The sequence below is a fragment of the Culex pipiens genome, chromosome 3, assembly GCF_016801865.2.
Source record: "Culex pipiens pallens isolate TS chromosome 3, TS_CPP_V2, whole genome shotgun sequence".
Classification (NCBI taxonomy): domain Eukaryota; kingdom Metazoa; phylum Arthropoda; class Insecta; order Diptera; family Culicidae; genus Culex; species Culex pipiens.
The window spans coordinates 45,568,175-45,640,263 of NC_068939.1; the positions used below are offsets into that span (position 1 = coordinate 45,568,175).

The 72,089-nt window shown below is 33.5% G+C and overlaps 4 protein-coding genes across 6 annotated transcripts in view; 3 read left to right on the forward strand and 1 right to left on the reverse strand.

The window, feature by feature from the left end:
- Window positions 1–1,025: 1,025 nt before the first annotated feature.
- Window positions 1,026–21,330, forward strand: LOC120420113 (uncharacterized). Its single transcript, XM_039583062.2, has 4 exons — window positions 1,026–1,074; window positions 1,315–1,499; window positions 4,827–4,980; window positions 20,630–21,330. The coding sequence occupies exons 2-4, from the start codon at window positions 1,363–1,365 to the stop codon at window positions 20,990–20,992; spliced, it is 654 nt and encodes a 217-aa protein (XP_039438996.1). The 5' UTR covers window positions 1,026–1,074; window positions 1,315–1,362; the 3' UTR covers window positions 20,993–21,330.
- A 4,524-nt stretch (window positions 21,331–25,854) lies between these two features.
- Window positions 25,855–38,916, reverse strand: LOC120420092 (F-box/LRR-repeat protein 6). Of its 2 annotated transcripts, none has more exons than XM_039583025.2 (10): window positions 32,583–34,305; window positions 32,132–32,434; window positions 31,856–32,066; window positions 31,625–31,794; window positions 31,425–31,565; window positions 31,200–31,367; window positions 30,908–31,140; window positions 30,712–30,846; window positions 30,396–30,647; window positions 25,855–27,911 (listed from the first exon to the last, which is right to left on the reverse strand). In XM_039583025.2, the coding sequence occupies exons 1-9, from the start codon at window positions 33,168–33,170 to the stop codon at window positions 30,443–30,445; spliced, it is 2,154 nt and encodes a 717-aa protein (XP_039438959.1). In that variant the 5' UTR covers window positions 33,171–34,305; the 3' UTR covers window positions 25,855–27,911; window positions 30,396–30,442. The 2 variants fall into 2 exon arrangements, with proteins under 2 accessions (XP_039438959.1, XP_039438958.1); XM_039583024.2 differs by lacking the exon at window positions 25,855–27,911 and adding an exon at window positions 38,692–38,916 and having other exon boundaries at window positions 30,272–30,647; window positions 32,583–33,817.
- Window positions 38,917–58,740: 19,824 nt separating this feature from the next.
- Window positions 58,741–67,994, forward strand: LOC120420103 (U-scoloptoxin(01)-Er1a). The gene is made up of 3 exons (XM_039583050.2): window positions 58,741–59,795; window positions 67,201–67,395; window positions 67,524–67,994. Exons 1-3 carry the CDS (start codon window positions 59,727–59,729, stop codon window positions 67,635–67,637), a joined length of 378 nt encoding a protein of 125 aa, XP_039438984.1. The 5' UTR covers window positions 58,741–59,726; the 3' UTR covers window positions 67,638–67,994.
- A 2,944-nt stretch (window positions 67,995–70,938) lies between these two features.
- The window catches only part of LOC128093438 (uncharacterized), a 41,325-nt gene continuing 40,174 nt past the window's right edge, over window positions 70,939–72,089 (forward strand). Inside the window, exon 1 of one of the 2 annotated variants that reach the window (XR_008212465.1) lies at window positions 70,939–71,105. The gene's annotated coding sequence lies outside the window, so the exon portion shown is untranslated. The remainder of the gene's footprint in view (window positions 71,106–72,089) is intronic. The other variant, XM_052710187.1, reaches the window with a different exon arrangement.

Consider the following 72,089-nt stretch of genomic DNA (forward strand, 5'->3'; position numbering starts at 1 on the left):
CACTAACCCTGTATTAGTAATTGAACCAGGGTTTTCATTTGCTTAATTTTACAGTAATTCATAAGATTATTTTCATTCCTTTTTGAGTTTGAAAAATTATTTTAAGAAATAGCGTTACAAATCTTCACAAACATAAAATTTCACGGGATTTCGCGGAAAAAGCAAAATTTCGCGGATTTCACGCTGTCCGCGAAATCGTGAAATTTCACTAACCCTAAACATAAGATTTTCAGAGTTATTTTAACTTTTTTCACGTTCCGCGAAATTTGCGTGAAATTTGGTTTTTAAAATTGAGGTCCCCGTGAAATTTGCAATTTTCGAGCGTGAAAAATCACTAAGCCTAGTTATATTAGATATGGGAATGGTGACAGATTTTGTGTAACAAAATGTGTTATTTTACATCAAGAACTGGTGAAACTTTCATCAGTGTCTGTTTAATTTCACATTTTTAATTTTTTTTTATGTAAAATTACTCAGAGTCAATTACCCAACAAAAATTTTAGCCATCGAAAATTTAAAAAAAATGCAAATAAAATAACTAATTTTATTTTTGTGTTGCGTTTTGATTTCAAAATTCCATATTTTCAAAGGTTGCATTCCTCCGTAAAAAATTTCAGCCTTCTAAAATTATTTATTTTTTATTCTTACTGTGTGATGTTTAGCGGCAGTTTTCAGAATTTGCTCGGTTTATTTTAGATGAAGAAATGGTAAAATTGTATGGTCGAAATAAAAATGTGAAATGGCACTTTTACCATAATACTACAGACTTAAATTGGTCTTGATATATTTAAAAAATATTTCGGCAATTAGATTTATAAAATACAAGTATCAAATCTATTTTTTTTATTCCACCATATCAATCCAGCAACAAATCCTCATGTCACGTAGGAGAGCGCCAGCGCTCCCAAACCCGACCACAAAACGCATCACATCATCATCTCTTCGGAGCGGAGAGAGCTGCGCAACATCGTCCAGCACTGGCGCGTCTCTATAAATAATGGTGTCGCACGGGGTTTTTTGTCCAGTCTTGATAATACACGACAGTGCGACGCATCTCGCCAACCAGTCAAAAAGGTACCGATTGAAACGCTAAGGATGTTGTTTTTGAGTGAAAAATTGATTGGAGATAATTGAGTGTTGTTTTTTTTTCAAAAGTGAATTAGTGATCAGTGTTATTCAATTGATTGCGAATTGCTAGACTTAATTTAACCAATTAGTGCCCTCTACTTTCGCGACTCGGTTGTGAAAAGTGCGAAAATCACAATTAATTAATGCTCTTCTTTCCAAATTGTCTCATCACCTTTCTCCACCCAGAAAAAAAGAAAAACCCAACAGTGAAGGAAGCCCAACTAGTGTACCAAAATGAAGCAATTTGTTGTGCTGGCAGCCCTGGTCGGCCTGACGGTGGCCCAATTCCCGAACGGACGCGTCCTGGAGGCCCCGAATCCGCAGCTGTGCGCCAACCGGATCGTCCACGAGCGGGCTCCCGACGGCAAGGGGTGAGTTTTTGGAGCGAGTGACTTGAATAGGACCAAGTGACGAACCTGGTTTTTGAGTGACGTGATTTATTTGCGAGTTTGTTTGGCGCGTTGGCTGGTCGCGGGAAAAATATTTGCAATTGAAAATTGAAAGTGTGAATGGGAAGCGCTTTTGGGTGACGAAATTTAGGTTGAACTTTGAGGGAGTTTGGAGTCTAGTTGTGTAACAAGAAAGTGTTTTTTTAAGTGTTGAATGTTGGCTTTTTAGCATTTGGTTTTATTATCATTGTGCATTGTTAGCTAAATGAAGTATAGTTTTTTATTGTGCTATGGGAAAGAGTCATTGTTATTGGGTGTTTTTTAATAAGGTAGTTTCAAAACACCCAAAATGCAATGTTTTAAAATTTTGTTTATAGGTCTTGTAAAAAACTCTAGACATGTTTTAATAATACTGTCAAAACTATGAATTTTAATTTTCAGGAGTTTTTATCTGTGAGTTGCATGCTTTTATGATTGTCTGAGAAATGTCTTAAAGTGAACCTTACCAGTTGGTAACTTATTTTGTTCTGTATTTGATTTCAAGCAAGTTATTGCTAATACAAAAATTATTCTATAATGGTTTCATGGTATTAATGTATCTTTGATTAAATAAATATGTTGATAGTACCCTAATTGTTTATAGCATTTTGTGATACTTTTTGGCCAAAAAATTTAGAAAATCAGACTTAAAATTTAATTTTTCTTCTGAGCAATTCTCTTCGAAATCGGCTGATTTCGGCTATTTTTGTTTTTTTGTTGTTGTATTTTTTTATTTGGCTCAAACTTTGTGAGGGGCCTTCCCTATGACCAAAAAAGCTATTTTGTGTTATTAGTTCACCCATACAAGTCTCCATACAATTTTGGCAGCTGTCCATACAAAAATGGTACGTAAATATTCAAACAGCTGTAACTTTTGAGTAAATTTTCTGATCAATTTGGAGTCTTCGGCAAAGTTGTAGGTATTGTTGAGGACTATTGAGAAAAACACGAAAAAAAATGGCCGATTTTTTTTATCAACTTTTTTTTTTACAAAAACACAATATCCCAAAATACGTATTTTTTGATTTTTTGATATGTTTAGGGGACAAAAATCCGCAACTTTTGAGCCATAGAGAAGTATGATCAAAAAATCTGCCGCAAAGTTATATTTTTTTGAAAAAAACAGTGCTTTTTGAAAAAAAAAAAAACGAAATTTCATACAAAACAAAATTTTACATATTTTTTTATTTAAAATTGAATTTGCAATCGAAAAGTACTCCACAGATTTTTTGATAAAGGGCATTTTCAAGATGTAGCCACTGAAATTTGGATTTGAGCGAAATATTTGCAGTTTTTCGATTTTAATACTAGTTACCATGAGGCATTTCTGAAAATATTTTTTTTGAAAAGTTCAGCATATTAGCTATAAAATTGACTAAGAGACATTGAAGATTGGACCTCTGGTTACTGAGATAGGTCCGCTTTAAGAAAAAGAATCACGAAAATTGAAGTTTTCTAAGTCTTACTCAAACAACGTACCATTTTCTAATATTGATATCTCAGCAACTTAGGGTCCGATTTTCAATGTTAAAACATGAAACAATCGTAAAATTTTTCGATCTCTTCGAAAAAAAATATTTTTAAAATTTTTGAATCAAGAATAACATTTTAAAAGGGCCAGACATTCAATATTACGCCCTTTTCAAAAATTAGTCTTGATTCAAAAATCTGAAAATATTTTTTTAAAAGATCGAAAAATTTCAATATAAAAAAATCTCGAAAATCAAAATTTTAATACCTCCTTTAGTGTTGCCAGATTATAAAACTTCATTAACACTCAAACGCTCGGGTAATCAGTCATTTGACCCCTTTTTTTTCTTAAAAATCTCATAACTTTTGGTAGAATTTACCATTTTGGATGCTTCCGGTTGCAAAAGATTCAGTTTTGTCTATATTTTTAACTGTCAGACGGGGCCCAAATATGGTCCACTTTAACCGGAGATATTTCGGAAATTATGCAAAACTTTAAGGCTTCTTCCTATCTCCGGTTAAAGTGGACCATATTGGTCCAGTTAATAATACAGTCGACTCTCTGGATGTCGATCTTCTCGATATCAATATTACTCCATCTATCAATGAATTCTTCAGTCCCTTCAAACTGCATACTTCGGTTGGCTTTATTCCTCGATATTTTCTCTTGCTTGAAGGATCTCTTCCTCGACGGTCCCTTGGATTCTGTTTGCTTTAAAAATCTCTTCCGGTTGTCAATATTTTCACTACCTTGCACTGGCTTGCATAGACATTTTTCTTTGTGAAACGAAGCTTTGAAGGGTGTTTGACATTAACTTGTTTTTATTTGCTGGACGTTGCCTTGATTCTCTCCCATAGCTGGGTATCAAGAAAAACATATTTTCAATCAAGTCTTCATTGTGCATCGTTCTGTAAACTGATGATTCTCTTCCTCGACGGTGCCTTGAATATTGACAACCATAGATTCGACTGTATAGACAAATCTGGATTTTTGCAACCGGAAGCATCCAAAATAGGGGTCAATTGACTAGACGAGCGTTTGAGTGTTAATTTTCGAAACGGGTTCAAAAATGGATTATGTAATATCAATCAAAGCAGGTGTTTTATTTCAAGTCAATTCTAGAATTGTTATGACCTCTAAAAAACTCTACAAATGTAGGACACTTTCGGCAGCTGTGAAATCCGGCAATGATTCGATCGCTAAAAAAATTTGCAAAATTTCACTTTCTGTGCCAACCGATCGGTGTGCCATATTTCGCAGCTCTTATGAAACCGATCACAAACTGTTCCATTGCGCAGTTCCGCCCCCTCCCGCTCCCGTCGACGAACGGTTCACAACTGACAAATTTATCACCTTCTGCTCAATCGTGTTTCGTAATTCGATTATCTGCTGTTCACGTTTCCTAGAGATCTCCATTAGAGTTTGGAGAGGAAGATTGTAGACAAAAAGAGCTGTACTCGGTTTCGGACTCGGAGCTCCTTTGTCGGTTCAACAAATTTTCACACGTGTCCATCACACGATCCCGGTGGGGAGTTGACAGGAGGGGTAAATGTTCCTAATATGGGCGTTTTTGATTTGTTTGAATTTGTAACTCGAAAATTTCATTAAATAAAAAAATTTTCTTAAAACAAATAAAGGGGCAACTACCCTAATCCAGGGATAAACTCGGAGAAGCCATAAATTCCATAAGCTACACGAACTCGAAATAAAAAAAAACTCATTTTCACAAGATTGACACTTCCATCAGAGAAAAAAAAAGATCGTGATCATCATATTTTATCAAACCCTTTCGAACACAGATACTTCTTCTCGTGGCGTGACCCGACCCTGGCCGGCGTCGAAAAGGACTGGCTGGACGCGCGGAACTTCTGCCGGCAGCGGTGCATGGACAGCGTGTCCGTCGAGACCAGTCCCGAAAACGAGTGGATCAAGCAGAGGATCGTCGACGGCAAGGTGAGTTAACTAACATTTTGTTAGACGTTGAGTAATGCTAATGAGGTTCGGGATGAGAATTGGTTTGTACTTTGAACTGCTTGGCATTCCAGTTCTCACTGGATTTGCCGATGATAAATTTTTAAAGTGTTTAAATGTGATGATGAGTATTTTTCAACGAGAGACACAATTTACCTAGTCAGGAAAAGTGTTGAAAACTTTAAAGCTTAAAAAATTGTTTGCTAATACAATCACACTCTCATTCCAAACCACTTAGTTTTCGTCCAAGCCGAACCTACTTAAAAATAAATTAGTGGGGCAAATGTAGATTTGGGTGAGCCTTTTCTAAGATGCAATTCACTGCACTAAAAACCCTGTCTACCCCTTATCTGTCAACTTAAGGTAGACAACCCCTTTTTAAGGGTTACTTCCACCTTTTTTTTCAAGTTTACCTGTGATGACGGGTGAACTAGAAAAAAGGGTGGAAGTAACCCTTAAAAAGGGGTTGTCTACCTTAAGTTGACAGATAAAGGGTAGACAGACCCCTTTTTGAGGGGTACTTATGATTTTGAGTGTAAATTTTCGTTTAATTCTGATTGAAATTCATCCGGCTATTAACCCTATAATCTTGCATTCACTCCATTTACTCATTTCTGTAAGGTTCGTGTTTAAAGAAATATGGGTAATTTTGAGACTTTACTGGTGAGCGACACAATAGACCATGAAAAGGTTTATTGTCATAATTGAATGCTTTATCGTTCGGATGATCGGATCTACATGATTTGATGCCATCGGAAAAATGATCAAAACTTGTTAAATTGCTCAGCTTCCATTCAATTAAGGCTGCTCATCGCCATTATCTAGCCGCACTCAATCTTTTCAGTTCTCTAACCTCAACCCAGTGTGAGATAATCGGCTTATTTCTCGCAACTTCTTTCTACCCCTTTCTAATATCATCGTCAAGTTGTTACCCATTTTTCCTCTCCATTTAACGGCACGCATTTGTGACTGACTGTGTGTGGGAAGCGAAAACCAAGATGTAAACAAACGGGCCAAAAACGAAATCGAAAGCAAAACTGCACACTCTCTTTCGGCCGCGGCGGCGGGCGGCTGTCTGGGAAGGAAACCGGCTGATTTGAGCCGGCCGAAAAATATGGGTGGATTTTATTACGCGTGTAATAGCCGAGTGCGAGTTTTATGAGTCAATTTTTTTGTGGTCGAGCTGTGCCATAATTGGCGTGCGCTGACTTTGAGCCGGTTTTATGGCACAGGGTGGATGCGTGCATAAAAATGTCTAAGTCGATTAACCTCTTGGTTTGGGAAGTTGTTGTTTAGTGCGCATTGTTCGAGCTGCATTTCTAATCGGGCTTGTTAGCCCCAATAGGGCTTTGGGAGGGAAAATTGTCAGTATGGCCCTCAAATGAATGCAACTTTTTAATTCGTACAATGCTTTGCTGTCAAACTTTGGGTTAATTTTCAGCGACTCAGATTTCTGGAGTTTCAGTGTTTTGACTCCGATTCAAGCTCTCCAAAAATCCAGACTTCACCGACTCTGACTCCAATTCAACAACAAATCTCATACAAAGTTGTTGGAAACTTTCTGACTCCGACTTGAACTACTTGCTTCTGGAGACACAGGAATTCGAATCTGGTTGTATTTTACTCAAAATTCTGATAAAATTACACCTCCCAAAAGATATTAATAAAATTAAATACTCATTCTTGAGTAAGAATGGTTTTCACGTAACTTTGGTGAAAAATACTCGGAAATAAGTTTTTTTCAATAACCGTGTAGGCGTTTTTAGAGTATTTTTGCCTTAAGCGCTAAAGAAAAATTGCGAAACCGCGTTCGTATCTGCTCCAAATAATCAAGGTTTGAGCCCTTTTGAAATGTTGATAATGCACTGTTCTTGTACTGTTATTTGGATTTAAACATAACTTTTTCACTCACTTTTGACACTAGAATTATGAAAATCTTAAGAAGGTATTAGACTACGACAAACAAACAAACTTTGTTTGCCAGTTTGCCGCAAACAAGTTTGTGAGTTTGCCGCAAACAAGTTTGTGAGTTTGGCAAACTGTCAAACACGAAAAAATGTGAATTTATTTGTTTGTTTGTCATAGTCTAATATCTCCTTTAGGAAGCCCTTTGTTATTTGTTTACATTTTCCTTTCGCATTTTCCATCAATTCTGGCATTCGCTCTTTAAAAATGCTCGTGCAATAAAATCTCGGCTTGCTTTGATCATTATTTAAGTTATAAATATTATCAACAAAAAGTTGGGCAAATCGCAATAGTGTATTGTTTGAATTTAATTGAACAAAATTGGTAATTTTTCAAGGTTCGAAAATTTCAGACAAGAATATTAAGTTTTCGAAAAATAATCATTGTTGAGTGTCAAAACTATTTTTTTCAAAAGGGCGTATTTTAAATTTGATAACCATTTAGAGCAATGTTTTAAACATCAAAAATCAAGGAATTCGATTATTTTGATCGCAGCGTTTGTTTCCAAAGGCTTAACAAAGTTGTGATTTTTTAAATTTAAACTAGGGTTTACACGCTTCTAAAGCATTAATCAAAAACTGCCATGTAAGCGACGAACCCCCTAAAAATATACGTTGTTTCTACCACAACCCATTTTATTCGTTACAACATCCTTCCACAAAAGAAACGAAAAATTCACCAAATCTGACAGTTTACGCAATAATAGCCGACCCCCAAAACAAAAGCTATAATCATTTATGGCAGCCCGGTTTCGCACATTTAAACAGAAACCAAACCTGTTCGCGAGCAAGGGAAAGTTTTCGAAAAAAAACTTCCGCACGAGTCCTGTGACCGGTTTTTCAGCCCAATTTTCGGTTGCTCAAGAATTCGCTTTCTCCGACTCGATAACCGAGTGCCATACCTTGCCATGAAAAAAAAGTGCGTCATGGAAAGAGGAAAAATGTTGCATGCAAACGAACGTGTAGGCGTTATGTGCAAATAACAACACAATATTTGAGTGCTTTTGCAATCGAGATGTGCGAAAGCATAAGACGTGAGTCCTACGCCAGAGACAAGTGGACTTAAATCAAATTTAATGTCAGTTTAATTTTCATCTTTAATTTTGATACACTCATGTTAAACCAGAGTTTAAAAATCAATTGCGGATTTCCTTTTCCAAGTTTCACATCTGTTTATCTATGGTATTACATATAGCAAAACAAAACTCTCGCCAGTTTTCTGATTATTTTTCGAGTGATCATTATGCCACACTTCACTTCTGAAGAGCAGGAACCACACCCTCCAAAAACTCGTACTTTCGATTACATAAACGCGATTTTAAACCAACACGTGTGCGTTGGCACAAGAAGCTCTTTTTTTCGTGATGCGTGCTGACCTACCCTTAAGCTCGCCGTATTTGTTCGTCACTTGTTGCTGGTTGAACTGCTGCTGTGTGTGTGTGTGTGTGCAACCAATCAAACGGGACCACGCGGCCGCTTCTTACAAATTGAGTTGTTTCCATGTATTTTAGAATTTGACATTCTATACATGCAAATAACTCGCATAGGCATTTGAAAGGTGTTAGCTCTGCCGAGCTTCGGTGACCCATTTCTACGCTGGCTAGCCGAGCGCGAGGTACCTCAGCTTTATCGACAAGCCCCGCCCTGAAGAACGTTTGCATCAATCAGATTCAAACGTTATTTAGAACTTCCGAACCTTTGTCAAATGGACAAAGACCCAGCGCGTATATAGTTAGCAGTAACAGTATTCCTAATTCCAGTCATAGCTCATCAAGCCACGATGGACTAGTGGTTAGCCTTTTTGTTTATCAACCTGGACGGGGAATCGAACCCCGCCTCGAGCAACTTTGATTTTTCGTTCATGTTCAGGAGTTTCACGAATTTATATTTCTTTAACTTTCTCGTTGGGAGCAGATGGGAATCGAACCCAGGACCATTCGCTTATAAAGCGAACACCGTAACCATTCAGCCACGGCCACTCCTTCTACGCTTGAAATTAAATAAGATGCAAAAAGGAAATTCCTCACCGGGTTTGAACAACATGATCTTGAACAGCCGTTCTATGCCGGAGGAAGCACACATCCAAATTACTGCCACAGGCGGCGATCCTGACGGATCCAAAAATTCAGACTTTCAGCTCCACGTAGTTGGCCAAATTCTAGTAATCCTCTTCAGACCAGAATTTGATGACTAACGCCACCCAGCACCGTCCGGTATAAAGCTGTCCGTAACGCGAATTCAGTCATTCTCTTGGTTCCCTTGGCAGTTTGATGGTCTCCTTCTCACTTTCACTTCCGGCGCGGACCAAACAGTTTCCTTCTACACTAGGAGCACAAGTTTTAGAACATTCGCAAACCGTTTAAATAACTTTAAAGACATTTGAATTTTGCCTCAAACATAAAAAAAAATCAAAACTCCATGAAAATGACAGGAGCACAAAAATTTGCGTCCGACCCGCCACGCGACCTACTTCGATCTCTTGTTGCTGGTTGAACTGCTGCTCCCCCTTAAAGTTGGACAAATACAAATATTATCGCTACCCGAGGCAGGAAATTGTTGAAGAGAAGCCATGCTTTGGGTGCGTTCAAAGTCGGTAAATACAGTAAAATCTTTGAATTCACGCACGCGGTTGTTTAGATTTGCGTGATACTCAGATGGTCAAGCCCATTACGTACAAAGTTGCGACGAGATTGTTCAGCTGACATTGAATTCATTGTTGCGAAGGGCTTTCCTTCAATGCTTGAGTTTGTCAGAAGAATTGCGAAATCAATCTGAATCAGTGTCGATTGATTGGAAAGCTGTGGTCGGTTGTTTATCAACAAAACGTATTGAATTTCTAATTAGAGGTGCAATTACTGCTGAACAAATCTAACTGTTGGTCGACGTGCGTATTTTCCCGTAGACAACGAAATTTGATCCATTTGCAGTAGCCGTTATTGGATATTGAAAGGTGAAGTTCATGACAACTGCAGTAAACCGATCCGTTGACCTTACTTGTGAGCACTTGCAGCGATCTTGATCTGCAAGTTGTAGAAATCTGAACGAAGATCTGATTAGATTTCAGTGAGTGTGTACAATGTCAAAAGTTTTTATTGAAATTGCATACAAGTTTGTGTACAAGATTTCGTTGAAAAAAACCGAAGTCTGGAGTTTTTTTTTGAAAAGGACCAATAAATCAAATTTTCAATTTTTGCATTTTGGGTGTTTTTTAATACCCCTGACCCAAGGCGGTTTCAAAAACACCCAAAAAGCAAAAACTGAAAATTTGGTTTATTGGACCTTTTCAAAAAAAAAAAAAAAACTCCAGAAGTTGACTTTATAGCTGTCGGCCACTATTGCTGGTACCAACCACTAGTGTCTTTCTTTTTAACTACAAGGACTTCACCGCCCTGGGCTCCTAAGTATTTAAGTACGGCACGGATGGCGCCGTATACCCATATTTACATAGAGAATTTTAGAGCGCCCGCCGCGGGATTCGAACTAGCAACCTCTGGATTGTGAGTCCAGTGCGCATTCCGATTGATCTACACGGGCGGGACAAAGGTCAACGAATTTCGAAGTTTTTGGATTGTGCAAAAGTTTTGGATGACATTGAGAGCGAATAAAAACCAAGTGATTAAAATAGGTTTGAATATTAAATTTTCTGTTAAAACCTTTGTCGATTTCTGGAAAATCAGGAAAAAGAATTTTATTTAATCTGTTAAAGTCAGGGCAGGCCATGCAAGGTCAAGGAATTTCAAAATAATGAAAAAATGTAAACAAACAACAAACAAAGAAGTATGTTTGAAGTGGTTTTAAATTCAATGAATGATTCTAAATTTTTGAAAATGATTGAAGTTCGACATTCTTGAACATTTTCAGTTTATAGAAAGCATAGCATTTTTTCTTTTTTCTTAGTTATCGTTTTTGGGGCAATACAGTTTATGTTTTGGAAACATTCTATATAAAAAGAAATCCTTAAGAAATTTACAATTTTACAAATAGTTTATTATTGTTTTTTTGGGATAAGACAATTAAAAAACCACTTCGTCTTCAAGATTATTTTCAAATTAATAATTAAAACTAACTTAATCCACCTATGTGGTTGATGCCTTCCTCACCTTTTACCAACAATGGGTAATACGAGTGGTTTGGACACATATTTCAGCTATTTTTTTTAAGGTCCAGAAAAATAAGTACACAGATATAACTTAAGTTGTCATAACTCGAGACAGGGTTGCCAGATTTTCAATTATGTGGACTCGTTGGAAAGGTCTCTCGATTACCTAACCAACGATGGGTCGGATGATGGATCCGGACATCGTTTACATGCATTTAAGTGAGATCCGGCTTCAAAAAAGTACATAAATATCACTTAAGTGGTCATAACTCGAGACAGGGTTGCCAGATATTCAATGTTGTGGACTCGTTGGAAAGGTCTCTCGATTACCTAACCAATGATGGGTCGGATGATGGATCCAGACATCGTTTACATACATTTAAGTAAGATCCGGCTTCAAAAAAGTACATAAATATCACTTAAGTGGTCATAACTCGAGACAGGGTTGCCAGATCTTCAATGTTGTGGACTCGTTGGAAAGGTCTCTCGATTATCTAACCAACGATGGGTCGGATGATGGATCCGGACATCGTTTACATGCATTTAAGTGAGATCCGGCTTCAAAAAAGTACATAAATATCACTTAAGTGGTCATAACTCGAGACAGGGTTGCCAGATCTTCAATGTTGTGGACTCGTTGGAAAGGTCTCTCGATTACCTAACCAATGATGGGTCGGATGATGGATCCGGACATCGTTTACATACATTTAAGTAAGATCCGGCTTCAAAAAAGTACATAAATATCACTTAAGTGGTCATAACTCGAGACAGGGTTGCCAGATCTTCAATGTTGTGGACTCGTTGGAAAGGTTTCTCGATTACCTAACCAACGATGGGTCGGATGATGGATCCGGACATCGTTTACATACATTTAAGTAAGATCCGGCTTCAAAAAAGTACATAAATATCACTTAAGTGGTCATAACTCGAGACAGGGTTGCCAGATCTTCAATGTTGTGGACTCGTTGGAAAGGTCTCTCGATTATCTAACCAACGATGGGTCAGATGATGGTTCCGGACATCGTTTACATGCATATAATTGAGATCCGGATATATGTGAAAACACATTTTTATACATAACTTTTGAACTACTTATCGAAACTTCAAACAATTCAATAGCGATGTATGGGACCCTAAACCAAGTCGAATGCAAGTGGTTTGATCAAAATCGGTTCAGCCAGTGCTGAGAAAACTTGGCAAGATTTTTGAACACATACACACATACACACACACACATACACACACACCCACATACACACACACACACACACAGACATTTGTTCAGTTTTCGATTCTGAGTCGATATGTATACATGAAGGTGGGTCTTCGAGCTTTTAATAAAAAGTTCATTTTTAGAGCAGGATTATAGCCTTACCTCAGTGAGGAAGGCAAAAATATCACAAAATGTTTTATAAAGGATGTTGAACAAAAAGTCGAATGCCATAAGATCGAAAGTCACAAGGTCGAAAGGACCAATGGTCGAAAGTGGAAAAAACGGTTGAATGGAAAAAAATGTCTAACGTGAGAAGAATGAGAAATGAATCTGAAATCAGTCATATTGAGATAAAATTTTAAACTAAATTATTCGTTTTCCTGAATCACGTTTATGGGTTCGGAAATGAGACCTTTTTTTATATATGTAAAAGTCTGAATGCAAGCATATTTTAAAGAATTTTACTTTCTTTCAAAATGTTTCGTTTTTATCACAGCTAAATTTGTGCAAGTATTTCGATTCATTTTATTAGTTGTTCAAATAGCACTAAGATTTATTTTGACTTTAAACATGTTTAAAGTCCTTCATATTCAAGTTATATCTTTTAAAGTTGTTCAGTTTTTTCATGCTCAACTGTTTAAAAAAAGTTTTATGAGTTTTTTTTTTAATTCTAACATATTTTTATCTGAATATTTTTTTCTTGTGTCTGAATTCTTTCCTGTTTCAGTATTTTTTGAGTTTTACTATTCCATTTTTAAGGGTTTCCATACGTTTAAAAATCTCAAAAATGCATTTTCCCGATTATTGATTAAATCCTTTCAAAAGATGATTTCAAATCACTCCTTAAAGTTTCATAAAAGTATTTCATGATTTAATTGAGTCGAAGACGATTTAAGTTTAAAGTTTTGCTATGCGCAAAGCGAACCGTCAAACTGTGTGAGCGTTTTCTCAAGTTGAATTGCGGGTGCCACGATATCTCGAGATGGAATGGACCACATTGGTTGAAATTTGGAGTGCGGACTCCCAAGATATATCCCGTGTGCATGGCGAAGCCCAATTTTGAAATTTAGGTTTTTGAAAAATTACAATAATCAAAAACATTTGATATTTTATAGAAAAACAGAAAAAATATTTTTATCTTTTTTTTTTAAATAAACTTTTTGAGAATCGGCTTTCGCCATGCATACGGGACCCGTTTAGTGAGTCTTCATCAGAATTTTGAGCTGATTTGGTCAACGCAGTGTTGAGATATCATGGCACCCGTTTTTTGAAACTGCTAACTTAAAATAGCTATATCTCGGCAATGGTACATCCAAATATCTTCATATTTATTTTGTTAGTAGACGAAAATGTATATTTTAATACCCTGAAAACAGATTTAAAAAAAGTTGAAATGTCTACTGATATCAACCTCTGACATTTTAGCCAATTTACATGTATGTAACCCCATAAATCATTATTTGACCGACTACTGAAATAATTGTAATTGAAGCCAAATATTGCCTTTAATTGCAACATTAAAGTAAATTACCTTATAGAAAGATGAGCTCACAACCATCTTCGGTAATTAATCAACGCTGAGCAAATAATAATAACACACCCAATCAAAATTACCACAGATGTAACAAGGCCCCAATTACCAATCATCAAAAATTTTCGCACCTTTTCCTCCAAAGAAAAATAAAAACGCGTGAGAAATCTAGCTATTTTTGGCCAACATTACGAAACCCCGGTGATACCTCGGCGCAATTGTAAAATTGTGGTAAACTTTCATTACGATGAGAGTTTCTGGGCTCGGCTCCATTCAAGCTTTGAGCAAACTGGAATGAGGAAGCGAACAAAAAAAACGAAGTGTCTGATGACTCTTCAATTACCATTTTGCCGAACATGGTGATAAATTAAAAAGCCTCAGCCACACTCACACACTTTGTGGTCTGTCTGAAGTTGAAGAGGTTGGCAAGCCTTCTTCTTTCTTTTTTTTCTGCAAACAAGCCCTGGAATTTATGAATCACCTGAGCAATCAAAGAAGAGCAAGATGATGGACTTTTGCTTTGAGACTTGGAGAGTTTGCGGACAGGTTCAGGTGTCTGAGGGCATCTTCTCTCGCTGCTGCTGCTGCTACTAAACATACGACCCACTTTGTGAGATAATAATTATCAGCCTTGCGTAATACCTGCAGCATTTGGTGGCTGCTGGTGATACTTTTTCAATAATGAGATGGAAAACGGGGGGGTATCATCTCTGCATACATTCAGTCGGTACTGTTTAGTTACATTTTATGGCCCGGTTATGAGTGGTGCCCTAAGATATCACCCTTTTGTTTTGCTGCTTTGTCTTGCAGAAATGGTGGGGTGTCATTCATATTTCATATTTTTGCAATGTTTGATGCTGCTTTGTTTCTTGGTGTGTTGGGGTTGTTTTTGATAGTCCAGCACTACTTATGAATGCAGATTTTCTCGTCCACTATTTCCTCAGCTGGAAGCACAAAACGTTCTTGAAGAAAATATTGAGCTGTTAGTATTTTAAAATTTTAACGTTTATGTAAAGTATACACTATGTATCTTGAGAATATTTAACTAAATTTGAAAAAAAGTTTTAAAGATTTACAAGTCATTGGATTTTTTTTAACACACACTGCCATTTCCAAAATCACCCAGTTTATTTTAAAACCTTCAATTGTCGATGTGAAACCTTGTAGCCAAATGAAACCATGTGATTTATTTATGAAGAATTTGGTGTAAATCACTTAAACAAACAAAATGAGTGGAAAACAAATCAAATCTGCGCGATTTAATCCTCTAAGCCCCAGCTAAAAAAAAAAAATTTCGCTCTTGTCTTGGCGTTCTCGATTGCGAGATTCCTACTCGAAACTAAGTGTCCGAAGGCTTGATTGTTGAGGCAATTGCAAACCTCTTTCTACAACTAAGCTTCGGGATACGATCTTACGACCTTTGGATTGTGAGTCCAACTGCCTACCAGCGACTCCACCGACCTAACCTCTAGGTTAGACCGGGGCCAACATTCACTTCCCCTTACGATGGAAGGCGTGATCAGACAAATTTTGCCCTACACCACGGGTCCCGGTCAAACCGTCCAATTTCTCGGGGTTACAGAAATCGCGGAAAAACGGGATTTTTATTCAGATTTCTTATAAACAGAAATTTAATGAAAATGGTTCTGATTTAAAAAATTGCAACAAAATTGTAGTGTACAGAAACATTACTGTCAAAATTATTTCTAGGCATGAAATTTATAAAATTGTTCTGATTTGAAATTTGTTTTGCTAAAAAATAAGCATGATTTGATTTTTGGAATTTTCGAAAAAAGTTCAAATATCCCGGGAAATAGAAAACGAGACATCCCGTGAATTCATCAAAAGTCAAATTTTGTAGCAGCTTTTCAGCTTTAAAAGGCTGTGGAATGAAGCACTTCTATTTTTTAAACTAAAATCTCATGGGTGTAAATAAAATTGTTTGATGTAACTTAGTTAATGTTTAGAAAAATGTTTTTTTTTATTTGAACTTTGAACACATTTCTGACCAACATCACCATAATCCCAAACTTCGTGTTAGGGCGTCCAATTTTTCCGGGGTTTGAACTTCCCGGGAAACGGGACTAATATTTTAGAAATCCCGAGATCCCGGGATTTTTTTGAACACGCAAAAAAATCAAGCCTGTTTGAATCAACAAATTTTTTTGTTGTTCTAACTTTACGATTTTTTGTTGAAATAACCCTCAAAACCAACTGAAACAACTCAAAATTTTGCGTTGAATTGACCCGATATATTTTGTCAACCCTTTGTAGAAATAACAACAAAATTATTGCGTTGATTCTACCAAAAAACGACATTGAATCAACTTAGCCATTTTATTGATTAAAATAAAAATATTTGTTGTTTACACGTGCCCACCATCCGTCAATTTTTTTTTTAATATTCGTCAACGTTGCGGTTCAGTCTTTTAAGTCTGTTTTCCGGATTTTGCGTCTGTTCCGTTCACGTGAGCTACCCATTCAAGGGCTGTCCGCTAAGCGTAGGCGAAATTTCGTAAAGTAAATTTGTGCGTGAAATACGTGGTAATTCCGCAGTTTGAACCAAAAATTTCGCCAATCAATGAAGTCGAAGCAACAGCAGTAACCTGCTCGATAAATTCAGGGATCAACAGTACCGTAACCACCAGGCCGACCCAGTTTTGACAATTGACAACGGATGCAGCAGGTGCCAGCAATTACACCGCCTGTTACTCCCGCGGCAGAGAATTGTCACGGTTTTATCCATACTCTCGACGGAACACGCTTGGTAAGAGCCTCGGCATCCTATCTCTAATGACCCCGTCTAAACGCCCATTTTTACTCTTGTAGATCCTGCCTCTGCAGAAAACAACCTCAATATGCTGGACGCGAGTGGCAACACGACCCATTCAACCCGCGGATACAGCTCGTCGTTGATTCCTTCCGGGACGGCGACATCAGGTGCGGTTCTGCTTAACTGCACACGAACCGATCGTGCTCGAGATCGTGCTTTAACGGTTGGAGGTGCAGATTGAAATTGTTATTTTTTTGTCAAATAAATAAAATAAATTGCGAAAATGACCATTCTGATTTCAATTCAATGTTTTTTTTTGTAACAAATAAATTCAAGGTCTTATTTTGAAAAAAATATCTGCGTTGTTTCAACAAAAACTTTACTTTGTTTCAACGAAAATCTGATTTGAACGCACTTTCTGTCAAATTTTGATCAACAAAAATGAGGGTAGATTCAACAAAAAATAGCTTTGAAACAACAAAATATCTCGATTTGAAACAACAAAATGCGAGAGTTGATTCAGTCCAATAATTTTGTTGATTATATTCAACAACATATTTTGTTGAATCAAGCCTCGTACAGGCTGATTCTACAAAACATTTTTCTGCGTGAAACAGTTATTAAAACCATGTTTTCAATATATTTCTTATGTTAATAAGCTCATAATCATAGAATTAGTTCAAAACTAATTGGTGATAATTTACACTTCAATCTTAACAAGGATAGTAGTTTTAGATAGCTTTAAAGGTTTTTTTATTCGTGCTTTGAATTTTAAATGCACCACAATTTCTAATCAAATAAATCTGTTATACATTTTTTGTATTAGGCTAAAAAATTTCTTTTAAAATGTAAAAACTCAACAAATTAAATGATACAAGTCTATGTAGACTTTAAGATAATTTATAAATGTAAAATACAAAAAATCATAATTCGGTGGTAAATTTTTTTCCCGTAATCCTTGATGGGTCAAAGTAAAAATTAAAAACTGTATAAATTATCTTTTAGTCACTACCGCCATCCGGGGAAAATCGGTTTAGTCTGCTGAATAGGTACAGGAGATTTTAGAGCAATTAATTTGGAAATCGGCAAACTATTTGTTTTATCCAAAATTAATAAAAAAAAATCGATAATTATTTCTTGATTTGGCACAGATGCCATTGTTTGATAAAAAATAATGAGATATGATATAATTTTTTAAATAAAAATCAGAAATGTCCGTATGTAGTACCCAGCATTTAAAAAATAAATAAATAGAAAATATTTAAAACGTTTGGCATTAAGCAGATCTGTAAACACATTTTTTTAAACAATTTTTCCTTACAAGCCGAATTAATGCTAATATATGCTGGAGAAATTTTCTAATGTTATGAAATTCTTATCTATGACTAAGTATTCAAGTGTTTATCTTTTTCCACAACAAAACCTCCAAATTTTAATTTGATTGAAATCTGAATTTCCTGACCAAAATTATCTGTTTTATAATTTTGGGAATTCCCGGGACAAAATATTCCCAGTTTTGGAAAAATCCCGGGAATTCTCGGAATGGACGCACTTCTTCGTATCACGCATCTTGTGTATTTTTTTGGAAAGATTATAAATTTGATTGTGTTTTAAAAATATGCAAACAAGCAGATAAAACAAAAAAAATTACTTGAAAATACAAAATATTCAAAAGATAGCGATTGGAGATTGTAAAACAGGCCTAAATACTATCAGAAAGAAACAAAAACTAAATAATGCGTACAGAGTTTACCCTTCAAAATTATATTAACTGTGACATGGAATTTTATAGATACTTAAAAAAATGTTCAAATTAAGTTTTGCATCTGCTAACCCCTCGGTCACCGTGGGCTACAGTGTGAACTAAAAGTTAAATTTTTGATGGGAAAATTTTGATGGTTGAATATTACTTTTATTCCGATGTAATTTTACTCAAATAAAAAAAATCGGTCAATATTACGTTCGTTAAAAAAATATATTTCCTGATTAATTCTGAAGTTTTTTTTAAAAAAACATTTTGTTGTTTAGGTTTATTTGTAGCCGTCACGGGTATTTTGAAAACATCCAAAAAACACAATAAAATTGTTGGCTTTTTTTACTCTATAAGGATGAAGCAAATATTCTTCAAAGTTTCTTTCCCTCGACATGAAAATAAAAAATATAAAAATTGAAATTAAAAAAAAAAAATATTTGAAGTTTAACACATTTATGTTGATCAAAATAAAAATTATGTAAAAGGCAGTTTATTCTGCGTTTGAGAAAATTGGCCCAAAACTTGTTTTTCAATCTTTTTATTTAGTTTAATTTGTATATCAACATAAATGTGTCAAACAATCAAGTGCAAATCGTCATTCTTATGTAAAATTGTCTGATCTTTACGATAAAAATATTTTCAGATATTTAAAATCTGACCTAACATTTGAAAACGGCCTAAAATGCTTTTATAGCGAAATTGGGGTTAAATGGACCATAGATGATTTTTGCGGAGCAAGTGGTTATTTTTACTGGATTCCTGGGACATTTTCACATAAGTTAAGTGCATTTTGGATGGCCGCATTAAGCCTCCGCTCTAAATACAGACCGATTTTCAAAAAAAAAATTTATTTGGGCAAAATGGACCCTTTGCCGTTTCGTGCGGTGGATGAAACCATCACCAATCGATTCCCCGGATTTTTTTACATAAGAAACACTACTTTTCATACCAGGGAATCAGCCGCGTTCAATTAAGTCCGATTTTGGGTTCCATTTCGCCCACTGTGCATTGGTTTCAATGTACTGGAAATGTAAAATGTAGGTGATTTATGAATGGCAATGTCCAAACAAAAGTAACGTAAATCACTCCCTTTTGACACCACACATTCTCCAAGTAAGCACGAGATCCTCCCAAATCGATATTGAAAATTACGAGTACCAAGTACACGTTTCACAACCGCCCATCATCCCCAAAGTGTCATCGTAAATTTATGATCGCCATAACGTGAAAGCCCCAAGGATCGAACACAGGGAACACACAATGGGACCACACCCTTTGACGGTCCACGTGAGAAACCATTATTACTTAACCCTTCCGTAAGAGAGATCTTCGTTGCATGCAAGTCACGCACGCCAGGAATGTCGTCCCTCCGAATGACATCACAGAAAGTGTGTGTGGTTTAAAAACAAACTAAAGATGCATCGACATGACCCAAAACCGGTCGCCGGTTATTAATATTCACCGCGAAGATCTGGGACACACCACGTCGTGGGGACCAGAGATCCGGACCTGCGCAATTGTGTCCCATCTTACGTGATCGGGCGGCCCCTTTAATTTAGATTTTATTCAAAGTTTAATTTTTCAATTTTGGACCTTTGGCGTTATTCAATCGTCGGTCGGTTGGCTGGGCAGGTGTCCAAAAGTGGTCCTCGGTGCGTTGAAGACGATCAACGATCGATCACTCGACGACAACCGACGATGATGCCAGATAATTGCCCTGAGCAGCCGGTTCGAGGTGCCCTACAGGTTATGCAATAAGCTCCAGGTGATCGACGACGATGAAGACTTGGTCTGTCCGTTGACACACCTACAACTCGGAGCATTGATGCGACGTGATACAGATGTTTTATGTTGCACGTGACTTCAAAGGCAGACTGTTTGGAGTTGGTGTGATAAGACAATACCGCGGAATTCATTAATCGACTGACGATTGTCACAATCGCTGGCTCATCACAGCAGTATTGAACTTTAGAGGGTGTTTTATGTGGGGCTTCACGTCAATCAGATTGTCCAGCGTATGTAGCGAATAATGGTTCCGTGTAGAGGTTCGACGTGAGTTGTCGAGTGTTTAGTATGTGAAATCGATTGCGGAAATCTGATCTACGAGTGATGTCTAGACTTGGGTTGGAGATTCGGATTTAGATACATTGTCAATGGCTGTGATTGTATCGGAATCACTGAACGAAGCTTCTGGAAAATTGAATAGGTTCGATTCTAGCTTTGAATTATTTAACATTTTTACTTCTCAATTTTCAAATAACTAACTGTTTCCCTCCTCTCACCTTCTCTCTCTCGCAGCAAAAATACATCTGGACCAGCGGCCGGCTCTGTGACTTCAAGGGCTGCGACCGGCCGGACCTGCAACCGGTCGTGGTGAACGGCTGGTTCTGGACCGCCGAGCTGCAGAAGCTGGCCCCGTCGACGGTGCGCAACCAGAACGACTGGTCCGAGAACGGCGGCATCGGAAAGCCCCAGCCGGACAACCGCGAGCTGCAGCAGGGTGGTGCCCCCGAGAACTGCCTGGCCATCCTGAACAACTTCTACAACGACGGAGTGCACTGGCACGACGTTGCCTGCCACCACGTGAAACCGTTTGTGTGCGAGGAGAACGACGCCCTGCTGAAGTACGTCAAGTACACCAACCCGGGACTTCGGATCTAAAACTTAACTTTTTTTCAAAAAACTCTATTTTCATCACCATCAATTTGTTTGTATTTTTCACTATTTCTACAACTTCAAGCACCCCAACAAAAAAAAACTCCTCTAAGTTATGAATGTAGAAGATAGAACGAGAATGTACGAGTGTAGAATTGATAAGACTAGGAGCACCACCTTTTACGTTAATTTCTCCAAACTTCAAACAAGCACTCTCATACACCTGTTGACTGCCAGTTTAGGATGAAATCATAGGGAAAAGTTGATCGCGTTAGTATTAGCAACACAAAACTGCGAGATGTAATGTCTTTTTTATATTTATTAAATAAAAATTTTAAAAACTACTTTTTTTTTGTTATTATTTGAAAGAAAAAAAAAACACAACTCAATGGAAAAAGTGCTTAATTAAATAAGTAAGTAACCTGGTAAATAAAGTCATATAAACAAAAATTATAAAAATTATAAATTTATTTATTGATTGCTGTTACTACAAAAATTTACATTGATGCACTTTAAGAAATAATCCTGAGAAGTTTCTATAAAAAAACAAGAAATTTCAAAATGATTTTCTAAATGAAATCCTATAATTATAAAATCATAAAATCATAAAATCATAAAATCATAAAATCATAAAATCATAAAATCATAAAATCATAAAATCATAAAATCATAAAATCATAAAATCATGAAATCATAAAATCATAAAATCATAAAATCATAAAATCATAAAATCATAAAATCATAAAATCATAAAATCATAAAATCATAAAATCATAAAATCATAAAATCATAAAATCATAAAATCATAAAATCATGAAATCATAAAATCATAAAATCATAAAATCATAAAATCATAAAATCATAAAATCATAAAATCATAAAATCATAAAATCGTAAAATCGTAAAATCATAAAATCATAAAATCATAAAATCATAAAATCATAAAATCATAAAATCATAAAATCATAAAATCATAAAATCATAAAATCATAAAATATAAAATCATAAAATCATAAAATCATAAAATCATAAAATCATAAAATCATAAAATCATAAAATCATAAAATCATAAAATCATAAAATCATAAAATCATAAAATCATAAAATCATAAAATCATAAAATCATAAAATCATAAAATCATAAAATCATAAAATCATAAAATCATAAAATCATAAAATCATGAAATCATAAAATCATAAAATCATAAAATCATAAAATCATAAAATCATAAAATCATAAAATCATAAAATCATAAAATCATAAAATCATAAAATCATAAAATCGTAAAATCGTAAAATCATAAAATCATAAAATCATAAAATCATAAAATCATAAAATCATAAAATCATAAAATCATAAAATCATAAAATCATAAAATCATAAAATCATAAAATCATAAAATCATAAAATCATAAAATCATAAAATCATAAAATCATAAAATCATAAAATCATAAAATCATAAAATCATAAAATCATAAAATCATAAAATCATAAAATCATAAAATCATAAAATCATAAAATCATAAAATCATAAAATCATAAAATCATAAAATCATAAAATCATAAAATCATAAAATCATAAAATCATAAAATCATAAAATCATAAAATCATAAAATCATAAAATCATAAAATCATAAAATCATAAAATCATAAAATCATAAAATCATAAAATCATAAAATCATAAAATCATAAAATCATAAAATCAAAAAATCATAAAATCATAAAATCATAAAATCATAAAATCAAAAAATCATAAAATCATAAAATCATAAAATCATAAAATCATATAATCATAAAATCATAAAATCATAAAATCATAAAATCATAAAATCATAAAATCATAAAATCATAAAATCATAAAATCATAAAATCATAAAATCATAAAATCATAAAATCATAAAATCATAAAATCATAAAATCATAAAATCATAAAATCATAAAATCATAAAATCATAAAATCATAAAATCATAAAATCATAAAATCATAAAATCATAAAATCATAAAATCATAAAATCATAAAATCATAAAATCATAAAATCATAAAATCATAAAATCATAAAATCATAAAATCATAAAATCATAAAATCATAAAATCATAAAATCATAAAATCATAAAATCATAAAATCATAAAATCATAAAATCATGAAATCATAAAATCATAAAATCATAAAATCATAAAATCATAAAATCATAAAATCATCAAATCATAAATTCATAAAATCATAAAATCATAAAATCATTAGTTTTAAGTTTTAATTTAAGTTTTAAGTTTTAAGTTTTAAGTTTTAAGTTTTAAGTTTTAAGTTTTAAGTTTTAAGTTTTAAGTTTTAAGTTTAAAGTTTTAAGTTTTAAGTTTTAAGTTTTAAGTTTTAAGTTTTAAGTTTTAAGTTTTAAGTTTTAAGTTTTAAGTTTTAAGTTTTAAGTTTTAAGTTTTAAGTTTTAAGTTTTAAGTTTTAAGTTTTAAGTTTTAAGTTTTAAGTTTTAAGTTTTAAGTTTTAAGTTTTAAGTTTTAAGTTTTAAGTTTTAAGTTTTAAGTTTTAAGTTTTAAGTTTTAAGTTTTAAGTTTTAAGTTTTAAGTTTTAAGTTTTAAGTTTTAAGTTTTAAGTTTTAAGTTTTAAGTTTTAAGTTTTAAGTTTTAAGTTTTAAGTTTTAAGTTTTAAGTTTTAAGTTTTAAGTTTAAAGTTTTAAGTTTTAAGTTTTAAGTTTTAAGTTTTAAGTTTTAAGTTTTAAGTTTTAAGTTTTAAGTTTAAAGTTTAAAGTTTAAAGTTTAAAGTTTTAAGTTTTAAGTTTTAAGTTTTAAGTTTTAAGTTTTAAGTTTTAAGTTTTAAGTTTTAAGTTTTAAGTTTTAAGTTTTAAGTTTTAAGTTTTAAGTTTTAAGTTTTAAGTTTTAAGTTTTAAGTTTTAAGTTTTAAGTTTTAAGTTTTAAGTTTTAAGTTTTAAGTTTTAAGTTTTAAGTTTTAAGTTTTAAGTTTTAAGTTTTAAGTTTTAAGTTTTAAGTTTTAAGTTTTAAGTTTTAAGTTTTAAGTTTTAAGTTTTAAGTTTTAAGTTTTAAGTTTTAAGTTTTAAGTTTTAAGTTTTAAGTTTTAAGTTTTAAGTTTTAAGTTTTAAGTTTTAAGTTTTAAGTTTTAAGTTTTAAGTTTTAAGTTTTAAGTTTTAAGTTTTAAGTTTTAAGTTTTAAGTTTTAAGTTTTAAGTTTTAAGTTTTAAGTTTTAAGTTTTAAGTTTTAAGTTTTAAGTTTTAAGTTTTAAGTTTTAAGTTTTAAGTTTTAAGTTTTAAGTTTTAAGTTTTAAGTTTTAAGTTTTAAGTTTTAAGTTTTAAGTTTTAAGTTTTAAGTTTTAAGTTTTAAGTTTTAAGTTTTAAGTTTTAAGTTTTAAGTTTTAAGTTTTAAGTTTTAAGTTTTAAGTTTTAAGTTTTAAGTTTTAAGTTTTAAGTTTTAAGTTTTAAGTTTTAAGTTTTAAGTTTTAAGTTTTAAGTTTTAAGTTTTAAGTTTTAAGTTTTAAGTTTTAAGTTTTAAGTTTTAAGTTTTAAGTTTTAAGTTTTAAGTTTTAAGTTTTAAGTTTTAAGTTTTAAGTTTTAAGTTTTAAGTTTTAAGTTTTAAGTTTTAAGTTTTAAGTTTTAAGTTTTAAGTTTTAAGTTTTAAGTTTTAAGTTTTAAGTTTTAAGTTTTAAGTTTTAAGTTTTAAGTTTTAAGTTTTAAGTTTTAAGTTTTAAGTTTTAAGTTTTAAGTTTTAAGTTTTAAGTTTTAAGTTTTAAGTTTTAAGTTTTAAGTTTTAAGTTTTAAGTTTTAAGTTTTAAGTTTTTAGTTTTAAGTTTTAAGTTTTTAGTTTTTAGTTTTTAGTTTTTAGTTTTTAGTTTTTAGTTTTTAGTTTTTAGTTTTTAGTTTTTAGTTTTTAGTTTTTAGTTTTTAGTTTTTAGTTTTTAGTTTTTAGTTTTTAGTTTTTAGTTTTTAGTTTTTAGTTTTAGTTTTTAGTTTTTAGTTTTTAGTTTTTAGTTTTTAGTTTTTAGTTTTTAGTTTTTAGTTTTTAGTTTTTAGTTTTTAGTTTTTAGTTTTTAGTTTTTAGTTTTTAGTTTTTAGTTTTTAGTTTTTAGTTTTTAGTTTTTAGTTTTTAGTTTTTAGTTTTTAGTTTTTAGTTTTTAGTTTTTAGTTTTTAGTTTTTAGTTTTTAGTTTTTAGTTTTTAGTTTTTAGTTTTTAGTTTTTAGTTTTTAGTTTTTAGTTTTTAGTTTTTAGTTTTTAGTTTTTAGTTTTTAGTTTTTAGTTTTTAGTTTTTAGTTTTTAGTTTTTAGTTTTTAGTTTTTAGTTTTTAGTTTTTAGTTTTTAGTTTTTAGTTTTTAGTTTTTAGTTTTTAGTTTTTAGTTTTTAGTTTTTAGTTTTTAGTTTTTAGTTTTTAGTTTTTAGTTTTTAGTTTTTAGTTTTTAGTTTTTAGTTTTAGTTTTTAGTTTTTAGTTTTTAGTTTTTAGTTTTTAGTTTTTAGTTTTTAGTTTTTAGTTTTTAGTTTTTAGTTTTTAGTTTTTAGTTTTTAGTTTTTAGTTTTTAGTTTTTAGTTTTTAGTTTTTAGTTTTTAGTTTTTAGTTTTTAGTTTTTAGTTTTTAGTTTTTAGTTTTTAGTTTTTAGTTTTTAGTTTTTAGTTTTTAGTTTTTAGTTTTTAGTTTTTAGTTTTTAGTTTTTAGTTTTTAGTTTTTAGTTTTTAGTTTTTAGTTTTTAGTTTTTAGTTTTTAGTTTTTAGTTTTCAGTTTTTAGTTTTTAGTTTTTAGTTTTTAGTTTTAAGCTTTTTCAAAAATACTCGAGTTTACGCTTCTTCATTTTGTCATCTATTTCCAGCTTCCAGCAATTCAACTTTCTTAGAAAATATAACACCCCAATGTTCATATTTTTATAAAAACACATTTATTCAATAATATAGCTTTATAGTTTTAAACAAAACGACTTTAATAAAAATGTACACTTTATCAATTTTGTTTACGGTTTGTTGTTTATGTTTCTGTTGTTGCGCTGTACCGATTTATATTAATTTAGTTTTGTTTAACTTACTCATCGCACGATCGATTTTCTTAAATGTGTTCTTCTCTGTGTGTGTGTATGATTTACATTGCTTACCGTACTAGTTCATACTCTTAATAATGTCTGCGGGTTTCTTCTTTAAATAATTTACCATTTCCTACTAATAAGAATTGATCCTTACCTACGCACGTGCCAGCTGCTTTTCTGTGTCTGTGCTTTTCTATTTAGTACACTGTATTCATCATTTTTGTTCTGTTGTGTTTTTTTGTGTGTGTGTTTTCGAATCAATTGATTTACTTTTACATATTTCTTTTGATAATAATGCTGTGTGTGTTCATTTGTTCGCTTAGCTTTTTTATTTTACTACGTGTATTCGATTTTTGTTTGCTACTTTCAGCTGACCATTTTTTGTTTTCTTTTTTTCATGGCGATTGCTGCAGCTGCGGCACTAAATGTAGATAAACTATTCACAAGTTTGTTGTTTTTAATTTTGCTGCTTGATTTTTAAATAACACTGCGGTTTTGTTTAATTTATTTTCATCTTCACTACTATTTTGATCTGTGTGGGGGAAAAACTCTATTGTTTCATATGTTTACAACACAATTTGCTTGTTAAATTTAAAATTATGTAAATTTGTTTTTGTGTATTACCACAAACTTACGCGTTACATTCTTAAATGTTAGGGGCGAAAGTATTATTGCAACAAGTGTTTTCTTTTTTAAAAAGTAAAGTTTTCTTCTTCATGCTTTTCACCTTTCAAGTTTTTTTTATGTACGTACATGTTTGCCTCGAATAATTTATGTCTCGTGGAAGCTGCCTAACTTAAATTTACGTTTAATTTAAATTGAAATAATATAATGTATTAAAGGTCAAACATTCAGACATGAAATATTTTGAGCTTAACACAGTTTGATAACAAATAAAATGTTGGCTAAATTTCATGAGTTTGAAATTATTTAATGAGGTTATGATGGTATGGTGATGAATGCCCGAACAAAGGATTTAATACTTAGAATGTGTAAAAAGGTTGGAATCTCGTTTTAGAGGATCAAAAAGCTGAAGACACAAAACCCAAAATAAAGGTTCCTCGCCACCTAAAAGCCATAAATTTTCATACAACATTTGATGGAATTTATTGTTACACCGATAAAAAAAAATGTAAAACACGATAGGAAAAATCACTTCTGAATCTCACTGATATTACCACACTGTTTACAAACAATGATCGTTTCCTAGAAGTTGCGTCTGAAGTTTCGCGTTAGTGAGATCAAAAAATGTAAACTGATATTCTCAGTTGATCAAATTTGATGAAGATTCTTCAATCGCTCATTGTATAATGCAATATTTTTGAAAAGATGATTTTATAGTTATCAGCTCAACTGTTTGTTCACAGCAAAATTACTTAAACGGTAAAAAATAGCTGTCACTTTCAGTTAGGCAAGGAACTTTTCAAGATCTTTGTTTTCAGCAGAAATTGGGGAGAAATATTTTTTAGAGAGCCATAAATACTGAGTTTTGATTGGGTCTAAATGGCATTTTTGAGTGTTTTTCAGAAACGATAGGGTTGTACAATTAAAATTACATTAATTAAAATAAAACAGATCGATTATAGCTACCGAGGTAATTCTAACAAAAGTACATATAAAGACTTTTTTTTAGAATAGTGTACAAGTAAAATTTGTAGCAAATAATATTGACAAGTGCTTACGCACATTCCAACTCAACAGGTAAAGTATTACAGTTATACTTAGCTTGATGTGTATTGTAAGAATAAACCATAGACTTGTTTTCCAGACAAAGCGTGTTTCATGAGGATCGACCCAAGCAGAAGTTTTGACATCTCGAGCAAACCATTGAAGAGAACGTTTGATACTAAATCAGCTGTCAATTTCCAACGTTGTTTACGGATCCTTTTGGTGCTGAAATTCGTTGTATTGAATTCAATACAGAATATTTTATAGTGATGATCAATTTTCTTCGAAAATGATCAACGGCTTCACCTTAAGAGAAGGTATCTGAAATTGTTTGGTGAGTTGCCTCGTTAAGTGTGTGAGTGACAGCTTAACAGTTTCACTGTTCAGCCACATGGTGGCTCTGCTTTCTTGATGATCAACACGCAGAAAAATAAGGCATATTTGAATCAACAAAACGTTTTGTTGATTTGAAAATCGTTATTTTGCCTTCCTCACTGAGGTAAGGCTATAATCCTGCTCTAAAATTAAACTTTTTATTAAAAGCTCGAAAACCCACCTTGATGTATACATATCGACTCAGAATCGAAAACTGAACAAATGTCTGTGTGTATGTGTGTGTGTATGTGTGTGGGTATGTGTGTGTGTATGTGTGTGTGTATGTGACCAATAATGTCACGCAGTTTTCTCAGCACTGGCTGAACCGATTTTGACCAAACCAGTCGCATTCGACTTGGTTTAGGGTCCCATACGGTGCTATTGAATTGTTTAAAGTTTCGATAAGTAGTTCAAAAGTTGTGTATAAAAATGTGTTTTCGCATATTTTCGGAAGATGAATAAATGGCAGTAAACTGAACCAAACATCATCATGTTATACATCGTTATTGAGGTAATTGAAAGACCTTTCCAACGAGTCCACAATTTTGAAGATCTGGCAACCCTGTCTCGAGTTCTGACCACTTAAGTGATATTTATGTACTTTTTTGAAGCCGGATCTCACTTAAATGTATGTAAACTATGTCTGGATCCATCATCCAACCCATCGTTGGTTAGGTAATTGAAAGACCTTTCCAACGAATCTACAACATTGAAGATCTGGCAACCCTGTCTCGAGTTATAACCACTTAAGTGATATATATGTACTTTTTTGTAGCCGTATCTCATTAAAATGTATGTAAACAATGTCCGGATCCATCATCCGACCCATCGTTAATGAGGTAATTGAAAGACCTTTCCAACGAATCTACAACATTGAAGATCTGGCAACCCTGTCTCGAGTTATAACCACTTAAGTGATATTTATGTACTTTTTTTGTAGCCGGATCTCATTTAAATGTATGTAAACAATGTCCGGATCCATCATCCGACACATCGTTGGTTAGATAATTGAAAGATCTTTCCAACGAATCTACAACATTGAAGATCTGGCAACCCTGTCTCGAGTTCTGACCACTTAAGTGATATTTATGTACTTTTTTGAAGCCGGATCTCACTTAAATGTATGTAAACTATGTCTGGATCCATCATCCAACCCATCGTTGGTTAAAGACCTTTTGAAAGACCTTTCCAACGAATCTACAACATTGAAGATCTGGCAACCCTGTCTCGAGTTATAACCACTTAAGTGATATTTATGTACTTTTTTGAAGCCGGATCTCATTTAAATGTATGTAAACAATGTCCGGATCCATCATCCGACCCATCGTTGGTTAAAGACCTTTTGAAAGACCTTTCCAACGAATCTACAACATTGAAGATCTGGCAACCCTGTCTCGAGTTATAACCACTTAAGTGATATTTATGTACTTTTTTTGTAGCCGGATCTCATTTAAATGTATGTAAACAATGTCCGGATCCATCATCCGACCCATCGTTGGTTAGGTAATTGAATGTCCTTTCCAACGAATCTACAACATTGAAGATCTGGCAACCCTGTCTCGAGTTATAACCACTTAAGTGATATTTATGTACTTTTTTTGTAGCCGTATCTCATTAAAATGTATGTAAACAATGTCCGGATCCATCATCCGACCCATCCCTGTCTCGAGTTCTGACCATTTATAATGCCACTTATGAGCCCTTGAGTGATATGTGTGTTTTTTTGGATCAATTTTGTGTCCAAACCCATCATATTACATATCACCCATTGTTGGAAAAGAGTGAGGAAGGCACCAACCACATAGGTGGATTAAGTTAGTTTTTGTTGAATCAACGCTAAACGTCAAAGCAGCTTTTTCGAAACAACAAAAGACTTTTGTGGAATTGAGAAAATCAAGGTTTGTTTCAACGCAAAATTGGCGTTGATTATATTCAACAAAAAATTTGTTGATTCAAACCTCGTACAGGCTGATTCTACAAAACATTTTTCTGCGTGAACTTTTGTTGTGCCAATCTTCAGAAGTACGTTATGTCAGTTTATTCTACATTCTTACCAAAAATCATGATTTTTTGAGTTCCAAATCCCACTTTTCATACGATTTTTTGAGTTCAGGTACTAAAACCATAAAAATGGTTATATGGGTTGAACCAAGGTTGAACTGAAAAATTCGTATGAAAAGTGGGATTTGGAACTCAAAAAATCATGATTTTTGGTAAGGGTGTATGGTTCAAAAATAAACAAAAAGCAGCCTTCATTCCATTCTGTGATGTTTTCAGCCGACACTAACATTCCGAACTTATCTGTAATATTTACATTCACGTAATCACACTCACAGATCGTAATCTCTTCCAAGGAGTCCCCAGTTATCACACTAGCGCGCTTAGGCATCCGGCTTGGGTTGCTTCAGCGTCACGCCCAGATTCTCGCGCAGCTCGGCAATTTCTGTGGGTCCTTGCAGCAGACGCTTGACGCCCCGTGGAAGCCCCCGACAGGAGGACAGATTGATCGAGTTGATGTGGGGACAGTTGGTGAGTACCTCCTTGACCGCTTCCAGCGATACCGACGAACCGCACAGGTTCAGGTGGCTAGAGAGTTGCGTTGCGGGGTTAGTATTGGGTGGGTTGTTGGGGATTTTGAGGGGATACTTACTTCAACGGGGACTCGGAACCCTTATCGGCGAGGGCTACGAGGGCCTCATCCAGTGGTTTGGTGGCGTTGGCCCAGGCTAGATCGAACTCGATCAGGCTGTGAGCCCACTTGGAAGCGATCAACTCCAGTCCGGAACTGGAAAATACATTTACTCGTATTAAATAAGTATGATCCAAAGGTTCCCTATTAAACCTACCCGAGGTCCCGCGTGATCGAGCACCCGGAGAGGAAGAGATGCTTGAGGTCCCAGGTGGGTAACCGAATGAGGCTGTCGTGGGTCAACCGCGAGCAACCCCGCACGTCCAGCAGCTTTAGCTGGGTGCTGGTTTTGAGGATCCGCTGCAGGAACTCGTCGTTGAAGAGGCGCGATTCGTCCGCCAGGGACGCCACCGACAGTTCCTCCAGCTCCGGAAAGCCTGGAGATTCCATCTGAATAGCAGTTCAAAGGTTAGGGAACAAACCGGACACTGACAGCCGATCGTACGAACCTGTTCCTGGAGCGTTGCAGAGCTCAGGTTGATGTGGGAGTTGGTTATCCGCAGGACCTTCAGCTTTTGGCAGCCGGACTGCAGCTGCTCGATGTTGAGTATACCGTGCGAGATGGCAATTGTACTTACGTTGGACAGATCCAGCAGGGCCAGGTTTGGGCACTGGGTCTATAAAAGGTCAATTTTGTTAGTTTAGTTTCTATTCTCAGCATACTGAGTACTCACCGAAAGGGCCTTGACTATCTGAGGGATTCCGCTCAACCGGTTGTGCGCCAGGTAGAGATGCGTTAACCGCTCACCCATCTCCGTAATGGCGTTACACAGCGAAACCTGGCCAACGGCGGTCTTATTGGCGTTAACTTCGGCCTTTTATTGAAAAATAGTTATCAGAATCTTGTCATATAAGCTAAACTTCAATAACTTACATTAATTGAGCTCAGATCTATTCTCCGTAGGCTCTTGAACTCCTGCACGAGCCACATCAGGTGGTCTGACGTGAGCTGTTTCCAGCCGGTCAACGTGATCCCTACAAGGTTGGGCGCAGCCAACAGTAGCCTATCGAGGACGCACTGAACGTTGGTGATCTTCCAGTTACCTGTGGGCAAGAACCATAACCTCAATCTCTCAATCTCTCAATTCTGAAAAGAAACACTTACCAAAGCTGACATCCGTACTGTGTCGTAGCCGGTTATCGATGAGCCACTTCAGCTTGATTTCCGTCTTGAACCGATCCTTGGTCCAGTTGCCGAGATCTACCGTGCGCCACAGCGAGGCCACTTGGGAAGCTTTGTGCCAGGCTGAACATACCTTGCCTAACCGAATGAGCGCTGGAATGTTGCCGTCGTCTTGGATGACGTTTTGGAATATCTGTTGGCCGTAAGAAGTCGAACCTTAGAAGTGATCCTTACTAACATTCCCCAACCAACACTCACCATGCAGAGTACATGCTCGGGGATCTGGTCCGCCCAGACGCTCTGATCCTCGGGTCGCTTGTACTCTTCCGAGGCCGCAGCGGCAGCACCGGCTGCCTTCTCGGTGTTGTTGTTGGTCTTGCGGGATTCCCGGGGCCGACGAACGCGCTTCTCCGGTGTCCCATCGTCACTGTCCCCGTCTCCGGTGGTAAGGCCTTGCTTGGACTTGCGGGCCCGCTTGCGGCTCGCTCTCTTTGGTTGTTGTACTATCGCATCAGATGCCTTCTTTATACACAGCTTAATGCCGATCTTGTTTTCACTGATCTGGAAGTTAGATTGAAATGGAATTTATTGCAACGAGAGTGCAAAAATGTGAGAATGAATCTAATTGTCATTACATTATTCACAGAAGAGCCTTATTATGGCGCGTCCTTTCATTGCATAACTCTTTCTAACACACTTCTTCACTCACCTCACTTTGATACATGGCGACCATTGCGCGCCGCTTCGGCCGGCCTCTCGATTTGTTCATCTTTCGGTCAAGATCCCTCATTGTGGTTGGTTTACCACCAGTACCGGCACCCTTCGACAGCAGACTTCCGTTCGAGACGGGTGCAATGTGAATCCTCTGGCCGGTGGTCGCAACCAGCGGTGATGTGCTACCTTCTGGGTTTTCCGAACCCAGTACCGGTATACTGCTGGAATCGGTATTGTGGAGGGCTTCCGGCTGAGATCCCTCGTCTGTCGAACCATTGTCCGAACAGCTGTTGTTCTGCAGCTCCTTGGCAATGTTCTCGATGGATTCTTCTGGAGGGTCTTCGTTGCCGCCACCACCTGGTGGAGGGGACATAAGACTATTGCTGTCCTGAGAGGACTGGGACTGTTCTTCGTGGAGGTTTCCCGGATGGATTATGTTGGCCAGATCGTCATCGTCGTCATTATTGTTGTTGTGATGATGGTGGTGGCGATGATGTAAGGTGCGTTCCTCGTCCGGTGACGTCGGAATCACCGAATCGTTCCGCAGCTCCGGAGCGATACTGCTTTCGGTAAGCGTTTCCATATTTCGACAGGTTTTTCTCTTCGCACAGGCAAGATAATTGGCGGTTGTCACGACTCTTCACCGTAGTTCGCTTCTTCAACCGAATATAACCCGCTTCAGTGTACGACTACTCTGTACATTTTAACTTCTTCTCTTTTCAGAAACGAAAAAAATCTCTCCAAGACGAAAAGTAAAACGGTAATCGCCCGTTCCCGATTGAGGAATTTGCAAGGCTGCAAAAACTATCTTTTCATTGATTTAGCAGCAAAGGTCCGATGTATTAGTTGATGTCCAAAAACAGTGTATGCCTACATTTTTTAAAATATTTTTTCACTCTCTTCTTGCACTAGCCACGCTGCGTCTGTATGGTGGTCCTATGTTTTCATTAACAACATACACATGCACACGTGTTCGGTTTCTTCACACTTTAATCACACTTCTCCAGAGGAGTGCGGCCACCACGGTTGGTCGCCCCTGTCCATGTGTTGGTGTTCGCACTTGAGACCATTAATAACCTTTTGTATTGACAAAAAATCTTTTCAAAGCGACGAAAATCGTAACTTCTGCTTTCAAATCTTCAGCAAAACACTTTTCCCCAACGTAACGCACACTCCAATCGCCACCCCCGCACAGTAAACAAACAATCGCACTTGTTTGCGTCGTCAAACCTGTCAACATAAGCCAAATCCTGTTTATAGACAATTGCCAGTTGGACACAGATTTCTACTTTTCACACTCTCAAACGGAAGAATGGTGCGTTCCTGCACGCACACAAGCGCACCCCATTATCTGTCCTCTCACCCACACAAGTGCCAAACTTCTCCACTAATGTCATAAATTGTAAACAAGAAAATTTTCTGACAGCTTTAAAGCAACAAAATTGTCAATTTTAACAACCGCCACTAGCTAATTTCAACCACCTTCAACCCCAAATGTCACTTTGTAACGAGTTCCGATAGGAAATCTCACTTCAAGCCGCTTTTGCAAACACTTTTTGCGCAATTTGCACTAACCATGGGCTTAACTGCCTATCACTTATGACTTGCACACAAACTGAATGAATAAAAAGGGGAAAAAGAGTGAGAATGAAGTGAGAAGCGATTCAATGGGGACAGGTACAAATACAGTTGGACGGGTTGTGCAACTGATTGCGAGAGTGGCTGACGAGATTCACTTATGCTTAAAAAAATATTTTTGCAAGAAAAAAGGGTGGATATTGAAAATAACGCTATCAAATTTTCAAAAAAAAAATGTTGGTATCAAATTAAAAAAATGATACAGTATGTAAAAAAGTATTTACACCCCTTGGGCACAATACACATTTCATAATGAAACATGTTAACAATTTAAAGTTTGACAGGAACCTAGTACTACGTTTTGTTCAGAAACTCATGCCAAACATTTTGCTACAAAAAGCTCATGAAAAGATGATTTCTATAAAAAGTTATATAACCAATACTATTACAAAAATTAAAAAAGGTGCAAAAAAAGCTTGTACACCTTTCGAAAAATTAACATAAATAAAGTTATTTGTTGACAAATCACCATAAATCCAGTCTCTCAACTCCAAATAGGCATTCTTGACTGATTAAAAAAATAATTTGGATTGAATATAAAGTTTACTAACTACTTAGTATAAAAGTTTATATAACTCTGTAAATTCTATATGAAACTTATCCCAACTGAATTTTGCAAACTTTTAATTTAACTAAATGACAATATATTACCATAGAATTGCTAAATAAACATTTTGGAGTGGGAATAACACCGTTTTGGGGTTCTTTATATCGATAGAATAGATTTTTCGTTGGGATTTCGTACCAACCCGGAATTACGTCGTCAGAAAATCCGCCGGCATCCGAATCGGTGCACGATTCACAAGTCAACCTATGTGGAATCGGAAATGGCATAAAATTTCCGATCTTTTGATACTCAAACATCTAGGGTTTCTATAAAACCCACGTTTTTAAATAGTTGGGCAAAAAGGTAAAAACGTTTTTGTGGTTTCGTTTGAGCAACCTGCCAAAAATGTATGGAATTTCGCAATTTTTGTTCTCGTGGATGAAACTTACTGTTTTCTCAGGTATTTAAAAACGTGGGTTTAAAGAAAACCTAGATGTATGGGTATCAAAAGATCGGAAATTTTATGCCCTTTCCGATGGCATAAAGGTTGACTTGTGAATCGTGGACCGGTTCGGATGCCGGCGGATTTTCTGACGACGTAATTCCGGGTTGGTACGAAATCCCAACGAAAAATCTATTCTATCGATATAAAGAACCCCAAAACGGTGTTATTCCCACTCCAAAATGTTTATTTAGCAATTCTATGGTAATATATTGTCATTTAGTTAATTTAAAAGTTTGAAAAATTCAGTTTGGATAAGTTTTATATAGAATTTACAGAGTTATATAAACTTTTATGCTAAGTAGTTAGTAAACCTTATATTCAATTCAAAATATTTTTTTAATCAGTCAAGGATGCCTATTTGGAGTTGGGAGACTGGATTTATGGTGATTTGTCAACAAATAACTTTATTTATGTTAATTTTTCAAAAGGTGTACAAACTATTTTTGCACCTTTTTGATTTTTGTGAAAGTATTTGTTATATCACTTTCTAAAGAAATCATCTTTTCATGAGCTTTTTGTAGCAAAATGCTCGGCATGAGTTTCTGAACAAAACGTAGTACTACATTTCTGTCAAACTTTAAATTGTTTACATGTTTCATCACAAAATGTGCATAGTGCCCAAGGGGTGTAAATACTTTTTTGCCTTTCTTACAAAAGAAAGGTTTAAGGTTTGCTTTTGGAAAAACGCTTTTTTCAGAAATCTAAAAAAAATCGTGCACGGCGAGGATTTGTCCCAGGAAAAAATCCTATTACTAAATTGAAGGTTTAGATGCGCTCTTTCGATTGAATTTTGGCCCGAAACCCGGAACTCAAAGTCTGATTTTTGAGAGCTCTTTTTCTGAAATACATGGCCGATGTCTGTATCCGCTCTTAAAAATTTGTGTCTTCCATCACTGGAAAACCGCTCGTAAAACCCACAATTTTTAAAAGCCAGATCTGTAGCCGTGGGGTCGGAGACGAACATTTTATTTTTCGATTCACAATTTTCGACCAGTAAATGTGGTCAAAGCCATTTTTAGAGGTATTTTTTGGACTATTTTACAGATAACACTATCAAATTTAAAGAATTCAGTTTCAAACAAAAAGCCTTTCGAAAACATGCGCCATAAACTGTTTGGTCAAAGCCATTTTTAGAGGTATTTTTTGGACTATTTTACAGATAACACTATCAAATTTAAAGAATTCAGTTTCAAACAAAAAGCCTTTCGAAAACATGCGCCATAAACTGTTTGGTCAAAGCCATTTTTAGAGGTATTTTTTGGACTATTTTACAGATAACACTATCAAATTTAAAGAATTCAGTTTCAAACAAAAAGCCATTCGAAAACATGCGCCATAAACTGTTTGGGCCCAAAATTTGAAGCTTTTCCAAAATGTTTTTCCAGAGATATAGCGATTTTAGTGTTTTTCGTCTTATTTTTACCCTATTTTTTCCTATTAAATTTTTGGATTTATACAAAATCATATACTGAACTTCAAATTCGAAGTCCCGGCCCGTTCTCGCTCGAAAGCTCGACAAGTCGTCAAGTCGAAGCTTCAACGCCAGCGCTTTTACGCTTGCGCATTTTACGCTGCGCGTGAAAGTGTTCTTTCTGGCTTCTCATAATTGATTGACAAAGTGCAATAGCGATACATATTTTTTTAAGTTAATCATAGAATAACATTATAGACTGAGTACCCTTTATTATTTTGCTAATAATGTCAATCCAATATGATTTTCTTAATTAAATTTAAATGTCTTGCGACAAATAATGTACCTCTGAAATTAAAAAAAAAATGGCATTCGAGGTTTAGCCTTAAAAGATTCGAAGCTTTAGGTAAAATTCTCACTGGATGGTATCATTATGTTTTTGAAAAAATAATTGCACCAATATATTTCTCGGAGTTTCATCATTTTGTAAGAAAGGCTCTATTTCACCTCTGGTGATATTAAATCCGGTTTTTACGTACTGTATTTATTCAATTCAATTAAATTCAGTCCAAATCTATCAGTTTGAAACAACAACATGAAATTTCAATGATATTCTAAACATTCATTAAAATTTGTTTTTGCAATCAAATTGTGAAATGCTATATTTTATAAAAAACAGGATAATTAAGCTTATGAGGGGACATCCATAAACCACGATGACACTTTTTTTGAATTTCGATTATCTGAATTTTGAATGTTTTACTTCGGTTAACCCAAACAAAAAAACTAAAAAAATGCTTCAACAAACAACATGTAAAAAAATATGTTTTAATTGATGCATTATGAATTAAGATTTTAATAATATTTAAAAACAAAAATTTAGCCGATTTGGGATAATGAGCTTGGGGATTTATAAATAGAAGACGAAATACTATCTTATATTTAATATAATGATTTTTTTTTGAAAAATGGAAAAACTCTGTGAATTTCATATTTTTTTTTAAATCAAATTTCAGAATCTGTTTAACAGAAGGAATTTTGAACCCACAATAAGCAATAAGGGTTTGTTATAGAACTTGATTGAACCAGTCATTCATTGTTCATTGTTTGTGTAAAAAATGTTTAACGTTTATTTTTGCATTAAAATAAAAAAAAAAAACGCATGAGCAATTTTCAATCAAAACCTATTTTTTATTAACTTTAATTCACAAAAACTCAATTTTAAAAAATTCCTAATATTTTTATTATCGAGATTTTTTATATGTTTTAGTTAAAAAAATCCCGCAACATTTCAGCCATAGAGAAGTATGGTTAAGAATTTGCGGCCAAATTTGAGTTATTTGAGTCCATTTTCTAATGTCGATATCTCAGCAACTAATGGTCCGATTTCAATATTAAAATATGAAACATTCGTGATATTTTCCGATCTCTTCGAAAACAATATTTCCAAAAAAGTTTCCATGGATAGTCCAGTACGTAATAAGATGTTCAAATAGTAAAAATCAGCCAAACATAAGAGAATGTCCTCTATGATGTGATTTATGCCCATTATGCCTCCAACACTAACATTTTCACTCTCGCCTAATTCTCTTGCTCTCTAGCCGTGTCGGTGCAGCAATCGAACAATGTAGCCCTCGTGCTGGTATGTGTGTCTGCCACAGGGTTCCAATTACATCTACCACCAGCAAATTCCACCCTTGCCCACCCTCTCCACCCTTCGTGGTCAAGTCAAGATGTGTGTTTGCTTGTACAACGGCGGCTTGATGCTAAAAGATGCTGCCTGTCGTCAATTGCGCGAAGGAAAGAAAACCATCACGAGTGAGACAACACGATGTGTGCACGATGTCTCACTCACACACAATGACTAGTATGCACTTGTGCACGAAAGAGGAAAAGGGAACGCACGCACCCTTCCGAAATTTGCGAGCGAGTGAGTGGGAAAAGATCGGTGTTTTTGTGTGTTAAATTATTTTTAGGTCACAAACTGGAGTTCTTTCACCGACGATTTTTTTCTCCTTTCTGCCAGCTCGACAGCGATTTCTTCGCGGCTGGAAAATTTACCTTCCCGACTGCGGACGATGGAAAACGACACGAAAAGTACACACACCGAACACGATCAAACAAGATTCGCGAGTTGAAATGGGTACGGAATCGAACAAACGAACGAACGATCTGCGACGAAGGGACCTGTCTTTGCAACACACAATCTGCGTTCAGTTTGGGTTGAGATGCAAAACTGAAGATTTTCCTACCCGTGTATGAATGGGGCGGTGTGAGTGTGTGCGAATGCTGGTTTTTCCTGTTGGATTCTTCAAGGTTCTTGGTGGTGGTAGTGAGAGGGTGTGAAGGTGGTGCAAATACAGGTAAACTTTGTGAGTGTTGAAATATCGATGTGTGCGTGGAATAGAATGAATTTGTTAGGTAGATTTTTTTCAGTGGTGGTCATTGTTGTTTGTGGCGGTTTCCGATAGAGGCGCTTTGGTATAATTTGTTTTTTTTATTCATAATTCAATTTATTCACTTTTTGCATAATAGTATGCCTTAAAAGGCATATAAGCATTTGAAATGGTCGCATTTATTATTTAAATAACTTTACACAAATTTAACTAACAAAAAACAGTTTTAAACAGTTTCATACATTTTTAAACATTTTTAAACAATTTTAAACAATTTTAAACAATTTTAAACAATTTTAAACAAATTTAAACAATTTTAATTAATTTTTAACAGTTTTAAACAATTTTAAACAATTTTAAACAATTTTAAACAATTTTAAACAATTTTAAACAATTTTAAACAATTTTAAACAATTTTAAACAATTTTAAACAATTTTAAGCAATTTTCAACAATTTTAAACAATTTAAACAATTTTAAACAATTTTAAACAATTTTAAACAATTTTAAACAATTTTAAACAATTTTAAACAATTTTAAACATTTTTAAACAATTTTAAACAATTTTAAACAATTTTAAACAATTTTAAACAATTTTAAACAATTTTAAGCAATTTTCAACAATTTTAAACAATTTAAACAATTTTAAACAATTTTAAACAATTTTAAACAATTTTAAACAATTTTAAACAATTTTAAACAATTTTAAACAATTTTAAACAATTTTAAACAATTTTAAACAATTTTAAACAATTTTCAACAATTTTAAACAATTTTAAACAATTTTAAACAATTTTAAACAATTTTAAACAATTTTAAACAATTTTAAACAATTTTAAACAATTTTCAACAATTTTAAACAATTTTAAACATTTTTAAACAATTTTAAACAATTTTAAACAATTTTAAACAATTTTAAACAATTTTAAACAATTTAAAACAATTTTAAACAATTTTAAACAATTTTAAACAATTTTAAACAATTTAAACAATTTTAAACAATTTTAAACAATTTTAAACAATTTTAAACAATTTTAAACAATTTTAAACAATTTTAAACAATTTTAAACAATTTTAAACAATTTTAAACAATTTTAAACAATTTTAAACAATTTTAAACAATTTTAAACAATTTTAAACATTTTTAAACAATTTTAAACAATTTTAAACAATTTTAAACAATTTTAAACATTTTTAAACAATTTTAAACAATTTTAAACAATTTTAAACAAATTTAAACAATTTTAAACAATTTTAAACAATTTTAAACAATTTTAAACAATTTTAAACAATTTTAAACAATTTTAAACAATTTTAAACAATTTTAAACAATTTTAAACAATTTTAAACAATTTTAAACAATTTTAAACAAATTTAAACAATTTTAAACAATTTTAAACAATTTTAAACAATTTTAAACAATTTTAAACAATTTTAAACAATTTTAAACAATTTTAAACAATTTTAAACAATTTTAAACAATTTTAAACAATTTTAAACAATTTTAAACAATTTTAAACAATTTTAAACAATTTTAAACAATTTTAAACAATTTTAAACAATTTTAAACAATTTTAAACAATTTAAACAATTTTAAACAATTTTAAACAATTTTAAACAATTTTAAACAATTTTAAACAATTTTAAACAATTTTAAACATTTTTAAACAATTTTAAACATTTTTAAACAATTTTAAACAATTTTAAACAATTTTAAACAATTTTAAACAATTTTCAACAATTTTGAACAATTTTGAACAATTTTTACTAATTTTAAACAATTTTAAACAATTTTAAACAATTTTAAACAATTTTAAACAATTTTAAACAATTTTAAACAATTTTAAACAATTTTAAACAATTTTAAACAATTTTAAACAATTTTAAACAATTTTAAACAATTTTAAACAATTTTAAACAATTTTAATCAATTTTAGACAATTTTAAACAATTTGAAAGAATTTTAGACAGTTGTAAAATTTTTTTGACAGTTTCAAACAATTTGAAACAATTTTAAACAATTTCAAACACTTTGAATAGTAGTTTAAGCAACAAGTTGCAAAAAGAAGATTTTTCAGTACGTGTCGTACGTTTATCCAACGAGGTTCACCGAGCTGGATAAATACGACAAGTGGTGAAAAAGTCAAGTTTTGCAACGAGTTCTATACAACATTTTTTGCGTTTCTGAAAAACACCCATTGAGTGAAATTATAAGTGAAATGTTCATGTATTTTGTCAATAAATCGTTTAAATCAAAAAAAAAATGTTGAAAAGTATTACTTTTCAAAACAAGTGCTGAAAAGTTTCACTTTCCAGCGCTGAAAAGTTCTTATTCGATTCTGTTATTTTTAGTAGATAAAAGTAAGCTGTTTCGTCATGCGAAAATGACAGGAAAGGTAGGAAGTTTCACGACGGAATTACAAAAAATATTTTAAGGCTCTTTATTTTGCTCCACACATTTGGATGTAATAAAGTTTAAAATAATTTGGGCAATTCTATAATATTTTTTACGTTTTGATGTTGAAGTTCAAGTAACGTCACAAAGCTAATTTTTAGTTTAACCATAAGACCTTGTAAAATGTGTCATTGAGTTCATAAAAGAGTTTTACAGCTGTTTTCCATAAAATTAGCCACTTAAACTCTTCATTCTAGTCTCCCATTGTTGATTGGTCAAGTTGAGGTAAATTTGCATTTTCAGAGTTCCACTTTGACCCATAAAAACCACCGTCTTGCACCACTTAACAAACCAAATTAATCTCAATTTACTGATAACCTCAACATAAAAAGTCACCTTGGACCGACTCGCAGTGATTTTCCTCGAAAATAATGTAGCGTGCGCCACCGAAGTGATCTCTATATTCCATTGAGAACGAGGAAAACGCAAATCCAGCGCTCCGGTCCGGACGGCCTCTCCGGTGCAAGGTGCTGAAATAACGAATGACATTGCAGTTGGCTAGTTGGCGCGGCCACCTTATTATTTATTAATTAATTTATTTCTCCCACACAAAGTTTATTGCTTTTCTGGGAAAATCACGCCCCCACGACACGAAGATGCGTCAGAGATTTTGCGTTGTGTTTCGAGCTGGAAAAGTTCAGATTTGTCAACTTTTGTGGTCGAGTTTAGCCTTGCCTGTGTGGGGACCCTAAATTGTAATAAAAGTCAGTGATGAATCCTCCTAGTAGGATCAAACAATTAAAAAAAATATCTAAAATAGGTTTAAGTCATGGTTTACGTGCGTCAGGTGTGACTTGGTGATTATATTATCTCGTTTGCGATTATTTAAATTAAGATAGATCTCATCAGAAAAGTAGTAGCCACTGGACCATTGGTGTTGATGGTCTGTTCAACGTATAGGAGAAGCGCATATAAGTTCGAACTATCTAAACTTACTCTTAATTAGGTAACACTTTGGTTTGAAAAATGTTTAAACTGGTACTTTTCAATTTTCATAGATTTTTTGGAAAAAATACAAGAATAAACATAACTCAAGTCCACTTCATGAATCCCTCTACCCAGTGAACTTTTCCCACCCACCCAGCTTCACCTCATAAATCATAATACACCTCGCACGCAAAAATGGTTCCACCATTGTTGATCTTTTGGCCCGCAATGGGTGCCTGCTTGACTGTGGTGTAGTGGAGAGCCAGAACTTGGGCAACTTTTGGTGGCAAATTAAGGCAGCCCAAGACAAATGAGTGACACGGTGGTGACTTGGCGCAAAAAAGGGCACAACTTATTTGGACTGTTTTATGAGAGAATTTTGCAATTAGTGCGGCTTATCGCGGCGGGAAATCGTCAGCGTGGTGACCTTATGAACTTTTAAGTATTGGGTAGTTAAAAAGTGTCGTAAATGGATGGAGTTATATTCTAATGAAGTGATTTGCATGTTGTGACACTGCATGTCAATTAGAGTACGCATTATTGTGATCTTTCACGGAAAAGAAGAATTATCATGAAAGTAGGCAATAATAATTACAAAAATTAAAAAAACGGCAGCTCCATGTCAAAATACAGCTTTCTATATTCAAATATCTTTAATTAAAATTTCTAAGTGACTTTATTATAAGATTTCAAATATTTTAACTAAATTCATCAAATACTAAATCTAAAAAAATAGATATTTCCAAAACATCTGGAAAACTTTAATACTAAAAATACTAAAAATACTAAAAATACTAAAAATACTAAAAATACTAAAAATACTAAAAATACTAAAAATACTAAAAATACTAAAAATACTAAAAATACTGAAAATACTAAAAATACTAAAAATACTAAAAATACTAAAAATACTAAAAATACTAAAAATACTAAAAATACTAAAAATACTAAAAATACTAAAAATACTAAAAATACTAAAAATACCAAAAATACTAAAAATACTAAAAATACTAAAAATACTAAAAATTCTCAAAATACTAAAAATACTAAAAATACTAAAAATACTAAAAATACTAAAAATACTTAAAATACTAAAAATACTAAAATTCTCAAAATACTAAAAATACTAAAAATTCTAAAAATACTTAAAAATACTAAAAATACTAAAAATACTAAAAATACTAAATATACTAAAAATACTAGAAATACTAAAAATACTAAAAATACTAAAAATACTAAAAATACTAAAAATACTAAAAATACTAAAAATACTAAAAATACTAAAAATACTAAAAATACTAAAAATACTAAAAATACTAAAAATACTAAAAATACTAAAAATACTAAAAATACTAAAAATACTAAAAATACTAAAAATACTAAAAATACTAAAAATACTAAAAATACTAAAAATACTAAAAATACTAAAAATACTAAAAATACTAAAAATACTAAAAATACTAAAAATACTAAAAATACTAAAAATACTAAAAATACTAAAAATACTAAAAATACGAAAAATACGAAAAATACGAAAAATACTAAAAATACTAAAAATACTAAAAATACTAAAAATACTAAGAATACTTAAAAATACTAAAAATACTAAAAATACTAAAAATACTAAAAATACTAAAAATACTAAAAATACTAAAAATACTAAAAATACTAAAAATACTAAAAATACTAAAAATACTAAAAATACTAAAAATACTAAAAATACTAAAAATACTAAAAATACTAAAAATACTAAAAATACTAAAAATACTAAAAATACTAAAAATACTAAAAATACTAAAAAAACTAAAAATACTAAAAATACGAAAAATACGAAAAATACTAAAAATACTAAAAATACTAAAAATACTAAAAATACCAAAAATACTAAAAATACTAAAAATACTAAAAATTATCAAAATACTAAAAATACTAAAAATACTAAAAATACTAAAAATACTAAAAATACTTAAAATACTAAAAATACTAAAATTCTCAAAATACTAAAAATACTAAAAATTCTAAAAATACTTAAAAATACTAAAAATACTAAAAATACTAAAAATACTAAAAATACTAAAAATACTAGAAATACTAAAAATACTAAAAATACTAAAAATACTAAAAATACTAAAAATACTAAAAATACTAAAAATACTAAAAATACTGAACATACTAAAAATACTAAAAATACTAAAAATACTAAAAATACTAAAAATACTAAAAATACTAAAAATGCTAAAAATACTAAAAATACTAAAAATACTAAAAATACTAAAAATACTAAAAATACCAAAAATACTAAAAATACTAAAAATACTAAAAATTCTCAAAATACTAAAAATACTAAAAATACTAAAAATACTAAAAATACTAAAAATACTAAAAATACTAAAAATACTTAAAATACTAAAAATACTAAAATTCTCAAAATACTAAAAATACTAAACATTCTAAAAATACTTAAAAATACTAAAAATACTAAAAATACTAAAAATACTAAAAATACTAAAAATACTAGAAATACTAAAAATACTAAAAATACTAAAAATACTAAAAATACTAAAAATACTAAAAATACTAAAAATACTAAAAATACTAAAAATACTAAAAATACTAAAAATACTAAAAATACCAAAAATACTAAAAATACTAAAAATACTAAAAATACTAAAAATACTAAAAATACTAAAAATACTAAAAATACTAAAAATACTAAAAATACTAAAAATACTAAAAATACTAAAAATACTAAAAATACTAAAAATACTAAAAATACTAAAAATACTAAAAATTCTCAAAATACTAAAAATACGAAAAATACGAAAAATACGAAAAAATACTAAAAATACTAAAAATACTAAAAATACTAAAAATACTAAGAATACTAAAAATACTAAAAATACTAAAAATACTAAAAATACTAAAAATACTAAATAAACAATGTACTCTTTAATGGCAGAATAATGTACTAAATTTTATTCCAATCACTTTTTTTAATTAGGCCAGAGCTAATTTATTTTTTTTTTGTTAGCCCACCTTCTAAATTTTGCCAAAAAATCAGAAGGGCCCATTCAATATTTGCTTCAAAATAAATTGATATTTTTATCCTAAAAAAATGTACAATCGACTGTAAATTTCTTGGAATACAATTTCGTTCTTTTTGACACTTCTAAGCTGATTGAAAATACATATTGAGTTTTGAGAGCACAGATCAAGGAAATACGCAAAACCATTAGAAAATGTAATTGTAATAATGTTCAAAGGCACTTGGTGATACTTTTTGTTTGTAATATTAAAATTAGTCTAAAATTAAGATTTTTAGATATGTTTGACCCTCCTCCAAACACATTAAAAAAGACCAACAGTCTAATTAATAAAAGTATCCGGCCTGTAGATTCAAATACCTTCATGTTTCAAAGAACATTCATAATTAATCCTGTTTTATTGCCGAAGGCTTCGCTAATTTGTCCGGCGTCCAAGTATTGCGCTAAATCGTGTAATTTGCTCAAAATTGAATAATTGTCTAATTTCAGTCATCAGTAATCCAACCAAATTGGAAGATGGCTTGCGCGTGTACACAAATCGCACCTTCAGAGCTGCAATTTAAAGTGTGGGTATAATTAGTTGAGCGTTGTTGGCCAGCCACTGAAGGATTGAGGCATGGGACGTTTTGCTGTTTTGGGCCGAAGGGCTTCTTTCATGGAAGGTTGACCGTAATACTTTGGCGTTATGCCATCGATGAATGTCGTCAGCAGTGGTTAAAAGCTGTTGTGATGGTTGTTATCAAAACACTACCGTTCATCATTAAATGCATTTTTTTTTGTTCAAAGAGGAGGTCTACAGTGGCACCTAGATGTAATAACAATCTTTCGAGTTTGCCCCGAGGGAAAAACTTTTTAAGGGTTTGACCCTTTTCCAAACTAAGTGTCTTAGCCGTCGTGACTAATTCCCGACGTCAAAAAGGTAAACTGAATCCGAAAGACGTCGCGCAAAACCCTCAATTAAAGGTGTCTATTGTTAAACATACCAGTAGTGCGATTACAGGACAAAAAATTTGGTGTAGATAAAATGAATGAAACCAATTACGATTATCTCAGTACAACACCCTAGAGGGGCATTGTACCACCAGACCAGACATTCAACTGCTACCAGTCAAAGCGATAGTTAATTACAAACTGTTTAAACTTTCGCACTTGTGACCGACCCGTGGCTGAGCAACATTGTTGCACCCTCCAAACCCATTCATAAATGTTTGGCCAGCAGAATAGATAAAAAAAACTTGCTTTATTCAATATAACAGCAGCTTATCGTGAGCCGTATGTTAGCTTTTTCAAGGGTGAATTTGAGAAAACGTTTATTCAAGTTATAGAAACAGAATGTAAAAAGGGGTTATTTTTTAAATATTTATTTTTTGACTGTCATTTATCTCTTTGATCTCTTTGAAAATGCGAATACAGAAATATTAAAATACTAAAATACTAAAATACTAAAATACTAAAATACTAAAATACTAAAATACTAAAATACTAAAATACTAAAATACTAAAATACTAAAATACTAAAATACTAAAATACTAAAATACTAAAATACTAAAATACTAAAATACTAAAATACTAAAATACTAAAATACTAAAATACTAAAATACTAAAATACTAAAATACTAAAATACTAAAATACTAAAATACTAAAATACTAAAATACTAAAATACTAAAATACTAAAATACTAGAATACTAAAATACTAAAATACTAAAATACTAAAATACTAAAATACTAAAATACTAAAATACTAAAATACTAAAATACTAAAATACTAAAATACTAAAATACTAAAATACTAAAATACTAAAATACTAAAATACTAAAATAATAAAATACTAAAATACTAAAATACTAAAATACTAAAATACTAAAATACTAAAATACTAAAATACTAAAATACTAAAATACTAAAATACTAAAATACTAAAATACTAAAATACTAAAATACTAAAATACTAAAATACTAAAATACTAAAATACTAAAATACTAAAATACTAAAATACTAAAATACTAAAATACTAAAATACTAAAATACTAAAATACTAAAATACTAAAATACTAAAATACTAAAATACTAAAATACTTAAAAAGATACTAGATTAATTCTTGCAAACCATCATTTAACATTAGTTTTTTCTTTATTAAAAGATAAGTAGTATTTTTTGTTTATTGAACATCGACATCTATGTTCATGCGAAACACCAAAATGTGAGACTCTTGAACTGTTGAAATTACAAAATCTCGTGTGAAAAGCTCTTAATCTTGCCAACTTACCATCAACCCGTTGACGTAAATGTCGGTCGTCCACAAGTCGAACCATTTCTTGGCGATTTGGTAAGCATATTTACCTTCGCCAAATTGCCACTTGTGGAAGGTTTGCAAAAAATAAAGTTACCCAAACAAAAAGTAAAAAAAGAAGCTAGCTTGACGACTGCCGGTCGGCCCAGTTCGTAACTTTTTCCCATGCAATGCCATCCGAAACTAAACGGGCAAAATCAAACAAAACTGCCCCAAGTAGATCAACAACAAACATCATTTCGCGAAGGTTTCGAAAACAGCGCAAACCTCCCAAACTGCATCTTCTTTCTTCTAGCGCCACTCTGACTGACAGCGCATTTGGCTGCCGCTTCTTGGACTTTCGTGTGTAATCCGAAGAGAAATAAGGGAGTCCCACCGCGGTGGTGGTCATTTAAGCCGTTGGCCACCCTGAGACCCGCAACCTCGTCGTCGTCACCTCTTCAGCAGCAAGAAATGGTCGATGAGAAGCGATTTCGACACGGAGTGCGCGCGCTGCTGTTCTTCAAAAAAGACAAAGGGGCATCACGTGGCCAGAAGAAGCCCTCCGCCACAGCTGCCCTAGGCCAAATCTGTTGAGCAGCAGTTGCCGCTGAATAATGGGCAAAAGTATTTGGGTTTGCGACTGCATTGCACAGTGGTCCGAAACCGAAATCTAGCGTGACAAAATTGATAGCGGCCACACGTTAAGATTTAGAGCTTTGGTGTCTTCGGGACAAATGATCAGGGTCAATCTTTTGGTATGGTGGACATTAGGGTGGTCCAAATTTTAGGGTGGTTCAGAATTTTTATTTTGTAGGGAACACCATTCTGAGCAACTTTGCTCAAGGGCACAAAGCTTTATCTTCAAACGGGAAGTTCCTAGAGCCATTTTTGTAATTTAGGTTGAGGTGTTTATGAAAATATGAGTTTTTTGAATTTATCAACTCAGGCTTATGTCTTAGCGAGTTGGTGTCTTCTAGACATTTGAAGAGCTTATCAAAACACACATTTATCTTCCAAGAGAGTGAAAATCGGACCTTTTGAACGAAAGTTATAGCCAAAATACGATGAAAAAGACGCCATTTTGAATTGTGAATAACTTGAAAAGATGGTGGAGTTTGACCTCGCTCTTGAAAGCATCTGAAAGCACACATTCTAGGGTACATTTGCTGAAAATATCTCGGAGGTTTTTTTTTGTTTAACTCATTTAATCTCAATTTGAAAATGAGCCTTTTAAAATCGTTTTTTGCCCATAAATTTTGATAGAATTGACCAAAATTTGATTTCCATGAACAAAACTGTTCATTTTGACAAGCTCTACAATTGTCTAGAAGGTCCAAAAAATGTACAAAATGATCTAGTTGTTGTAAAAGAAGAAACAAGTTTTTACTGAAATATTTCAGGAATCAAGCAAATAATTAAATTGAATGTGGCGGCTCATACTTTCAGATGCTTCTAAGAGCGAGGTCAAACTCCACCACCTTTTCGAGTTATTCGCATTGCAAAATGGCGTCTTTTTCATCGTATCTTGGCTATAACTTTCGTTTAAAAAGTCCGATTTTCACTCTCTTGGAAGATAAATGTGTGTTTTGATAAGTTCTTCAAATGTCTAGAAGACTTCAACTCGCTACGACATAAGCCTGAGTTGATAAATTCAAAAAACTCATTTTTTCATAAACACCTCAACCTAAATTACAAAAATGGCTCTAGAAACTTCCCGTTGGAAGATAGAGCTTTGTGTCCTTGAGCATAGTTGCTCAGAATGGTGTTCCCTACAACTTTTTTGAAGACACCAAAGCGCTATCTCGTCATCCCGCCAAAATAAAAATTCTGAACCACCCTAAAATTTGGACCACCCTTATGCCCACCATACCAAAAGATGCCCCTATCATTTGTCTCGAAGACACCAAACTCTAAATCTTAACGTGTTGCCGCTATCAATTTTGTCACGCTAGATTTCGGTTTCGGACCACTGTGCATTGGAGGGAGGTTTCACGCGGAGAATAAATATCATCGCACGGGGTGAGGGTATCATCTTCACCGAGCTGTTCAGAAGTCTTGATAGGGCTCACTAGGGTCGAAGAAGAGTACCTTAACACCCCCGCGACTTCTTTGGGAAAATGGGCTAAACTATGGTTGATTTTGAAAATAAATCTAGTTTTTTTTCTTCATTTAATACTTTGCCATAATGCCGGTCAACGAATTTGGCTTTGAAAACACACACACAAATTGAATATTTTAAAATCATTACATTGTTTTACATTTGGGAGACTGTTGATGTTCTTTGTATTTCAACAAAAACCAAAAAAAAAAAAATCTGAGATGACCATTTTAATCTGCCACCCCCTTCAAACCCTCGAGGAAGGAAATGGCCCAACCACGTTACTGCTGCTACTGGTCGGCTGAGGAGGTACACGTGGTCACGGTAGGTCGGTTCAGGCGGCCACCGCGGGACCTCGAGAACTGGATGACTGCAAATAATTTGTCTGCAGCACACTTTTGTGGTAGTAGCGGTGTATGTTGCCACGTTTTACGGCGGCTCATTCTTCTTGCCGAAGGGATCTTACATAACCGGATGATGATCTGCTTTATTGACGCTTCTTCGCGCACGTACAAACGCGTGCGGTGGCCACGTGGGTACCGAATGCGTTATGCGAATGTTTTGTTGCAATTTAAATACTATTTAGTCGGATTGTGGCGATAGATTAGAAACTTTAAATCTGATTCATATAAAAATATATTTACGAAATTTATAAATTACTTTTTCATCAGTGTTATCAACTCAACTGCTAGCTTAAACCTTTTTCAACAGTTTAAAAAATTCTTCTACCACTTTGTTCAAAATTTCCATTGAGTGACCTTCAACGGTGAGAGTCAAAACCAACTAAATATCTTTCTTCTAACCACTAGTACAACCCCCCTTTTCAAAGCTTCTCAAGTTCATTCACAGCCAATATTGCTTGGAAAAACTGCATCCAGCAGCATAATTCAAAATTTGTCCACATTAGCTGTGGGTGCACAAGGCACCGCCACCGCCAAAGGTGTTGCACCGCGTAGTTTCACAGGTAATTAAAAACTAACACGATTTTATGGAGTGACAGAAGGCAGAACCGTGGTGTTCTTCAAGCCAAAGTTTGACCACCATCGCCAGTGCAGTGCATATAATAGAGTGATTAAGTCTAGGTGGTTGATTACAATAGAACTGCCCCAACCCCCCTTGTGTGAGACTAACGTTTGTGGGAAGCTTTGCTCACACATCGAGAGGTGTCTCTGGGAGTCGCTCTGTGGACACAACCCACTCTAATGTGACAAAAGCTAGTTCTGCCCCCCCTCGACATTGCATTGGCATGGCTAATGGCCATCTTGCGGGGCTTCAACAGCCAAACCATGTCCAATTATGCTCGCGCCTATACCTCACGCACCTGCCTACCGTGTAGCAGCATGTGGGAGCAATCATGTATCACTAGTTGTTTAAGTAAATGGTAAGTGAATTCTAAACCGCCTCGGGTCATGAGAGTACCAAGAACGAACAACTATGACCAGAACCATCATTCGTTTGCCCTTTATGAGTTGGCGATGCAAGGGGTTAAACCATTGTGACTCGGAAGCTGATTTTGACGTTCGATAGGGCACAAGCCAGCGGCTGTTACCCTATAATCACTACCGTAAACAGTCACTATCAAGATTTGACCGGTCGTTTACCTGAACTTGACTTGAGGTAGCATAATACAAACGTGGCGGTTTAAGAACTTTTTTTTTCTAAATTACCTCCAAAATACATCATAAAATAGGTAATATTCAACCTTCCAAAACTAGACAATTTTTTACTGTGTAGATATTTCTAAAACTAATGGTTGCAAAACAACTGGGCAGGTGTGAAATGCATTTTAAAACACTTTTTCATTCAAATGGTAATACCATTTCATTCTTTTACTCCCCCCTGAACTTTGGCCAGAGTCGAGGGACATAAAAAGGGCTAGTGATTTTTCGCGATTTCACGGAAGCCGCGTAATCCGTGAAATTCGACCCATGCCGTGAATTTTGGGAAACACCGTGACGAAATTTCACATATTCAATTGATAAATCACTACTCAGTGCATTTAAGCTTTATTTTTTAATTCATTTTACATGCATTTTACAAGATTTCTACACAGTCATTTTTGATTTTCGAGCTCGCCAGAATTCTGCCGAAAACAGAACAACTGATTTTTTCTGCAGAAAAATGCCGAACTTCGGCATATTAACTGTAATTTTTCGCCGAGAATTCGGTAGAATGACTCCCATTTTGCTGAGATTCGGCATATATTTCTGCCGAGCGATAAGTTGTTTTGATTTCGGCAGTATTTTGCCGAAGTTCGGCATAAAAATTTAAGTGTGTAACAAGCGTTTTAAAAGCAGTTTACAAATAAAAAAGTTTTTCATGTCCGATCTACAACTATTTTTTGAAAATATTGTTCATTAAAATATAAAAAAATGCAAATAGTTTTTTTATTACACAAAATTCCAAACAGATTTGAAACGAACATTAATCAGCACTTCTTTGAAAGAAAAACGCAAAAAAAAATATTTTAATTAATCAACGATTTTAAGCAACGACGAACAAATTGCATTTTAATATTTTGAATATAAATTATGTGTTCTAACCCTCTACTGCCCAAATTGTTTTTCCCTTGTTTTTTGTTTTCTTGTTTTATTTTTAGTATATTAATTTGCATTTATCTTGTTTAGTTTATGTTTGTTTTTAATATTATTTGGCCTATTCTACCACCTACTGTCATTACATTTTGCCTAACTATTTTTTAAATGTTTTTACGTCACTTTTTCAATTTGCTATAAAATGTTATAAAATAGCACCTTTATCATTTAAACTGTAAAAAAATGCGTAGAGGCATTCCCCCAAAAAATGTGGCAAAGTCACATAAAACAAGTAAACCCAAGTAACAAACGATTTGCCTAATACTCTTCACAAGTTTTATTAAAGCTTTGGAAAATGTTACCAAGTTTCATAACAACTTTGAATTATCCTATCAAGTTCTACCCTCGCTTTTCTTTCAAGATATCTTGAAAACTTTTCTAGTAGGTTTTCAAGACTGTCGGAACAAGTTTTATTTATTGGTTTTATTAAGATTTTCAAGCATTCTTCTAGTGACTCAAATAAAACCATCTTAAAACCAATTGTGCTAGCAGTGGCATGTTCCAAAACCGTAGGACTTTAGCTGTCATAAGCAACATTTCAATCATGGAGCAGCAGCAGCAGCGCAGTTGCAGGAGATATTTTGTGTGAATTTACAGATTATGAAATAAAAATTCCGTTACCATTATTGTTGTTATCTCTGTGAAAACCATTTAAAACGAAAAGTGATTTGTTTGCGGTTAAAATTATTCAAGGGCAGTCGAACCATGTCGTTCCTAGTTTGTGATTTTTTTCTGAGGATTGAAGAAAATTGATGTTGTGCAATGTCTATGCTGATTCGTAATCCATCATTGGATGACAACTAACGAGGCAGCAAATGTGTTTTTTTTAATTATTAACTTGACTAGCGTTCAAATTAACTATTTCAACTTCCAAAACGGCATTTTCTTGTCCAAGAATAAGTTGATTTGTTCAAGAATGTTTTATATTCACAACGGCTTCCTGAAGATAAGATTAAAACTCTTCAGTTTTAGAAATGGTTTAATTAAACCATGAATATTTTGTTGCACGTATTGCTACGCTCAGTTTGTTCAGTACAGTTTAGAGGTTAGGTGATCGATTAATAAGAGAATAAAAAGTGTTATTTGCTTGGTTATTTGTGATTATTTTTTTCTGTGGCGGATGAAACCTATGACAAACGCTGTAAATGTGAATGTGAAATAAAGAAAAAGTGACGAAAACCATGATCATGTTCATGATAAAGTGAAATATAGAATATGTGACGAAATAAAGCCAAACCAAATAATTGACACTTTGGAATACGTTTTGTCATGTGGCATGTTTTTCCGCAGTATTGTTAATGTTATATGAATAAAAAAAACAGAGCTATTATTGTGTTTATTTATTTAGAGAGAAAATTATGATCAAATCTACAGCAACAATCAAAAAGGGCGCATACAAATTTGGAATAATTATTATTAAAGTTCTTAGACAACAGGTAACTACTCATCTAAATCCCCTTTGCGGAAGATAGCTGGAGAGGATTGCTGTTGTTTGAGTGTCCGAGTAATGTGAACCTGAAAATTAGCTACACAGTCGAAATTTTTGTCCACCCTTTTCCCGTGTTGGTCCAGAAATTCTCACTACCCGGATCTATTTTCCACCATCGATACAAGCATGCGCTACGGCCAGTGCAACGCGTGATTTAGTCTTGGTTAAAGCAATATCAAGTCTTTCACAAGTCCTACAGTTCTTCAGAAGTCTCCACCAAGAGCATGCTTAGAATAATTACATTTAACATGTTTTTAATCAAGAAAAGAATGGTTTAACGATTTTCGCCATATTGAGAGACAAGAAATTGGGCAAAAAATCGCAGCCATGTTGAATATTTGAGAGATATCAGAAATTAAACGTATTTTGGCATGAAAATCTTGTAGGTTATTTAAAGATTCAACAAGGCGAGAAGTATTTTTTCGAGGCATCTTGAAAAATTATTCGATCATTTTTTAATGGCATGAACTTTTTGGATATGTTCACTAAATTATGCATGTTTTATTTTTCAATATCATAGCATTTTTCTTGTAATTTTTTTTCTTGTATAATTTTCTAATACTTGTTTATCAAGTAGGGTACACCATAAGACAGAATGGTTTCGATGATAATATTTTTGAATTCAATAAGATCTAGTTAAGGCACGTTTGGTTTTCTTCAAGAGCTGTTCCATTTATATCTTGATTTATTTCAGTCGCTAAGAAGTCTTCCAGGATACTCCAAAACCATTTATCATGTACACGAGATTTATTTAAGTCAGCAAGAGTCTTTGAAGACATTGATCAAACTTATTTGCTAGATTATATCGTTTTAAAACATCCTTCAAAATTGATCTTCATAACCTCCTAAAATGGCTCACTTTACACTTAACTCAGCATTAACTCGTGTTTAGTACAGCATGTAGGACTAAAATGTTTTATAACCATTTTTGGCCAACGACTCTTAATAATCTCTTCTAGATCGTTTTAAAACTTAAATTGTTACTTGGGAAACTTCCAACCCATAAATTTTCTAAAACTTCAAGAGTTCTTCTTTCCAATGCTTTTTAACGATCAAAAATTTGTTGAATTTTTTTTAAATCGAAGCCCGTCTAAAGGCGGGGTTGGGTTGTAGATGGTTAATCAAATTGATTTGTAAAATAATACATGTATTTTTAAACCATTTTTTTTAAGGGTGCACAGCAACCGAAGAAGTTGTTGTCTTCTTATTCCAAATTTGTCAAACTTACGGACCCAATCCTGAAAGAATCTGATTGTCAAAATGGTCAAACTTTATTGTAAATAACTTTGAAGACTGTAATTTAGGGGATGAATAAAAAATCATATCGATAGTTCCCGTATTTTTGAAGATACTAAAATGTCTGTAACAGAAATCTGGGTGCAAAAGCGATGGTTGATGTGTACCGTTAAATGAAAAAACTGCTTTTGATGAAGTTTTGCTTGAACTTTATTAAAATACTGAAATTTTTCTATTGTTAAAATGATGGATAGCCAAAAAAAACCCTTTCTTGCACTTATTTTAATGATTCTAGTTATGATGTATTCGAGGTCCAGGACGTGCTCAGTTTTGGAGGAAAAAAAATGGAAAAAGCTGAATCATAAATTCTTGACATTTTTTTATTAGGTGCTATAAACAAATTGTAACGTTGTGTGTATCCCTTTTACACCTAATGTCAATGTTCATCGGAGTAAGCGGGATGCACTCACTGTTTACACTTATTTGTAAGACCTAATCAGAAAATCTAAAATTCAACTGACGAAAATTCTTCTAAACTTCGCAAAATTAATCAAATGCTCATTTTTCTATTAAATAATTTGTGTCAGGGGGTTTTATTTTGTATCTAGAACTACTGCGAACTTTTAAGACACTTTTCTGTTTATAATTTGGCTAAAAAATACATTTTTATGTTTATTTTGAGCAGATTTTAGAGTACCGTGAAATTGCCGTCAAATTTCAATGTTTTGTAATTGGCATGCCGTGTAATTTCGATTTTTGCCGTAAATAATAACTAGCCCTAGACATAATCCTCAAAAAATATTTGCAACGGCATAATTTATTGAAATAATGGATTCCATTTTATGAAATATTTTTATCAGTAATATTGATGCATTAAAATATAAGTAATTTTTCTGTGAGATGACAATGTTTTCAAACAAGGGCGTTTCATTAATGCTCTTTATAGAAAAATGAAATGAAATGATGAATCCGATTTGATCAAGCGTCAAATAAGTGTTGGAGGTCATGATGGCTGTTACGAAGTATTTCAAACTAATCAGACATTCTAACTTATATCTTTCGACTCTTTGTCAAACATTTCAAAATGCCGATTTTTAAACAATTGATATAATAATTTACTTCGATGGAAAAAACGTTTTTTTGTGGACATTGAATTTGCCATTAAATAAGGAATAATTTCCAAAACAGCCCAATTTCAAGCTGCACATTTCTTGAAAAAAACACCTTTCCGATTTTTTTAATCCACTTATGACATTTCCATTCATCGCTATAATCTAGATGAAAAATCTGCTTCCAACGAACGTTCACGCAAAAGCTGACGAAACATAATCATATTGTGCGGCAGGTAATTGATGTCACATTGTCCTCCAAAATATAAACTCACCTTGTAGCAATGCACGATATTTTGGCGATTTTTCGCAATTTCATGCCCTCTCACGGCTGCCTTATAGCCGTGGTCTTTCAACGCGGTTTTCCATACAACATTGTCGTTGGATGCCTTGAAAGATGAGCGACCGATTGGGGACATTTCTCACACCAGCCGAAAAGAAGATCAGATCGGTCAAAGGTAAATCCGCTGGGCAGTGTGAACTTAATTTTGCGACCTTTTAAGATTGGAATCGAATTGTGCAATTCGCTCCGCATATGGTCTTGGGAGGCAAACATATTTGAATCAATTATTTGATGATTGTTTTTCGAAGGAAGTCGAATGTCGAAATGTATTAGTATTGCTAAAAGAATAGTTCACACCGTCGGCGCTAGCATTGAGCAACCTTAAAAGTTGTTCAGAATTTGGCCAACGGTTTTAAGGTTGACTGACGTAGAAGAAAGACTCAATAAAAAATAACAAGCGCAAATTCATTTACATTTTAACAACTCCCCAGAGATCATCTCTTTCGAAACGTTACACCTCAGGAAAATCAACCAACTAATTGGCATAAGCGAAGATTTCACTATTTCGACACCCTTCTTCTCCATCTTTCGGGCAAGTTTAAGTTTCAAGCTCTCAAATGACTGCGAGTTTCCGTTTCCGCTACCGTTTTGAATGCACTTTGAGCGATCACACTGTCTCACGTCGTTGCATTGTTGAACAAATTGTTCTCTCTGCAGCCAGCAGCCAGGTTCGTCGCTGCGGAACGTTCAAGTCTCCAGCGGGGTTGCCGCAATCGGTCGTCAGTTCTGGTAAAGTAATTTCTTTGACCCAAAGCTCAACACCGCACCGGTGGCGCTCGCAGACAGACCTCGAGATCCATTGTTCTTGAGGCGGTGGTTTGCATTTTGGGCGGGGTTGGCGCGGTTTGCCTTTTTCAAAGATCTGATTCTTTGCCGACCTCCGCGTGTAACTGGAAGAATTAATGCAGGTTTTGAGCATTAATGCAAACTGCTGCAGCGCACCACTTCAAAGGCGGTGTTTGCTCGCGATGGCGTCGAATGAACTTGAGACTTCAAAGTTTGTTAGGGTGAAATCTCACCCTTGAAGTTGAGTTGATGGATACTTGTCTAATGGTGAAGGATCACGATATTGGAAAAAAATACATATTCAAATTTTTTCTAAAGACTTAGGGATACTAAACTACAAGATGACATGACATGTGATCGTGACCTTGAAATATGTAATTCTGCAATTTATAAAACATTTGGGTTGAACTTTTTAACCATTATGAAGTGAATTAGAGAAAGACTACACAGCAAAATGTCACGATGTGAAAAAAAATCGGAGAAAAGATTTTTTTTTCAAAACGGTAAAAGAACCTTTGACAATCGCAGAAACGTGATTTTACAATAAACAGTTAAACAATTAAACATTTCAAACTTTTTTTAGGGTTTTTTCGCTGCCAACTTCACTGTTAATTATAAAATTTACAATTTACAATTTACAATTTACAATTTACAATTTACAATTTACAATTTACAATTTACAATTTACAATTTACAATTTACAATTTACAATTTACAATTTACAATTTACAATTTACAATTTACAATTTACAATTTACAATTTACAATTTACAATTTACAATTAACAATTTACAATTTACAATTTACAATTTACAATTTACAATTTACAATTTACAATTTACAATTTACAATTTACAATTTACAATTTACAATTTTGTTTAATTGTTTCATTGTTTAATTGTTTAATTGTTTAATTGTTTAATTGTTTAATTGTTTAATTGTTTAATTGTTTAATTGTTTAATTGTTTAATTGTTTAATTGTTTAATTGTTTAATTGTTTAATTGTTTAATTGTTTAATTGTTTAATTGTTTAATTGTTTAAAAATTTAAATAATTAACCAATTGTAAATCAAATATAACTATCTATCCTACATGGTTTTTTACTAGCTTTACCATGAAAAAAAGCTAATAGTCAATAAACAGAGCAGTATTATGATTATTCGAATTGATTAATTTTCCAAAAATTAACTAGTCTAATTTATTCTCAACACTTCCACGGTCAGTTGTCTCCGCGAGCAAAAAGCTCACGCGGTAAACCTCACCGGCTTCTTAGCATCGCGTCGTCGTCGTCGTCATTCTTCACGCACCCCCAAAGCTCTCCGTTTTCCCCCCTTCGGTGGGGGTGGTGTTAATGTATAAATTCCTCCGCCGCACCACGCTGCATGTTCATTTGATCTGCTAATCTCGCCGGGGATGGTTTATGCTTTCTTGCTGCTGCAGTTTGTGGTTGGTCGGTTGACTATTCGTTTAAACTCCAGAGAGGAAGAAGAGAGCTTTCGGTGAAGAAGCGGCGTTTTTTGTGATTTTGTGGTGAATCAACTCGTCAATCAATTGAATTAGTGAATGGGCGCGGAATACTGTCTGAATTGAAAAGTTTTAAGGTGAAGCCATCCGGGAGTACAAAGGAGTTAAACCTTAACAAGTGATTACGAATTTTGTGGACTGAACAATTTGAACAACCTCAACAAAAAAAAAAGTGACACAGTGTTGAATCGGCGGAAGCTTTTGTGAAGATCGAGATGAAAATTGTGCAAATGAGATGCTGATTGAGAGCTGAGCCGATCATCTGCAGCAGCATCGTGAAGCCACACTTGAACAACTACCGTCGAGGGTGGCGAAGAGAAGCTGTTGGCGGGAACTGAACGTGAAGAAGCGCGCCACTCGAAAAATTGTGTGAACCATTCAATGGTAAATCGGTGCAACTGAGAGGATTAATTAATTACATAAAATTGCCGGCGCAAAGTGTGTGGAATTTGTGCTGTTTGGAGTTGGATTCGGTGCACTTCCTGAACTAACTGTTGGAATCATTGTTGTAAGAAAAAAAGAAGCAAAACTGAGTGAAATTATAGGCTTTTTTGCAAACACTAAACCCTTACAAAGTGAACAGCCTGTAGAAGTTGGTGGTTGAACTAGTTTGTTTAAAACGGAGCAAAACGTGCCGCAGGAAACAGGAAGCATAGCTGAAAGGTGGTGGTGAACAGAGCAGGATCCAGTAGGCTGAAATTAGCGAAGGAGTGCTGGACTTATTCGACTGACAACAAGCAGCAGCAGAAGCCGTAACCATGTGGAAGTACATCGTCATCGTGTCCGTGTTTGGAGTGTACCTACTGAAGGATCATCAAATCAGTGGGGTAATGTAACAAAACTGAAGGACGGAAATGAAGTGATAAAAAGAGTTATTTGCATGAATTGTAATTTTTTAAAGCATGATTCATATGGCGCAACCCCTCAAATTGTTTAAAACCAAATATCATTTGATTAAATATAAAGTTGTTTATTTAGGATTTAAGAATGACTTGATTCTAAATTTGGCAAATTGTATGGATCCCTATAATGACCCGTTCTCAGAATGCACCATTCCTAAAAAAAAAAGAAAAAAAAACAACGTGCTCTAGAACAAACCATTTGTGAGAAATATATTTTTTTTGTTTTCGTAAAAGATGGTTAAGTTATTTAAGAAAATTGTGAACTTTTAGAGTTTCGCCTTCTTTTTATAAGATTTAAAGAAATCAAAAAGCAAGATAATTCTCTATGAATATCATTATTCTCATAAATATTGCCTTTTTTCTAAAACAGCAACAGTGAAGATTAGTTGGGAATGGAATTCTAAAGAATGGGCCATTTTGGAGAATGGGATAGAATAGGCATTTTTATCCAAATTATACCTTACTATTCTCATTCTCAATCGGTTATAAAAAAGACAATTTCCACCGCTCAAAGAAATCCTCATCAATTTAAAAAACAATGCTGTTAATCGTTGAAATCAACGGCGTTTATATCATCGATGTCGATGATCGTTGATTTAAACGTAATCGTAATCGCAGCCATCGTTGATTTAATCGTCAACGTCAACGGAGTCGTTGATTTAAACGGCGTTGATCAACGCGTTGATTATCGATAATCAACGAGTTGATCAACGGCGTTCTTTTGTAGTTTCTAGAGTTTTATGAGGAAAGAACGATTTTTTCATAAATGTATTGATTGGGAAACATTCTCAAATAGATGTGACATGGTTGTTCGGGGATCCGGGTGTACCAAGAGGACCGAAGTGACCGGATTTTAAACCGTAATTTAAGCCCTAGCTAATTGCTGGTCACTTTCGTCTCCACTTTGGTTCCCAAGTCCAACCAGGATTTTTCGTATGTAAATGACACCGAGGACGGACTATTGGGAACCGAGATATGGTCGGATTAACACCGGAATTATTGTTCCGGCTGGTTTAGTAAGAGTCTCGCGTGGCTAAATAACGACAGAATTTGATTTTCTATGATACAATACTGAATTGACCACATGACCCATGTTCCAGAACACAAATTGAGATCGGCCAAGCTGTCAAACTTCATGACAGACCGGAGTAGCCTACTGTTGGTGATCAATGAGTTTCGATCGAACCCCAAGAGATAAATCTTCTTTGTGGTGCCGAAAACCGATCGCAGTAGGTCATAAATATTTTGTTTACTCTTTGAATACTAGCAAGAAGCTACTCCGGTCTGTCATGAAGTTTGACAGCTTGGCCGATCTCAATTTGGGTTCTGGAACATGGGTCATGTGGTCAATTCAGTATTGTATCATAGAAAATCAAATTCTGTCGTTATTTAGCCACGCGAGACTCTTACTGAACCCGCCGGAACAATAATTCCGGTGTTAATCCGACTATATCTCGGTTCCCAATAGTCCGTCCTCGGTGTCATTTACATACGAAAAATCCTGGTTGGACTTGGGAACCAAAGTGGAGACGAAAGTGACCAGCAATTAGCTAGGGCTTAAATTACGGTTTAAAATCCGGTCACTTCGGTCCTCTTGGTACACCCGGATCCCCGAACAACCATGTCACATCTATTTGAGAATGTTTCCCAATCAATACATTTATGAAAAAATCATTCTTTCCTCATAAAACTCTAGAAACTACAAAAGAACGTCGTTGATCAACTCGTTGATTATCGATAATCAACGCGTTGATCAACGCCGTTTAAATCAACGACTCCGTTGACGTTGACGATTAAATCAACGATGGCTGCGATTACGATTACGTTTAAATCAACGATCAACGACATCGATGACGTTGATTCATCGATTAACAGCATTGTTAAAAAATAATTCGATCTTTATGTTTAAATCTTGAATGCAGTCGTAACTATTTATTTATCTCAACATAAATTTATATGATGTGTTTATTAAATGCTAATATGCCCAGTTATTTTTTTTTGTGATTTTTTAAATGTTACATTTTTATGTCCATACTGAAGGTTCGTTTGATATAATCAACTCAATTTTTTCACCTTTAATCTAAAAATTGAAAGAAACAGGGTGACTATAAAGCTACCCCGGAAACAGTAGATTATGCAGCAATTTGCAAAAGGCAGATTTTTTCAGCACGAGTCGTACATTTATCTGACGAGGTTTACAGCGTTGGATAAATATGACGAGTGCTGAAAAAGTCAAGGTTTGCAACAAGTTGCTTACAACATTTTGCAATTCCGAATGGAATGGAATTTTATTTTAAACAAGTAAATTCACCGTCAAAAACAAAAACAATATTGAAAAGTAATACTTTTGGATACAAGTGCTGAAAAGTTCAATTTTTGCTGAAAAGTAGAACTTTTCTTTTTTCTGTTTTTGGTAGGATCATCTTAAGGATAATTTTGATGTGCAAATCTCGTTTATATGTCATAAGTCTTGGAAGCTGTTTAATTTTGTGATAAGTTCATGCCTAAAATTGACTCAGAAAATCATCTTACCCAAAGTATGTATTATTACTGCATGTTATATCTTGAATGTTACAAAACATAATGTTCAATGTTGTATCAGTTTAATTCTCCCTACACGGATAGAAATCCTGTACGCTTATCCGGTAACTCTTTGTTGTCGAATTTGTAAACATCGAAATTAGAGGTGAGCAAAACCGCTCTTTTTTAGGAGCCGCTCATTTTCGCTCGCTCATCAAAATGAGCGGCTCTTTTGAACGGCTCTTTCGCTCTTTTTCAAAAAATGGGGTGTTTTTTTTTCAATGGACTTTTATAAACTATTTGAAAAAAAGAGAAGATTCGCTTTAAAAGCATAGGTTTTTGTCGAGATTTCTCAAAAAGTGGGAAATAGTGGGATGGGGAGAGCACCCAAACTTAACTATTGGATTTTGTATAACATTGCTATTAATTTACGAAATTGCGTTTATTTCTGCTAAAATTCTGTCAATTGCTTAGATTTTATTTTTAGAAAATATTCTGCAAACTCTTATCTAGATTCTGATTTAATCGATAAAATCTATAAATGCCAAAAAAAAATATCTGGCAAGAGGATTTATTTAAAAAAAGAATCTCATGGGCTTTTTAATAGTTTTTTGGTAAAATTTTCCAAGATAAGCATTTTGAAATTCTCAAATCTGTACTCAGGCAGTATTTTAATGTATCTTTACGGTCAGTTGTGCAATTTGGCTTTGAAAATCAATCAGCTTTACTTTTGGAGTAATTAAAAAAAAACTAGAAAACTGGAAATATGGGTTTGAAAACTATTATGTAGTGTTAAAATATCTTTCAATGAATATTAATGGGAAAGTTGCATTAGAACTCCAACGAAATATGTCGATTCAGCTCCAAAATCTGTTTGCTCTGTTTTTGTCCACCTCTAATCGAAATGTTTCCGAAATCGAAAAAAAATATTGACGATTTCAGAAATATTGTGATGTTACAAATTCGACAACATAGAGTTACCAGATTATCTTACAGGATGTCTATCCGTGTACAAATTATACAGGTGGATAAACATCTTTGACCTCATTTTAACATTGAAACTTCCATTGTTTCACATGGCCCTTTCTTCACTTAGCGGTGAGATTGGACCCATTTCCAAAGTGTGGTTTCATTCTCATGTTTGCTTTAAATTTACTCAATATCATTCCAATCAAACTTCTTTCAAGCTAAAGCCAAGAAGTGCAAATATTTTTCCCTCCTCATTTCACCTTTATTTTCATTCCATCTTTTCTATCTCTCTCACTTTTTTTGCCACACTTTTCGGCGGCAAATTAAGCACTCTTCTGTTAAGTTGCTGTTCATCTCGATTGCATCTGCTTCGGCTGCAAACGACGGCGGAATGCACCCCCTCAGCGCCTCAGCTAGAAGAAAAACAAACAAAACTCTCAAGATTCGAGTTATATCATTGAATTGCGATTTCGATAGCAGGGGCCCCGGCGGCTAAGGTTCAAGCGAAGATCAGCAACTGCCAAGCTAGGTTTAATTCAGATTACTGGTTCAGGCCAATCGTGACAAGCTTAGGCTGTATTTTATCCGATGGTTTTTGATGGATGAGTTTGCCATTTGAAAATTAATGTCTTTAGTTGTAAATTTCAAATTTATGGAAGACTCGGACATGAAGAATGGATGGATTTTTTTTCAATTCATCCCTGATAAAAAAGTTTAACCAAATATTTTGATCGATCATTTGTTATAGTTAGAGATAATGTAATTAAATATTTGTTTGATTTATGTTTAAAAATTGAGAGAAGAAAATAAATTGATGCAAAAATGATAAAACAATTATAAATCAGCTTTAATTTAATATTTGTTAAGAGTTGGATATTCTCGATCAGAATGAAAATTCTCAATAATCAGTCTTATGTTTTATGTATCTTTTAATGATTAAAATTCAAAAAAGTAAAATACAAAACTATGTTTAAATTTATGCTTAAAATATTAACCACACCATTCAAGGTAACACTGCTTTGTTTGGCAGTGGATACCATCTAATAAGACCACTTGAGACTAATTATCACCATAAACAGCTTAGAGCGAATTTAAATCCGAGGATGTTTTGGCTGAGATACATGCAAGGGTACTCCCCACCAGGGAGGTATTGCTTGAACTTGAGACCCCTCACAGACTGATGTTGTCATATTTTAGTCACATCCCCAGAGCCACAAAGGCCACAATTTGAATTTCACGCCCCCTGTTGCAAATTTTCCCATGCATTTGGTGGCATGAGGAGAGTCGTCTACTGTCCGCTGTTGTCGTGACTCCTCTCGGCTGGGTCGTCTTATTTGGAGCAATGGCAAGACAAATTACCACTTTATGGGTCATTATGTTTCAAACGTTTGGATGCGTTTGGATGTGAACCAATTGTCGCTCAACACTAGGGCTGGATGGGGCAACTCGTTGACGACCAGGGTTTGGATGTTGCCAATGTGTGGTGATTTTCCCATCGGTGAGGGAGATAATTAAAACAACACGAAATTCCATCAATTAGACAAAGTTCTTATTCCAAGAGGAAGAAAATTTCGATGACAATTTATGACAATTTGAATGGGTACTGAAAAGTTCAACATTTAAGTACTTGTGTCGAAAAATTGGTGAATAGACTGAATACACATTGATTTTGAATTTCCAATTAAAAATCCGTTTTTCGAAATTGCAAAAAAATGTATGCAACTAATTGCAAACCCTAATTTTGTCAGCACTCGTCGTATTTATCCAACTCGGTGATCCTCGTTAAACAACTACAACTCGTCGTATATATCAAACTTGGTAAATCTCGTTGGATAAATGCACCATTGTTATCATTATTTTACAAATATTTCGAAATTTTTGGTTTTTTGGGTTTTTTGTTGGTTTATTAATCGAATGAAAACTTAAATCATAACAAATCTGCAATCGGCCTAAAACTTTGATTATTTTACACGATTTTTTGGTTTTTAGTTAAATTCGCATGAGTTCAGTTTTTTTCAAACCCTCATTTATATGAGATTTAAAGTTCGTTTTCAATTTTTTCATTATTTTTCACCGAGTTTTAGCAACAAAAATTTTGAATTTTTTTATTTTTTCATTAAATATTTATTCTGTTGGAGACGCTCTATTGAAAAATCAAACGTGCTTTATTTTTTTTTAACTTAGCTTTTGATATACGCAGACAAATATTTTGTAGAATCAGCCTGTACAAGGTTTGATTCAACAAAATATTTTGTTGAATCAAACCAACAAAATATTTTTTTGAGTCAACCCTTTAATTTTGTTGTTTTAAATCAGGACATTTTTGTAAAATAAAATAGGTATTTTTGTAGAATCTACCCTCGTTTTTGCTGATTAAAATTTGATGGAAAGTGCGTTCAAATCCGATTTTTGTTGAAACAACGTTGATTTTTTGTTGAAATAGTTCAGACTTTTTTCAATTTAAGGCTACTGATTAAGTAAAAACAACATAACATTTAATTGAAATAACTGTTCCCATTATTTATTGAAATTTTTATTTTAGATGAAATCTAGAGTTTTTTTTAATTAGGTCCTATAAACATATGGCAGTGCGTGGCCGAATGGTTACGCTGTCCGCTTTGTAGGCGGATGATTCTGGGTTCGATTCCCATCTGCTCCAACCTTCCATCGGATGAGGAAGTAAAATGTCGGTCCCGGCCTTGGTTGTTAGGCCGTTAAGTCATTCCAGGTGTAGGAGTCGTCTCCATGCCATAAGTACAAACAACACACCAAACCAAGCCTACTCCGGTGGAATCGCTGGCGGCGGTTGGACTCGCAATCCAAAGGTCGTCAGTTCAAACACTGGGGTGGAAGGTTCCTTGGAGTAGAAAGAGGTTTGGGTGCTCTCCCCATTCAAGCCTTCGGACTCCTAGGTTCAAGCAGAAACTTGCAATAGAGACCACAAAAGACCCAGGGGTCGTTAATGTGGATGGTTTGATTTTTTTGATTTGAAACATATGAAAGACAATAGTTTATTGGTCCTTTAAAAAAACTCTGGAAATAATTTATGAAACAGGATGATATTCTTTTTGATCAATTGGTTTCATTTAGAATGCGAATGCGAATGACCAAGAAGGCTGCCAGAAATAAATGAATTAACAACAACAACAACGACTTTGATGAAACTAAATTTGTACAAAAAATTAATGAATAAAAACTTCAAATCTATTTAAAAAATGTTGGTTTTGTGATCATTTGATAATTTACCGAAATCTCGGGAAAACTCATAATTTCTAAAGTTGTTTTCTTGGGAAACTCAAGTCCTGTGATAATTGGATACCCTAACTGTGAACGGTACACTGATTTTTTTGGGAAAATTTTGGGGTTGAGGGAGGGAGCCTCAGGGAAGTAACATTAATTTTGAAAACTATTTGCAACGATTTTTTTTAACCAATACCGATTTTATGTTTTCGTTTTAAATATTAAACATTGAATAATATTTTAGTTATAAGAAAAATGTTTTGACGATGTAATTATTTATTATTTACCAAATCGTCAACAATCATTTAGCATTTGACGAAGTTGTGTCGACAAACAATGGAAATGTTTTTATGCACTCAAAAAAATGAGTTCGCGTAAACGTGAACAGCCTTCATGCCAACGGGAACCAGGAAGAAAACTGTTCAACTTTTATAGTGCATTGCACCATGAAAGTGAACAGTTTTCTTCCTGGTTCCCGTTGGCATGAACGCTGTTGACGTTTACGCGAACTCATTTTTTTGAGTGTGTTGAGAAATAACGTTGTAAAAAAAATGTTCACATAAATATATGCCTCAAAATTCACTTTTTATTTTCATTCCAGCAAATCTTCGGCTACGAGCCGGACGTAGACTACCCGGCCTTCGAGCGCATCCCGTCCGGGCTGACCTTCCGCTGTTCAGACAAAGTGCCCGGGTACTACGCGGACGTTGAAGCCCGCTGCCAGGTTTGGCACTGGTGTCTGCCCAACGGATACATGTTCTCGTTCCTGTGCCCCAACGGAACCGTGTTCAATCAAGTATTGTCGCAAACCCCGCTTTGAATTGCTAGTCCCCCCACAATCTGCTCGACTTGACCAATATGCTAATGCTGTCTGAATTAGCAGGAAAAAGCTCTCGAAATTAACTTATGTTTTTTTGTTTTTAGGCCGTCCGGGTGTGCGACTGGTGGACCAACGTAAACTGTGTCGACTCGGAAGGACTGTACGGAAACAACAACGATCTCTACAGGGACATCAACGGCGAGCTGATAGCTGGGTAGTCCCGCAAGCCCTGACGTCAAATAGCTGCATCCTGTTTCATCCTAATAATTTATTGTTGTTAAGTTCGTATCCACAGTGAGCAAGATAGGAGCAACTTTCCCAACCTCCTCAGTCGTATTAGCAATTTTGAGTAATAACCAGAAGAAAAACAACAACAATGATACGTAAAATTGGCTTTTTTGCAAATACTTTCCTTCCGTTGAGTTACCGTCCAACTCCAAGTTACCAAGTTGATCTGTTAGGTAAGGAAAATGAGATTTTTTTTTGTTTTAGTTCGAGCGAATCTGTTTTTGTTTTTATTTTTGTAAATATAAATGATGTAAACATTTTGTTATAAATATATAATTACTGTTTGATTTATTGAGAAATATCCTCCAGAAGTTTTAGGTGACCGTACCCATCATGGCTAAATGTTTTAATTAAAGATGAATATTTGCTTTGCTGAAATATTTCTTTATTTCTACAAATTGTGTTTAAAAGTGCTACATCGTTTGTCTTGTCCTCATACTTAAATCACCGTCTTAATAGAAATTTAAATAAAAAAAATAAAAGCATTTGTTTTAGTATAATCTAATCCTTTTTCGGAGCCATAATGTAGACCACTAATTCAGTTGATGCATATATTTGATAAATTTAATGATTTTATTCACGAGATTTATACATTCCCAAGAAATTTAGAGCAACAATTTTGCGTTCCTGAAAACAATGAATTTAAAATTCTTTTTTATGTTTGCAATCTTTTTTATCCTTTTTTCGTTTTACTTTTGAACATTTTTTTAATTTTGTATTACAAAGTTTTTCAGCCGTAGGTTGGTTCAACTGAACATTCGAATTAAATTCTAATTTTTTTCAATTTTAATTTTTTTTTGGTTTTATAAATCGTATAATCATACAACATTTATTTTAAGATGCCATCCAAATTTGAAAATGAAGTTATTGCGTAATTCTCTACGTTTTTGCAAATCGACTTTCTACGTTTTTTATGAAACTTTGTCCATGTATTCATTTTACCATAAAAAACCATTAGATAGTTAGTTAGGTGATACCGAGATTTTTGCAAAATTAAATCTTTGAGGGGCTGTATCAATGAGACAAACAGACTTGGTGTTGTTTTCAATGAATTTCCGATCATAGTACCAGATTTGATGTGTTTTTTTAAGTATACGCCAAAATAAACTTGAAAATGTTGAAATGTCAAAATCGTCAAAAAATTACATTGGACAATTACGCGTAGAACGGCAGTGTAGCACTTAAAAATCAATTTTGAAAATGTTGTATGACCCTGATTTCGATAATTTTCAAAAGTATCTACTTTTTAGACTAGATATTTCACCATCCAAAACTTTGGCGCAATTGATGAACATGTGATACAAAAATGCATCTTATGACACATATAATGCAGGGAATAAGTTTCACCTGAAAAAAAAGTGTGATGTTCTTGAGTATTTCTCTATTGTATTTATTTTTAATATTATTGATTTAAATGTGTTCGCATCTTTGAGTTCAATTCATACATTTTGAAAGGCTTTGAAACACAGATTTTACACCTTTTCAAATGTAAAGCTAGATTTAGCAAAAAATCAAAACATTTTGCCTTTCCTTCATGAATATTTTTGATATTTTTTTTATTTGCCTCTGGCTTGAGCAAAAGTTAAGTATTTTTAATAGCAATTGCAATTTTGAATCAAACATGTATTTTGTTTTTGAAGTGCATTTTTTTTTATCAAATTTGCAATCAAAATTTGCACGTATTCAAATATATGATAAGCGTGTCGTTTTTAAGATTCAGCAGTTTTATTGTTAATTTATGGTAACAGTAACGTATAAATTACGCCCGTATGGATCAATCGGACCGCGCACTGGACTCACAATCCAGAGGTCGACGGTTCGAATCCCGCGGCGGGCGCTCTAAAATTCTTTGTGTAAATATGGGTATTCGGCGCCGTCGCTCCGTGCCATACTTTCATACACTTAGGAGCCCAGGGCGGCGAAGTCCTTGTAGATAAAAAGGAAGACACTAGTGGTTGGTACTAGCAATGGTGGCCGACAGCTATAAAGTCTACTTCGTTTTCGTATAAATTACCGTTCACCATTATCCAAATTTTATTAAATTTGACAAATTTTATTGAAGAGCTCCTTTGCTTTTTCAAATGAGAATTGTTTTTAAATGGAATAAAAATATATAACAATGAGTTTTCCTATGTTGCTGTAGCTAGTCCAAATTATGTTCTTTTCTGACAAATAATTTGCACAGAAAAAAAAAAATCATGACAATATTACATCTGAGAAGGGGTACATCTTTTATGTCAGAAAAAAATGTGTAATTTTACCTCTGAAAATGTGTAATTTTATCAGTTTTCTGTGGTAATGTCGCTTTTTCAGTCTAAATTGAGATAAAATTACATCATAAAAGCAGGAAGGTGATGTGTCATATCCCCCGTCTTGTCCAGACCAAAATCCATGATAAAGCTGTCAGACCAAATCTGCCAGACCAAGACTGTCAGACCAGAGTATTTCTCTCGGTCTTCGACGTAGGTGCACATAAATCAAGAAAAGAAAATTTGAAAAAGAATTTTATATTTCCAATTCAATAATTGGTTCGGGTTGCAAAATTGAATGTACGCTAAAAAGTGGTTAAATAGTGCAACGTCCCGTACACCGACAATTTTTAATAAGCAGTTAAAAGCCCTATTCTTCTACTTTGTTTTTTGATCGCGGTTTTGGTTTAAACCTTAACAATCTTGAAATTATTTATGCGGATTTGTGATTCCTCTCGTTCCATCATTCCCTTGCATAAAAGAGGTTATATTCAACCTTCCAAAATTACAGCTCCCAAATTTACACCATTTTTTACTGTGAGTTTTATTCCTATTTGTTTGTATAGAATTTATTACACAATATGATAATAGTAATTAAGAATAACTCCATTTGTGAAACCTATGGTTCTGCGTGATCTAAATGAAACTTTCGTTTCCTACACGAGCATACACTTTTTTCAATGTTTTACTATTCTGATAAAAGCCTAAATAATCTGAATGTTCGAATTGTTACCTTGTTATAATTGCCTTCAGGTATGTGCTACTAACTCATATCATATTCAACTTAAAATTAAGTTTTGGTTGAAAAACGATATTCAGCTTTCATACTGTTTTCACCACAAAGCTCACCGATCGAACAAAAAAGCTCGATTTCCTGTGTATTGGTGCGATCTCCACCAAACTTGATACTCTCCGAAAGCTCGCTCTCCTCCCTCTTCTTCACTGATCGTCAACAAACACACACTGTTGATTTGCGGTGAAATGTCATTCCCAGATGTTTATATATTTTATTTTCCTGTGACAGCCAACTGGCCGTACCGTGGTTTTTAATTGGCGAAGAATTTTGCATCTACTGCACTCTATCTGAATCTGCATAGACATTTATCAGCGTGACCGTTCGTTGGACTTGATTGACTGGAGAATCCGCAAGTAAGTGAAACTTTGTTAGGGCGCCCTCGGTCGGCTTTGAGGCATTTGTTTTTGCTTGATGAGTAAAAGATTGATAAACGTATTTCAATTTCAATTGCGCTTGGAAGAATTTGTTCATGCTACGGCTATAAAAAGTGAAATTTTTTTATTATTGATTTTTTATTTCTTTATAGAGGATTTGTTAAAGTTGATTAACAAAGTTCATGTGGTTATTACCACAACTTAATAAAATGCTTTTTCACTTAAGTATTATTCAAATATTACACGCAAACCTGGCGCTTATCAGACCGATCTCTGATAATCGATTATCAGAGATTCTCTGATAAACTTTACGGTTTGAGTTCATCCAAGAAAACAACTTTAACGCACACATGAGCACAACATTGTATCGTACACGAGAATTCACCCCTAATTCATCGTTGCGCCCCTAGTGGCGGATATCGGCATAAGCCGTCATCTCAGACGGGGAGCATTCAGCGATTATGTGAAAAGGGGCATTCAAAAATTACATAACCCAATAATTTATTGGATAAATTTCGAAAAATCTTTTTAAATTATTCAATTGTTTAATTGTTTAGTTGTTTAATTGTTTAATTGTTTAATTGTTTAATTGTTTAATTGTTTAATTGTTTAATTGTTTAATTGTTTAATTGTTTAATTGTTTAATTGTTTAATTGTTTAATTGTTTAATTGTTTAATTGTTTAATTGTTTAATTGTTTAATTGTTTAATTGTTTAATTGTTTAATTGTTTAATTGTTTAATTGTTTAATTGTTTAATTGTTTAATTGTTTAATTGTTTAATTGTTTAAATGTTTAATTGTTTAATTGTTTAATTGTTTAATTGTTTAATTGTTTAATTGTTTAATTGTTTAATTGTTTAATTGTTTAATTGTTTAATTGTTTAATTGTTTAATTGTTTAATTGTTTAATTGTTTAATTGTTTAATTGTTTAATTGTTTAATTGTTTAATTGTTTAATTGTTT

Bases quoted from the DNA above. Each gene is read 5' to 3' on its own strand.
- LOC120420092 (XM_039583025.2), bottom strand. From the start codon at position 33,170: ATGGAAACGCTTACCGAAAGCAGTATCGCTCCGGAGCTGCGGAACGAT. The intron at 31,795-31,855 runs GTAAGTGTTTCT...TCTTGCCCACAG, and splicing joins CAGTACGGATGTCAGCTTTG to GTAACTGGAAGATCACCAAC. The intron at 31,566-31,624 runs GTAAGTTATTGA...TTTCAATAAAAG, and splicing joins TAGATCTGAGCTCAATTAAT to GCCGAAGTTAACGCCAATAA.
- LOC120420103 (XM_039583050.2), top strand. From the start codon at position 59,727: ATGTGGAAGTACATCGTCATCGTGTCCGTGTTTGGAGTGTACCTACTG. The intron at 59,796-67,200 runs GTAATGTAACAA...TTTTCATTCCAG, and splicing joins AGGATCATCAAATCAGTGGG to CAAATCTTCGGCTACGAGCC. The intron at 67,396-67,523 runs GTATTGTCGCAA...TTTTGTTTTTAG, and splicing joins ACGGAACCGTGTTCAATCAA to GCCGTCCGGGTGTGCGACTG.
- LOC120420113 (XM_039583062.2), top strand. From the start codon at position 1,363: ATGAAGCAATTTGTTGTGCTGGCAGCCCTGGTCGGCCTGACGGTGGCC. The intron at 1,500-4,826 runs GTGAGTTTTTGG...TTTCGAACACAG, and splicing joins CGGGCTCCCGACGGCAAGGG to ATACTTCTTCTCGTGGCGTG. The intron at 4,981-20,629 runs GTGAGTTAACTA...TCTCTCTCGCAG, and splicing joins AGAGGATCGTCGACGGCAAG to CAAAAATACATCTGGACCAG.